Source organism: Phoca vitulina, unplaced genomic scaffold, assembly GCF_004348235.1.
Source record: "Phoca vitulina isolate PV1807 unplaced genomic scaffold, GSC_HSeal_1.0 scaffold45, whole genome shotgun sequence".
In the NCBI taxonomy this organism is placed as follows: Eukaryota; Metazoa; Chordata; class Mammalia; order Carnivora; family Phocidae; genus Phoca; species Phoca vitulina.
The window spans coordinates 10,983,550-11,037,105 of record NW_022589748.1 but is presented as its reverse complement, the minus strand read 5'-3'; the positions used below and the strand labels follow the sequence as shown (position 1 = coordinate 11,037,105).

Here is a 53,556-nt window from a genome sequence, read left to right as displayed (position 1 = left end):
TTATTTATGGGGCGCCTGGGTGGCTCAGTCGTTAAGCGTCTGCCTTCGGCTCAGGTCATGATCCCAGGGTCCTGGGATCGAGCCCCGCATCGGGCTCCCTGCTCTGCGGGGAGCCTGCTTCTCCCTCTCCCCCTGCTTGTGTTTCCTCTCTCGCTGGTCTCTCTCTGTCAAATAAATAAATAAAACCTTTAAAAAAAAAAAAAAAGATTTTATTTATGTATTTGAGAGAGAGAGAGAGCACGAGCAGAGGGAGCGGCAGGCAGAGGGAGAAGAAGCTTGCTCCCGCTGAGCAGGGAGCCCGATGTGGAGCTCGATCCCAGGACCCTGGGATCATGACCTGAGCTGAAGAAGGCAGACGCTTAACCGACGCAGCCACCCAGGTGCCCCTCAAATAAATAAGTACTCTTTAAAAAATAAAAATAAAATAAAGTGGAGAGTTTCTATCTTTTTCTATGACCTAGAATGGTTTAAGTAGCATTAGAATTACCTTTGCTTTTATCAATTTGAATTATCGGAAGATCAACTAAATTCTTCTTTGAAATCATCAGGGCCTGGTGCTTTATAAATAAGTTTATGCATACAAAAAAGGTATGTAACAAAAAAAAAAAAAAAACGCTATTAACAGAAATGTAAGTTATTACTTGTCGGGGTCACCAAGGTTCAGCTTGGCTAAAAGGGGGTGGGGGGCACCCACTGTGTTTCCTGGTGGCAATGCTGCAGCGGGCCAGACTGGCTGGGAAGTTACTTGGGAACTGGTGAGACCCTGCAGTGTGATTCCTGGTTTTCTCTCCTTCCCTCCATTCTTCTCTGTAATAACAACGTACCCACATTTAAACTCCTGCCGTTTTATTAACAGGCCGAGGCTATGTAGCCAACAGAGAGTCAGATTCTGGGGAGAGAAGGACCCATGAAGGTTTGAAACCCACCCCTGCCCTGGGCAACTTGGACACTTGTGTAGGGCTGGCTTCTTGGCTGTAAAACAGATTTGTGTGAGGTTTCAATAAAATAAAGGGTGCACAGAGTCTGCATATTCCACAATCGTGTCTCCTCCTTACCTACCCCCACCCACCCCACCACCCGACTCCCCACAGAAGAAGGCTGCACTTGGTTGTGTGGGCAAAGGGGAGCCATGGCAGGTCCTTGAGGTGGGGAGTCACCAAGATCCAAAAAAGCACAATAGGAAGGGTTTAGCGCCAGGAGGTGGATTTAATTAGCCTGATGTTACAGGACAGGAAACTGAGGCACAGAGAGGGGAAGTTCTTTGCCCAAGATCACACAGCTACAAAGTAACCATGCTGGAATCTGAACCCAGGGCTTTCTGACTCCAGGCCTCGCAGTCACAGGGCCTATCCATTCCCCAATCCGAGAATCTGGGAGGCACCCCCAGCCCTCCACAGCCCACTGTGCAACCAGCTTCTTGGGAGGGATGAGCATCTCCCCTGGCGCCCTAGCACCTTCCGTGCCTACCCCCGCATGAGTCACTCCCCGGAGCCAGAGTGAAAGAACCCACCTCCTGGGGGAGTTCTCCGTGTGAGTGCATTTCGGGTTCCCGTCTTAGTCACCACTTCTCTTGGTTCCCACCCCTCCCCCCAGCTGCCAGGGGCCTCCAAGTCCCCAGCCACCCGTGCCACCCCCATCGGGCTCAGGCCCCGACCGTGGTGCGGCTTTGGTGGTGGGGCAGGTGAGGCCGAATCCTGGGATGCGGGCAGGGCGACTGGGGGGCAGTAGGCCCCATAACCACCGTTGGCTTCCCTTAACCTAAGTGAAAGCTGTGAACGTGTCAGGTGGACAGTCGCACTACCATAAACAGCCAGCATTTCTAGAGCACTGACTTCAGCCAGGCCCTGCTCAGAGCCCTTTGCGTCTATTAAGACATGTAATCCTCCTACAAGCCCATGAGGCCCTGGCGTCCCTGTTTTATAGCTGAAGCAATCAAGGCTCAGAGAGGGAAGTGGCTTGCCCAAGGTCACAGAGCCAGCAAAGGACAGAGCAGGGAGTCCCACTCAGGCAGCTGGACTGCCTCCATGATGGGCATTCCCGCACCGATGCTGTCCCAAGGGCCGGGCGAGGCTGAGTCCCTGCCCGGGGCCTGGTCCTGCACCTTGAGCCCAGCCCAGCCAGAGCCCCTGAGAAGGGCGAGCAGGGGCCAACCCTCCGGGGAAAGGCACCAGCTCTACTCGGCCTGGGTGAACTCTGGGCCAGGCCACGTGCAGCCTCCCCAGGTTGCCAGGCTGGTCAGCCTCCGGGCCTTTGTAGGTGGTTTCCTTTGCTTGGAACACCCTCCTCCTCCTCTCCATGGACCAGTCCCCTCTCCCATACAACTCAAGGCGGCAGCACCTCCTCTAGGAAGCCCTCTGGGATGCGCCCCCCCAGAACCCTACACTTCCCCTAGGAAGTCCGAAATCTGCCACTTGTTTGCTGTGACCTTAGGCAAATTACTGAGTCTCTCTAAACCTCACTTTATTCATCAACAAAATGGGGCCAGTGATAACTCGAGGGGTTTTTGTAAGGATGAAGAGATAAGCCTGGCTGATAACAGGGCAGGGCCCACAGTAGATGCTCACTCCACACTCCACGGGCTCATCTTCTAGCATTGATTTGTGTACACTGGGTTGTAACCGTTTGCATCTGCCCCTCCCTCTGGACCAAGTGTTCTGCAAGAGCAGAAATGGTGTCCTGTTTCCGAGCTTGTCCCAGATCCCAGCGCATGGCCCGCCCGGTGGGACATCTCAACACATATCCTATTTACTGGCTGAACGGCCCAGGGCCCAGCTTCCTGCTTGCGACCGGTGCTGAGGGCTGGGCCCAGCGCTCACTGAGCAGTCAGGCCGGGCTTGGCCCGGACCGGGAGCTGCCCCTTCCTGGAGGTGTGACCTCGGGCAAATCATTTATTTTCTTTTTTAAGATTTACTTATGTATTTATTTGAGAGAGAGAGAAAGCCTGAGCTGGGGGCGGGGAGGGGCAGAGGCAGAGGAAGAAGCAGACTCCCTGCTGAGCAGCGAGCCTGATGCGGGGCTCGATCCCAGGACCCCGATCATGACCTGAGCCGGCTGAGCCACCCGGGTGCTCTGGGCAAATCATTTAAATTAACCTCTCTGCAACTCCTTGCCCTGGATGGCCAAGTGGGGATGACAGTAGTCCTGCCTCCAAAGGCTTTCAGGGGGATTCCACTGGACTGGTGCTTCGAAAGCACTGAGGCCGGGCCGGCCCGTAGTGGGTGCCGTAGGAGTGTTGTTGAAATGAGTAGCTGCCTCCCCTGCACCTTCCAGCCTGTTCTGTAAACACTTGGCCAGCTCTCACTTCCCGCCCTGGGGACCTCGGGGTCGGGGTCCCGAGGAGCCCCTTTCCAGCCGCCTCCTCCTTCATGCCCCGGCCTGGCGGCCTGGCGGTTCCGGTTGTCCCCAAGGCCCTGCTCACAGCTGCGGCTGGTGGTTCTAGCGTCTGGGGCCAGGGGCTCCGTGTATGGAGCCAGGAGGACGGTCCGCGGAATCCAAGAGCAGAAGAAGACAGTGGAACCTTGTCATCCGGCCCAACCCAGTTTTCTTGACTCTGACTCCCCACTGCCCCTGACAATGTAATCAAGACAGGTTGGGGGAAATGCAGTCCAAACCGGTGATGTTTCAGTCACATGGAAGGCTGAGTCCCAGATTGGAGGACATGATGTCACACGAGGCTTGCCTCTGGGCTGGCCTGTGGACCCCAGGCCCACAGGGCCGCTGAGGGGTGAGTAGGAGCCTGCTAGAGTGACGAGACAGGCTGGCGGTGGCAGGAGGGGGGGACTGGGACTGAGCTGAGGCTGGTTACCGCTTCAGTCCCATCCCCCACCCCCCCACCTGCCCCAGTGGCAGGGTGACAGGAGTGCTGTGGTTTCCCCTGCAGCTTCGACGCTTCTTCATTCTCGCTCTGCTGTGGCTCTTCGGGCCTCCTGCTTGAAGCCCAGTTGGGTGCCAGCTCCCAGCTCCAAGGTCAGGTCACCCCTGAGAAGAGTGAGCCTCCCTGGTGGTGAGCACCAGCCAGCAATTCCTCCCAGCTTCCTTCTGTGTCCCCATCGGAGCCTGCAAACGCTTCTGGAAGGTCTCTTCACTATGCAAAGGATGTGGGATACCCCGGCCCCCTTCCCCCCAAATGCGCTCCCGTTTGCCCTCTCTGCCCTGTCCCCTTCATGCCTGTGGGTGCGCTTGTCGGATAAGCCACAGGACACTGGTTAAATTGGAATTTCGGACAACTGACAAATAATGTTTTGACATAAGTATCTCCCAAATATTGGATCTGGAATTTTTATTTGCCAAATCTGGTGGTGTAACTCGGGGGCCTAGCGGATCCAGCTATGGAGAGGGGTGCTGGTCCCCCTTTCCCTCAGAGGCACCAAACTCCTTGGGGACCCTCTCTCTGCATTTCTTTCTCTTCCCTCTGCCCTCCCTCCTCCCCCCGACCCTCCAACTGGCCCCAGGGACAAGTAGGGAGGAAAACCTCCACCAACTCAAATGTTCTCTCGGCATCCCCTTTCCAGCTCACTACAGTTCCTCTCCTCACACTCGGCCTCCCCTCCCCAGGCCCCTCTGTTCACACCTGGCACACACTTTGAACTGGCAGTTTGGGCTCTGTGTCTCCATTCCCAGCTGCTTTTGTGGGGGGTGGTAGAAAACAGAACCCTCAAGTGAATAGGCCACCACAAATCAACCCTCCAAGCTAATCCGCGGCACACACGTCCTCTGCTCTGAATCGCATTACAACCTGCCCATTTCACAGATAAGAACACTGAGGCCGAGAGAGGTTGAGCCCTCCCCCCAGGTCACACAGCTGGTGAGTGGAAGACTGGGGGTCTCTTTCAAGGGCCCCAGGGATGCCCAGAGTGGGCCCCTGCCTCCTCGGAGATCTGTCTTCCCTGCAGCAGCTGTGCAGACCCTGGAGGAAGGGGCTGAGCTGTTGAAGCCCCAGGTCCCCCTGGGTCCCCTAGGCCTTTTCACACGGGACCTGGTGCTGAAGCCGCCTGGTGAAGCCTCATCCCACCCCCCTCTGCAGCTGGGCCTCTGTGACATTTCCTCTCTGAGGATCAGCCACAGCCGTGCTGGGCTGGGGGAGAGGGAGGAAGACGAGGCCCCTCACACCCATGGGAACCCAAAGTCTGACTGCTCGAGGTGGCCAGCCCCGAACGTGTGGGGCTCAGGAATGGGAAGACCCCTTTCGGAACCAGTGCAGCTGGGCAAGTCATTTCTCGGCTTCAAGTCTCCATTTCTTCATCCAAAAATGGGGTCAACGATATTTTACATCACAGAGCTGATGGAAGGATTCAAAATGGCCTTCGGAGCTCCTGGCTGATTCAGTCAGTGGAGTCTGCGACTCTTGATCTCAGGGTTGTGAGTTCAAGCCCAATGTTGGGCATAGAGTTCACTTAAAAAAAATAAAATAAAATAAGGGGCGCCTGGGTGGCTCAGTCAGTTAAGCACCCGACTCCTGATTTTGGCTCAGGTCACGATCTCAGGGTTCGAGCCCTGCACTGGGCATGGAGCCTGCTTAAGATTCTCTCTCTCCCTCTGCCCCATCCCCGCCACCCCCCCAAAAAAGAAAAGTGAAATAAAAAATATTTTTTAAAATGGTTTTAAATAATAAAAATTAATGGTTAGCACTTAGGACGTATTATACAGCAGATACTGTTCTAGGCACTTTACATAATACATAAAATTACTTAATCCTCTCAACCACCCTAGGAGGTAGGTACTATTATTATCCCCACCTTACAGATGAAGAAACTGAAGCAGAGAGTTGAAGTCGCTGCTGGAGTCAGTAACTCAAACTGAAGGCTCAAGGGTCCAAGCTATTAATGACTACAGCTTCCTTGTTAAACAGCACAGACGTATTCCTCCAAATCAGGGATCGCCAACTGAAACGGCCCCTGACGAAACAGATGTCATGGAACAGAGCAGAAAATCCAAAAACAGGCCAGGGGAATTTTGAGGATGCAGCACCATGTCAGATGAGTAAAGAAAATATGGATTATTCTCTAAATGGCGTTGGGACAAGGTTTTGCCACCTGAAAAAAATAAATAAATAAAAGGCTGCTCCGTACCTCACACCTTACACCAAGGATAAATTAAAGATTTAAATGGAAACAATAAACCACTACGTAAAAATTTAAAAAAACAGAAACAAAAAACTTCTCATAGCAAAAGCCCCAGTGATATAAACAGCAATAGAGAGGTAATACAGGCGGGCTTGCTTTGTGAAGATTCATCAAGCTGCGCACTTCTGATCTGATACTTTGCCGTGTATGTTATACTTCAGAGATCTTTGTGTTTGTTCTGGTTTGTTTGTTTGTTTTTATAAAAACGGCCAAACTGGGAACACAACAAACTGGGAAAATATATTTGCTCCCTCAAATAACAAAGAGTTAATTTTCCTAATATGTAAAGTGTTTCTAGAAATAAACAAGAAAAAACTACTCGAAAAAGTGACAATGGATACAAATGGGTCACAGAAAAGAAAATACAGATGACTTTTAAACACATAAAGAGACGCTCATCTTTTCTTCGTGAAAAGAGAAATGCAAATTAAAACTGCAGCTAGATGCCTGACAGTTTGGCAAAAAGTTAAAGAGTTCAATAGCATTCTGAGTTGGCAAGGATGTGGGGAGACAGGCGCTGTCGGATATTGTTTGTGGGGGTGTCAGCCGGCCCCCTCCCCCGAAGGGGAATTTGCCAATATCTATCAAAATCACACATGCTTGTTCACTTTGACCCAATGACTCCACTTCTAGGGATTCGTTATACAGAGATACTCCCACATATGATAAATGCCTTATGTATAAGGTTGTTCACTGTGACTTTTTTGGGGTTTTTTTTTTTTGGCAAATTATTGGAAACCATCTAAAATGTCCATCCCCGGGGTGGGGGTGGAGGGTTGGGGTAACTGGGTGATGGACATTAAGGGGGGCTCGGGATGGAATGAGGACTGGGTGTTATTTAAGACTGATGAGGGCACCTGGGTGGCTCAGTCAGTTAAGCGTCTGCCTTCAGCTCAGGCCATGATCCCAGGGTCCTGGGATCGAGCCCCAAATCGGGCTCCCTGCTCAGCGGGGAGTCTGCTTCTCCCTCTGCCCCTCCCCCCTACTCAAGCTCTTGCTCTCTCGCTCTCAAATAAATAAATAAACTCTTTTTAAAAAATAGAAAGACTGGGGTGCCTGGGTGGCTCAGTTGGTTAAGCGACTGCCTTCGGCTCAGGTCATGATCCTGGAGTCCCGGGATCGAGTCCCGCATCAGGCTCCCTGCTCAGCGGGGAGCCTGCTTCTCCCTCTGACCCTCCCCCCTCTCATGAACTCTCTCTCTCTCTCATTCTCGCTCTCTCAAATAAATAAATAAATAAATCTTTAAAAAAAAAATAGAAAGACTGATGAACCACTGAACTCTACCTCTGGAACTAATAATATATTTTATGTTAATTAACTGAATTTAAATAAATTTTTAAAAATAAAATTAAAAATCAATCAATCAATCAATCAATCAAATGTCCGTCCCTGGAGAACTAGTGAAGGCACATCCATATAATGGTAAACTATGCAGCTATAAAAAGGAATGGGTCCCCGGTGATGCTGTGAAGCTGGCATGTCTCCCTGGACTGCTCACCTCACAAGGTCCCTACATCCACAGGTACTCTGCTTACATGGTGGATGCTGCAGATTTATCTGTATATTGTGACCATTTTCTGGAATATACTTATTCTTATTTGAACAAAATCAACATATGACAACAGTTTTCCAACAAGTGGAAATAAAGTCTCTGGGAAACGGAACATCTTTTTCTAATTTGTACAAAGACTCTGAAGCCTCTCTCAAGTCTTTTTTTTTTTTAAGTCATCTCTACACCCATCGTGGGGCTCAAACTCCCACCCCCGAGATCAAGAGTTGCATGCTCCACCGACTGAGCCAGCCAGACACCTCCCTCCAGTCTTTTTTTGTTTTTTTAACACCCAAGAGAATTAGACTATTATTTTGCCTGAGCTACTATAGTCAGGTCTCTGTTACTTACAGTCAAATTTAATTCTAACCGATAGAGCAACTAATTTTTTAAAAAATTTTAAATAGAGGGTCATCTGGGTGGTTCAGTCAGTTAAGCATCCAACTCTTGATTTTGGCTCAGGTCATGATCTCAGGGTCATGAGATTGAGCCCTGAGTCGGGCTCCACACGGAGGATAGAGCCTGCTTAAGATTCTCTCTCCCTCTGCCTCCCACCCCACTCACGCTCTCTCTCTTTCTTTTTTTAAGATTTTATTCTTTTAAAAGATTTCATTTATTTATTTGTCAGAGAGAGAGAGAGTACAAGCAGGGGGAGTGGCAGGCAGAGGGAGAAGCAGACTCCCCACTGAGCAGGGAGCCCAATGCGGGGCTCGATCCCAGGACTCCGGGATTGTGACCTGAGCCGAAGACAGACGCTTAACCAGCTAAGCCACACAGATGCCCCTCACACTCTCTCTCTTAAAAAAAAAAAAAAAATTAAATAGGAAAAGATTCATCTTAAATTCATATGGAATCTCAAGGGACCCCAAATAGCCAAAATAATCTTGAAAAAGAAGAAGAAAGCTAGAGGTCTCACACTTCCTGATTTCAAAACTTATTACAAAGCTACAGTAATCCAAACAGTGTGGTAGAGGCATAAAGACAGACATATAGACCAAAGGAATAGGATAGAGAGTCCAGAAATAAACCATAGCATACATGGTCACATGATCTCCACCAAGGGTGCCAAGACCACTCAATGGGGAAAGGAGAATCTTTTCAACAAATGGTGTTGGGAAAACTGGATATCCACATTAAAAAAAAAAAAAAAGTTGGAACCTTACTTAACAACATATATGAAATTGAACTTAAAATGGATTAAGATCAGGGGCTCCTGGGTGGCTCAGATGGTTAAGGGTCTGCCTTGGGCTCGGGTCGTGATCCCAGGGTCCTGGGATTGAGCCCCATGTCAGGCTCCCTGCTCAGAGGGTAGCCTGCTTCTCCCTCTCCCTCTCCCTCTACCCCTCTCCTGCTTGTGCTCTCTGTCTCAAATAAATAAAAATCTTTTTGAAAAAATAGGAGAAAATATCTGCAGATCATACATCTGAAAAGGCGTTAATATCCAGAATATATGTAAAGAGCTCCTACAAATCAACAACAAAAAACAAAAAAACTAGATTTTAAAAATGGGCAAAGAATTTGAATAGACATTTCTCCAAAGACAATACCCAAATGGCCAAAATGCACATAAAAAGATGTTCAGGGGCACCTGGATGGCTCAGTCGGTTGAGCATCTGGCTCTTGATTTCGGCTCAGGTCATGATCTCAGGGTCATGAGATCAAGCCCCACAATGCGCTCCACGCTCAACATGGAGTCTGCTTGACATTCTTTCTCTTCCTTTCCATCTGGCCCTTACCTAACCGCTTGCACTCTAAATAAATAAATAAATAAATAAATAAATAAATAAATAAATAAATAAAATATTTTTTAAAAAGGAAAAGATGCTCAACATCATTCATTAGGCAAATGCATATTAAAACCACAATGAGATATCACCACATATACGATGACTACTATAAAAACGTAGAAAATAACAAGAGTTGGCACGGACTCAGAGGAATTGGAACGCTTCTGCCCTGTGGGTAGGAATGTAAAATGGTGCAGCCACGATGGAAAATAGTATGCCGTTCTTAAAAGAAAAGAAAAGAAAAGAAAACTAGCTTTACCATAGTGATCCAGCAATGCTACTTTGGGTACATACCCAAAAGAATTGAAAGCAGAGTCTGGAAGGGATATTTGCACACCTGTGTTTATAACAGCATTATTCACAATAGCCGAGGGGTAGAAGCAACCCTGAGAGCCCACCAATGGATGAATGGATACACAAAATGTGGTGTATACGTCCACACTGGAATAGGATTCAGCCTTAGCAAGGAGGGAAACCTTGTCACCTGCTACAACATGGATGAATCTCGGGGACATGCTAAGCGAAATAAACCAGCCACAAAAAGACAAATAGTACACGATTCCAATTATATGAGGTCCCTAAAGTAGTCAAACGCATAGAAACAGAAAGTAGAAGGGTGGCTGCCAGGGGCTGGGGGAGGGGGACACGAGAAGGTGTTGTTTAATGCATACCGAGTTTTCGTTTTGCAAGAAGAAAACGTTCTGGAGATCTGTTGCACAACAATGTGAATATACTTAACACGATTCAACTGCACCCTGAGAAATGGCTAGATGGTTGCATTTTCTGTTATGTGTGTGTTTTTTTTACCACAATAAAAAAAAATTAAATGCTGCGGCAGGCCACTGGTTTGCAATCTCTCCTGTAGACAGTGCTCCCCCCCCCCCCCCGGGGGCCAGGCATGTACCACTTGCTTGGACAAAAGGACCGTGGGGGAACTTGTCACGTAGGGGCTGACAGGCTTGTCTTAAGCTCTCTTTTACTTGGTTCATTCGACAACACTTACCAGGCGAGCCAAGCTCCAGGCCCTGGAGCGACAGAGATGAGTGGGGAGCTCCCAGTCTGGAGGGGACGAGGACAGAAGGTGAATGCATGAAAAGATCAGCTTTGACGATACCAATTCAATGGGGTTGCAGGATACAGGGTGACTGGGAGGGCACGAGATTATAGGGAACGGACCGGAAGGGCTCTGAGAAGGGGAACTTCATCTGAGATCCCAGTGACAGAAGCTTGGGGGCCTGTGAGGATGTGCAAGAGCTCCAGGTGGAGGGAGAGGGAGGGCAGGGACCTGGAGGCAGGGGCAGGCCTGGAGGGTGTGCGGTGGGTAGGGGCAGGGAAGCCTGACTCAGGAGCCTCTGGGGGCAGGATGGCTCAAGTGCTCTCAGCAGCCCTGTGTGCAAGAAACAGATAAAGTCCAGTCTTCTATTGGCATAAATTTGCTTTGTGAGTTCAAATGTATCATTCTCTTTTATGACCAAAAAAAAAAAAAAAATTAGAACAATAAACTATATTTTCCTAGAGTCAACAGACAGCCCTCAAACTCTTGTATTTGCCTCCACACATCCAACAGCTGCTGAATCTCTGAATTAGCTCCTTGGCATGATTTAAAAACCACTGATCTGCCTGGGCCCCGTCACCCCCACTCGGCAGATGGGTGTACTGAGGCCCAGAGCGGGGAAGGAGCTCCAAGCAAGCCCAGGGCTGAGCAGGAGTCGGGTCTGGAGGTGAGGGGTGCCTGGCTCCCAGGTCAGGGGTCTTACTGGGGCACGGGACGGCCCTGGGCCCTGCTTCCTTTATGGGGAGAACCTGCTCCCCAACCTTTGGGCAGTCTGGACATGGGCGTGAGGCCTGGGAGGGACAGCTGGGGGTCAAGCCAGTGGCTCGCTGGCTGGGCTGGGGGTGTCTGGGCACCCTGGCAGCAGTAGCCTCCTGCTCAGAGGACCATCCCCTCACTTGCTGCTGGGCGTCCAGGCCCCCTTAGCCCTCTCCCATGATCCTCCTGGCCTGGCTCCCCCGCCTAGGAATCTCTGCATCAGACAGCCCCCGTTGGTGTCTAATGCTTGCTCCCAGGATCTCCGAAGGAGCTGGACGGCTTCTTAGACTTCAGTGCCACGGCAGTCCTCCCACAGTCTCTGTGGTGGCTGCTAGGGTCCCAGCCCGGCCACCGACAGGCCGTGTGGTCTGGGGCAAGCGGCCGTGAGCCCGGCTGGGAGGGACGTGGCAGAGCCGCTGAAGGGTCCTCAGTCTCTCTGGGTTTCCTAAGACTCCATCCTGAATCCACACGGAGGACTTCCTACCACACCCATAGCTGCCCGAGCCGATTTTCTTATTAGTGCTCTTTAGAATGACTTCCTTTTTATTTTTTTTGTTTTTTTAAGATTTTATTTTTATTTGAGAGAGAGTGAGAGAGAGCATGAGCTGGGGGAGAGGCAGAGGGAGAAGCAGACTCCCCGCGGAGCAGGGAGCCCGATGCAGGGCTCGATCCCAGGACCCCGGGATCATGACCTGAGCCGAAGGCAGACGTTTAACCGACTGAGCCACCCAGGCGCCCCAAAATGACTTCCTTTTTAAACTGAAATTCATTTCCAAGACAACGAAATGGAAAACCAGTGTTGCTTGCCCTAAGTTAAAACAAATCCAGCAAAACCAAATCAAATTAAATTCCATAAAGCTGCCTGCTCGGGGCGCAGAGCTTGAGGTTTTCTCCCTCTGTGGGGGGGGGAGGCAGAGCAGCGAGGGTTTCGGGGTGTCAAAGGGCAGAACCCAAAAGAGCCTCTGTCTGTAACCAGAATCATTGAGAAGAAAACGATTTTGTCTCCCCAGGGGATTTACGGCGCGTTCATGCTGCCTCTGCACGAAGGGGCACGTCTAGGGCACACCCAGACTGTGGCGACCACCTGTCTCCTCCAGAGTCCTGGCACGTAGAGGGTTCCTAGATGTGTGACCTTGGGTGGGTCACTCAACCTCTCTGTGCCCAGTTTCCCCATCTGTAAAATAAAGTTGGTAACAGTACCCACCTCACAGGGGCGTCGTGAGGATTAAAGCAGTTAAACACAGAAGCTCCCCGCCCCCACCCCGTAGAGATGGGAGAGAATGAGGTGCAGGGAGGGGAAGGGACGGGCTCAGGAGCACCTGGGAGCCTCCCTGCTCTCAGCCCCTCTCAGCCCCTCTCAGCCCCTCTCAGCCCCTCTCAGCCCCTCTCAGCCCCGGCCAGCCTCACCCTCAGGCTCCCCTGCACATGCCCTCCCTCCTGTCGCTCATCCCCAAGCCCCCTGAGCCCCTCCCTGCTCTGGCCAGGCTGCTTGATTGACTTCTCGCACCAACCCTGTGAGGGAGCTTGCTCATCAGGCCCAGTCCACAGAAGGGGGCACTGAGGCCCAAAAAGGGGACATAATTCCTCTGTCTCTGTGTGCACCACACAGAGGGTAGGAGGAAGACGCAGGGGGTTCTGGGCTCCCCCACCCCCATCCAGCCCCAGCCCCCCCACACACGCATTATCTCTAGGCCGCAGCAGCTGAGCCTCCCAGTATCTCTCTAATCCCCCAAATTTCCGGTTCCCCAAAGACAACTCAGGATGTGGGGAGGGAGGGGCAGGGAGAGGAGGAGGGAGACAGAGAACGAGAGAGAGATCACAGAGAGAGACAGCCACAGAGAGATGAGAGAGACAGAGACACAGAGAGGAGAGAGACGATCGGAGACAGAGAGCCGCACAGAGACAGAGAGACAAGGCAGAGAGACAGATGAGAGACAGCGCTTCCAAGACAGATGAGCAACAGAGGGAGACAGGCAGAGATGGGGAGACACAGGTGGAGAGAGAGAGCCAGAAAGGGGAGGGGTGCCGCAGACACAGACCCACAGGGAGACATGAGCGGAGGCCAAGAGTCTGAGGCTGAGGCAAAACTGAAAGTGGCAAGTGGGAGAGGGAGTCAGTCGGTGTCGGGTGGGAGGCACGAGGTGTTGGGGGCATCCGGAAACAGAAAGGAAAGTGGTGAGTGTGGAAGCCAGGTGGGAGAGGGTGAGGAAAGCTCAGAGACCCACTCAGGTGTACAGGGAGGCAGCCGGGGACAGGGACCCGAACACGTAGGCCAGAGGGGCCCAGGGGAAGGAGACCAGAAGCCCCACTTCCCCCTCTTTCTTGGAGCCCCCACGGGGCTGCACGCGTCCACCCACTGGGCTCATGAAGCCCTGTGTCCTCGAGAAAAGGGACTGTGTTCAGGCCCAGCCCCTGCAGCCCCAGAGCCAGCAAGCCCTGGAGACGTCCAGCTGGTGTGCTCTGAGTGGACTCAGCTGCCCACCCTGCTCAGGGACAGAGGGGGGCTGAGGCCTGTGGAGGGACCTCGTGGGCACAGAAGAGGCACTTGGGAGCAGGGGTGGCCTGGCTGCTCAGGGAGGGAGTGCCAACACCCTGCTTGGTCTGGCCACCTGCCCTCTGTGAGCCTCAGCTTCCTCATTTGTCCAAGGGTGGTCATGAGAAGAACGTACGCAGGGCCACGGTGAAGGTCAAACATGTGTCAAGTGTGTGGCACGGCATGACATATGTAGGTGCCTGAAGGTGGGCCTGTTGAAGTTGATGCTCCACAGCATCCTGTCTAGATGAGTCAGGGCCCTTTCATTTGCAAATGACAGAAACCCAGCTGGATGGAGCTGAGCCAAGTGAAGGAAGGGTGTTAATAAACTCAAATAACTGAACAGTTCTTGGGTGGATCCAGTTTCAGGCACAAATGGATCCAGGACCTCAACCCACATTCCCAAGAACCTGTCTCCCTGGCATGGCACTGCTCACCTCTGTTCTGTCTTCTCTCTCTTGGGCGCCCTTCCCGTGGTGGCCTTTGGCGGCTCCAGGCTCATGTCCTCCCTGTTGGCTGGTCCCAGAAGACAGAGAGAGAGAGAGCGCGCGCCTTATTTCCCAGAGTTCTCGCAAAAGTCCCTGTGCAGAGCACAATTTACTCTCTGTGGAATTTCTCTTTTGGTTTGCCTCTTTGTTTTCTCCTTTTGGTAAAAGTCTAACATTTAACCAGAACATAGCCTCCCTTCCCCCACCCCAAAGTAGGCTGTGCTTCCATAAATAAATTTGGAATGTGCTGTGTGACCTTAAGCAAATCACTTAACCTCCCTGAACCTGTTTTCTTTTCTGCAAGGAGGGCTCCTACCTTACATAGACAGGAGCGTAGTGAGACTCACTGAAATGAGTGTGACACAGTGCATCTCAACAGCCATCCTCCTTTCTATCAGCAACAGCCCCTAAGCTTGGGAGCCTTCCCATCTCCAGTCCCTCAGAATTGGGGGTGCAGTGTATGACACAGGCCTAAGTCAGGCAGCACACGGCATTGTCCCGGCCAGCAGCTGGTTCAGGGAGCACGTGCCCCAAGCTAGGGCAGGTAGAGTAGTGCGGGGCTTTTGCTGGAGATGCTCAGACAGTGTGCTCCCCAGGCTAGGAACGCAGAAGCACGTGGTCTCTGGAGTGGCTAGGACTGTCACGTGACCACACAACGGGAGCCTACAAACGGAGGCACTAGAGAAAGGAGGGCTGAAGAGAAACTAGAAGGTGGTGATAATATTCAGGCCTCTGACTCCAGCCACCCCTGATCATTTCCTACCTTCTCAGCAACCAGGGATCCCATCCTTCTACTTCCGGGGACACCTTTTGGGGCTACGGACCTCAGAATGAGAAGGTTTTACAACTGAGGTCCAACATCCTCAAAGGTCCCCAAAGTTCAGAAATCTAGTGGCGGAGTCGGGACTAAAATGAAGTCTCCTCGCTTGTATTCCAGTGCGCTTGCCACCAAACGTGGTCCTCTTTCTGGAATCATTGCTCATCAGCTCCGAGCCTAAGAATACCAAGTAAACAAAGCAGAAGTAAGGAAAACCTGGAGAGATTTTCCTGAGGGGATCAAAGAGGGGGAAATGGGATGCGGGGCACGCACGAGGGAGGGGTGCCTGGGACAGATGGGCCACCTGCCTTAAAGTCTTCTCTGGGGTGTCTCTGAGAAGCAGTTAGAAGAGGTGGAGGGTGAGGGAACAGGTGAGTCTGGAGTTTTCTCACATGGGTTACTAGGTACTCATCATTAGACCAGGGTGGCCTGATGGTGGTCACGATTTGGTGGACATGACAGCAGCCGTGATGTCAGAAATCTTTCTTCTGCAAGTGACAAGCAGCCTGGCTCAAATTAGCCTAAGCACACACATAAAAAAGTCGATTGGCTCTTCAAGAAGTAATGGCTTCAGGAACACTGATCTGGGTGCTTAGACGGGCTATCAGAACTCAACTTTTCTATTTCCATTTGTGTCCTCCGCTTGCCTCTGCGGTGCCTTCACGCACAGGTTTGCACAACGGAAGCCTGCAAACCCTGCAAGCGGGGACCACCCCCTCGGCCGCACGCCCGGGCCCGAAGAGCTTCTCTTTGCCAGGAGTTCCACCCAAAGTCTCAGGAACGTGTCTCATTGGCCTGAATTGGGTCACGTGTTCCAGTATCAACCAATCACTGGGCCAGGGGGTGGGAGATAACGGTTGGCCATCCTGGGTCCCGTGCGCATCCAAGCCCGCAGCCCCGCGGAGGCGCGGGAACATTGCCCAAAGCAAATCCAATGGCGGCGCGGCATTGGAAGGAGAAGGAATGGATGCTAGGAAGACGGAAACAAAAAATGCCCTCGGGATGCCTGGGTGGCTCAGTCGGTTTAGCGTCTGCCTTCGGCTCGGGTCATGACCCCAGGGTCCTGGGATCGAGTCCCACATCGGGCTCCTTGCTCAGCAAGTAGCCTGCTTCTCCCTCTGCCTGCCTCTGTCTCTCTCTCTCTGATAAATAAATAAAATCTTAAAAAAAAAAAAAGACAATTTAACAGTATTTCTTAAAACAAAACAAAAAAAAGCCCTCTATAGAGGTTATAAGATGGTCTGCAGATTGCTAATAATAACTTTTTTTTTCCCCCGAAGTCAAAGAAGTTCGGGAAATCCCAGATTAGGCAAAGAGAAACAGATTATTTTATCCCAGGATCTCTCCCGAGCCATGAACTTCCTACTGCGCGTTTCGTCTCTGCAAGGGGGAATGAGAGAACGCTGCTTTTCCGCGGCGCTGGCGCTCCCGACCACGGAATTCTTTCTCGAGAAGCTTCCCCCAGGACTCAGAGGCCACAAGATGCGTTTGGGGAAAAACAACACTGAACAGCACGAAGAGCCCAAGCCGTCACTGTCAGTGAGTCCTGGCCCGAGTGGCTGCCGACACCTGCCTTCGTTGGCTCAAGGCTTGCTTTGGCCACCGGGAGCCAGAAGTTCCGGAGAATTAGGTGGCGACTGCTGGGCAGAGATGTGGAAGTACCCCGCTCCCTCCCCAGGACGGCCTGGCCCACACCCACGTGCTCTGGGGTCACCCGCAGGCTCTCGCTGACTCCCAGCGTGCTGTCACAGGACCGTGCCCCAGGGCCCAGTAGTAACTGGCTTTATAATGCACCCTTGTTGGACGCCTGCTTCTTCCTGTCTCACTCCCCTACTCCTCTGCCAGTGTTTTGGGACCACCTCCCAAATAAACCACTTGCACTAGGACTCTCACCTCAAGGACTGCCTCTGAGAGAACCCAAATCAAGAGAGCTGTTGCCTACTGGTGGCTTCTAGAAGCACCCAGATGTCTCCCCCAGCGATTCCAGAGAACACTCTCTCTTATCACTACATCGACCTTTCCTCCGACAACAGACTTCAAGAAAAAAAAATGTATTTCTGCTCCCCAGCTTCAAGGGGATTCTTTCCACTGGCCACCCCAGTGGGCTCAGATACCCCAGCCCCGACCTCATAGACATCATTGCATTGACTGTCTGTCCTGCCTGGCTCATCGACTGGTGGAAGCAAAGCCACATGTTCTTTCTGGTCCAAGAAGCAAAAATGGGAAGCTGCTTCGTGCTTCAGGGAATGCCCCTACCCCCAGTCCACCAAGAAAAGGACCAGAGTCACCTTGGACTTCCCCATGCCTCACAATGCAGGGCTGTCACCACGCCCCTTGCTTCGGCCTCTCAAGGATCTCATTCTACCACCTCTCTCCATTGTCCCTCCTTCTTTAGCCAGCCTACCACCACCTTTCCTGTACATATTCCCAACAGCCTCCTCTCTGCTTCCACCTCAGGGCCTTTGCATATGCTGCCCCTGAGGCTGGAACATCATATGCAACTCACCTGCTTGGCCCAGACAGATCCGTGACTCTCAGCCTGTTTACTGTCTCTTAAAACTACCCTAACCCCCCCACCCCATTCCCTCCTTGGGCCTCGGCCTCTATTATGAAATCGCTCAGATATGCAAACACTTAAGAGAATAATATTTCAAACAGTTGCAAACCCAACCCTGCTTAAGAGTAAGACAGTACTTATCACTGAGGCCTTCCTGAATGCCTTCCCAATCATTCCGCACACTCGGCCGCCTGGTTGCCTCTCCCCTGGACTTGGCATTCCTCGTTGCTTTGCCTGTCTTGCATACGTGTGTATCCCTGAACCAGATATACCCGTTTTCAGGTTTTCAACTTCATATAAATAAAACAACTTGTTTTCCTGTTCTCACTCCATATTCTCTTGGTGATGTTTATCCGCACTGACAGGTGCTGCCCCAGCGCGCTCATTTTTACCTGCTGGGGTGCATCCACCCACAGTGTGACCAGGCTATAAGTGCTCCACCCAGTCTCCCAGTGATGGCCTCTGTCTGCCCTTGCCCATCACCATCGCAAGGCCAAGGCCGCCCCAGCCTCTGGTACCCGCCCCCTCAGTCCGCGGGCTACTCACTCAGGGTTTATACCCAGGAATTTGCTAGGTAAAGGGACCCACCATCTCCAGCCCTGCTGATGCTGCTAGATTGTTCTCCAAGGTGCTTGTGCCAACATACCTTTTGATAAACTTTCTGCTCCTCGGCCCAGACACAAAGGTGCCTCTTCCCTTGTCTGTTTCTTGCAAATAATCTCTGCCCACTGACGTCCAGCCCATCCAGCCCTCTCCCCGGGCCTCCCTCCCCCACCTCTCCAGTCGGGCCCCTTACTAGCCTCCCTTGGAGAGCAGCCGGCGCTTTGGACAACCAGCCAGAGCAAGGACCTTGGCAGCAGGGACTCCAGAGGCCAACAGCTGCGGATGGAATCCCGGATTTACCACTTTGGCTGTGTGCCTTTGGGCAAATCGCTTCTCTCTGGGCCCGTTTCCCCACCTGTGAATAGGGATACCCCCAGTAAACTGCTCAGAGGGGAATGGCAGTGATTAAACGAGATAAGCATGGAAACATGGCAGGTGCTTGAAGAAGTTACTATTGCCTTTGAAGCCCACAGAGGACGCCGACAACTCTGTGCATTACTCTGGGCTACTTTGTTGTATGCAACAGAAACCCCAAGTCAAGCCGGTTGAAGACAACTGGGAATTTATTGGCCCACGTAACTGGGAAGCTGGAGGGGGTTTCTCGCTTCAGGTGTGCCTGGATCCAGGAATTCGGACTCCAACGGGAAGCTGGCCCTATCCGCCTCTGGACCATTCTGCCCTCCACATCGCCTTCATTCTCGGGCAGGCTCTCCAAGTAGGGGCTCTAGGAATATATTCGTCCAGTTTACCAACTGCCATGAACAAGAAGAGCTTCGCCTTCCAGACACTTCCTGCCCAAATCCCAGGGCCGGTCCTCAGGGGCCCGGGTTTAGGTTACGTGCCCAGAGCAGAGCCAGTCACAGTGACCGAGGCATCCACCAGAAGCTGCTCAGAGTGTGGTTCTCGGAACAGAGCTGTCAGAAGCCTCTGGTAGCTCCTTTGAAACGCAGACTCTCAGGCCCCATCCCAGACCTACTCATTCGGAATCTGCATTTTAGCCAGACCTCCAAGGGAGTCATCTGCACACCAAGGTCAGGATGGCTGCACTGCACATTACCTTTCAGTTGCCCAGGGTCCAGTCCGTCCCCTTGTTTTAAAGAGGGAGAAACGGGGGGGGGGGGGGGGGGGGGTAAGCTCTAGGCATCCACACGGCACCCGGGGCTCCCCCCGGCCCTGCCCCCCCATCATCCCAGCTGCGTCCGTGGACTGTCTCATGGGGGGATGCACCAAAGCCCAGAAGTGGCAGCCTGGGTCGGAAATGCCTCACGGCCAGAGCCGTGTCCCTGCCACCATTCGGCCACTCCCAGTACTGGGTCAGGACCTTCCAGAGCGCAGCGGCCCCGGGGTGGGGGATGGAGACCCCCAGACACACACACAGGCTCGTGCACACACACACTCCCACACGGGCACTCGGGCACAGCGCCCCCACACGGACTCCCACCCACCAGGCCCCCCAAAGGCAAGAGCGCTACAGACCACGTCAGCCTTTATTCTACTGCAGAATAGGGCTGGGGCTGGGGTAGTTCATTCTCAGGCTGCGTCAGAAGGTGCAGTGTTGGGGGCACACAGGCTGGACCCCAAAGTGACAATAAGTTAGGGGGGAGAGTCTCAGACTGATCTCAGGCTGCAGTCAGGGCGGGCTGCCACTGGGACCCCCCAGAGCCCTGCCGGCTGCCCAGCTCAGGGCTCCCAGGAGAGGTTGGTTCCAGGACAGGCATGGCTTCACGCTGAAACAACAGGGCAGGGGAAGGGAGGGGTTGCGAAGTCAGGAGGTCAGCGGGGCTCAGAGGGCTCCCCGAAGGAGTCGGAGGATAGGGCTGAGGGGGGGGGGCAGGGCGGGGCGGGCGGGGCCTCTCACCGGACCCTCAGTTAAGCCCCTACAGATTCTCATAATCTGGAGCTCCCTCTTCCTCGTCGTCGTCCTCATCATCCACCTTCTGGGAGCTCAGGATGGCTGGGAGGGGAGGGAGGGAGGTCTTCAGCTCACAGACTGTCCCGGTCCCCCCTTCCCCCCACCCCCTGGCGGGCTCCCAGAGCTTCTGCCGCCCCCGCCCCCCCATCCCCTCCCCCAGCCCAGCACACACCAGGCTCGGTCCTAGCCATGGGCGGCAGCTCCTGGGACACGTTCACATACTCCCGGCTCCCATCTGCAGGGGGCAGAGCAGAAGGGGGGGCGGCCACGTGGAGGGTGAAGAGAGCAGGACACTCAGAAAGAGGGCCACAGCAGGGTGAGGGAGGGAAGGGGGGGACCCCAGCGGGCACCGGCCACTCACCCAGAGACACGTCTGCACTCTCCTCACTCTCGAGGACGTTCACATAATCCTCCCCCGACTCCACTGTAGGAGAAGCAGGGCCCCCAGCACTGTCACCCAGGGCCCCCCCGAGCACAGACCCCCACGGCGTCCCAGCCCCAAACCACCCCCCCCACAGATCCCAGAGGCCGCCCCACAGCCAGCCCCAGGGGGGCCCACAGAGGCCTTGGTGACAGCACGAAGTAGGGCAACCTGGCCAGAGCTGATGAGAGGGAGTGGGACTGTGGGAGAGGGCGGACGGCAGGCCCCGGCGTGTCCCCCCGGAGAGCAGCTCGGCGCCGAGGCTCGGGGTGGCACCGCGAGTCCCAGGTGCTGTTGCCCCCCTGGCCCTCTCAGCACCTGTCGCCATGGGTGCCATCTTGGCCTTTAATGCACACTTGTTTCTCCACGAGGGAGGTCGTGGATGAGGCAGGCTTTGGAGCCAGAGGGCCCAGGTTCAAGTCCGGCTCCGGCGCTCACAGTCATGTAACCTCACACGAGATACCTAACGCCTCTGGGCCTTGGTGTTCTCATCAGGAAGAGAGGGTGGGCAACGGCCCCCGCCTCCCAGGGCTGTTGTGAGAACTAACACAGAGAGTATCGAAACGGGGCCTGTCCTACGGTAAGTGCTGCCAAGTGTCTGTTAAATAAATGATCCCTCCTGTCGTACAATCGGGACAACCGAGGCGCAGGAGGGGGAGAGATGGGCTCAACAGCACCCAGGCATCGTGGGGTTTAATAAGTTAACACACGAAGAGCTCTTAGGAGGGCAGGTGGTCGGCCCCCGACAACGTCGGCTCTTACCCTGATGCTGCCTCCTGAGCTGGAGGGAGGGACGATGAGTCCATGAATGAAAAGAAGCGCTAGCACAGATGCCAGTGGGCACCCACGCGGGCAGAGGAAGCCAGGGTGGAACAGGTACGGAGAACAAGGACAGGGACGGAAAACCAGACACGGAAGGCAGCCTCTAACAGGCAGCGTGAGACCAACACGAAGGGAAAAAAGCAGCTCAAAGGAAACCGAAATGATGCCGGAAGCAGAAGAAAACTTCCCAAACCCCCCCCCCCCCCCCGCCGCCCCCACAGAAGAGTGGCTATAATCAATGTCCTTGGAGAGCGACAAGCTGACGCGGCCTCCATGAAACCAGACAGGAGACTATGAGAAAGGAACACCAGAGACCAAGAAAGAGCTTCCAGTGGGAGAGACAAGAGAAGAGAGTCCAAGAGAAGAGTGAAGTCAAAGAAAGCACGCAGGCAATAAAAGGGAAAGACAATGGAACAGGAAAGAGGCCAGAAAAAGTGAGGAACTCAGAGGAGCCGAGCAGAAGTCCACCCTGAGGGATAGGTGTTGGAGAGAGAGAGAGGAGAGACGGTGCGGGGGGCGGCGAGCGTCAGGGGAATCACGGGACAGGGAAGCACGGAGGGGTCACGCCCAGAGTCGGGAATGGCCAGCTCACTGGAGAAGGCGCTGTCTCGGAGGCCGGGGTTGCTGGGCACAGGAGCGGGTGGGACAGCACTGCTGCTGGCTGGCGTGCTGTCGGGAAGCACCACCCTGAGGGGCAGTCGGGGGGCGGGTCAGCGAGGGCCCCCGGGCCACGGCCTCCAGCCCTCCGACCCCCCGCCCCGGCCTGGCCACTCACAGGTAGCCCTCATTGTGATAGTCCTCCTCCTCGTCCTCGTCCTCACAGGCGGGCTCTGGGGTAGCGACACGGCGATCAGCGGGGCCTGGCCCCAGCCTGCCTGCAAGCAGGGCACCCAGGGCCCCAGACGCACCCTCGTTCTCGTAGCTTGCCACACTGTTGGCTTCGGAGAGCGAGCAAGAGGGAAGCTGGGTCAGCTCGGGTGGGATCCATCCCCTGCCCAGCCCCAGCCCTCTGAGCCCTGGCTCCGCACTTACCACCATCTGAGTCCGGCCGGGAAGATGGCATGCGGTGGGGCTGTGGGGACCTCCTGGCAGTCAAAGGTCAGAGGTCAGGCCTGGGTGGGGCTCTGGGGCAACAGGGGTTGCAACCGGGAAAGAGACCCCCCCCCCCCGCCAATCTACAGAGGTGAGGGGGAAAAGAGGGGGAATTTGGAAGTGGGGATGCTACTTACGGGATAGGGAGCAGGTCTGGCTGGCTCAGGGGTGGGTAGGAGGTAACAGGAGCATAGGAGGTGGCTGATGGCCAGGGCACGACCGTGGCTGAGGACACAGGACCAAGCTCAAGGAATGAGTCCTGACATCTCGCCCCTGTCCTCACGGAGGCCTCCATGGACAGACTAACCCCATGAACCGTCCCATGCCCTGGACAGGCCCTAGGAGACCCATCTCCCTCCCTGTCCGCAGCTCAGGTCAAGGCCATGTGGGCAGCCACTGGGGGGGCGGGGGGACCTGAACAAAGGCACACGTTCTCTCACACGCCAAGGGACCCTCTCCCCTACGCCCGAGGGAGGGGACCCTCTGTACTCACGAGGCCGTTTGAGCATGATGCTGCTTGGGGTCAGGCTGGAAGGAGAGACACAGCTTGGTCAGAGCCCGGAGACGCCCCCAGCTCCCGTCCCAGTCCCCGGGACCACACAGGGCCCACGGGCCACTCACCTATCAGAGGCCGCAGTGTCATAATCATAAGAGCCTGGGGAAGAGAAGACAGTGAGGCAGGACGAGGGGTGACAGGGGAGAGGGCGGGAGTGCAGGGCCCTCGGGTCCCAGGCACGCAGGGCAGAGTTAGGGACGACTACGAGGGAGCGAGGGGTCAAGGAGGGCCGGAGACCCCTGCAGCCGTGCCCCGGGCAGCCCCCACTCACCGGGCAGCTCCCGGCAGCGCACGCACAAGGCTACAGCCAGCAGGGGCAGCAACAGGAGACCCAGCACGCAGGGGATGAGGACGACGGCCTCCATCTGCCGGGGAGAGCTGGGGCCCGCTGCCCGCCCTCAAGGACCAAGCCGCTGCACCGTGAGGGCTGGGCCAGCAGGGGTGCGGGAGCCCAGTGGGCACCAGCCTGGAAGTCTGGGTGGGGGGCAGCTGTGCCCTCCTTGGGCCCTCCCTGGGCCCCCTCCCCTTGCTGGACGGCACAGGGGGTCAGCGCTGGCTGGGGAAGACCGGGGATCCCAGAGCGGTCCGGCCAGGCTCTGGGCCGCCGGTCACCCCTGCGCAGCCCCTGCGCCCCAGCCCTACCTGCCCCTCGGCTAGGCGGCTGCCGTTCCCCAGCTCCTGCCCGCCTGCGGCAGGAAGCTGTGGTGAGCCCCGGCGAGGGCAGGAAATCATCAGCCCCGGCTGGCTGCGCCCGCCCCCTTCCCACCCCCACCCAGCCAGTGGGGAGGGGGAGGAAGAGGCCTGAGGAGCCACCCCCAAGGCCCTCACGAGGGGTCTGCTGGCCTCCAGGACAAGGAGCAACTCCCACCAGGAGAAGGAGGGCAAGACACTTAGAGGCCAGCCAACAGCCACAGCCTCCAAAGCCCCGGCTCCAGGCAGCAGCCAGGAGGGAGGCCCTGCCTCTGGGAATTCGGAGCGGGGGGGGGCGCGGGGCAGTGCCCACCCCACCTTACCCTGGCTGGCCTGCCAAGAGAGGCGGGCTCCAGGGGAACCATGGGCGTGACTCACGGTCACACTGAGCTAGCTCCCTCCACACTCTTGTTCGCCCGGCCCAGGAGGACAGGGATTTGCCGAAGGTCCCACAGGAGCGACCCACAGCCCCGGGAGTCCTGTGCCTAGGGAGGGGGCATCCCCGGAAGCCTACCAGTCAGGGGTCAGTAACACCCAGAGAGACTCAGGCAGGCACTCGGGCTCTGGCTACAAATTTTATTCAGTTACAAATAGCACCAAGCCCCTGGGGCCGCTCCAGGGGAGGGGAACCCCCCCCCTGGACCCGCCGCCCCCCCCCCCCCCCCCCCCCCCCCCCCCCCCCCCCCCGCCCTTGGCTGCTGTCTGTGTAGTGTGTGGAAGCTGGAACGTGGCCCAAGGCCACTCCTAGAAGCTGGGCCAGGCCGAGGATTTGGGCCTGGGCTCCTTCCGGGTGGGCCCAGGCCAGCCGTGGTAGGTATGCAGGCTGGCGAGCGACCGCCCCTCAGATGAGCACACTGGACACGGGGACCCGGGTGGAGCGGCCTCGCTGGGGCACCACGATTCGGTCGTCTGTGGGCCCTGCCTCACGCAGCAGACCTGCCGGGGGGAGAGGTCAGAGCCAGGGCTGGATGGACAGAGAGACACAAAGCCAGGGAGGGGACCGAGAGGCAGTGGAAAGTGGACGGGGCAGCAGAGCCACCAGACCTGGGGGCACGGTGGGACGTCAGCTCGGTGGACAGGCAGACCCAAAGCTGACCACGGGAAGGGCTGTGGGCTAAGAGAGGCCGAGGACACGGGCCGGGACAGATGGACAGACGGACAAGCAGGTAGTATCATGAAGTCGGGTGGGGAGCCACGGGTGGACAAAGGGAAGGCCCCACTGACCCTGCACATGCAGCTGGGCCCGCCGGCGGTCCCCCTCAATGAAGATGGCGGTGCCCAGGAAGGCGGCCCCACCCAGAGCCCCGACGAAGGCGCAGAGCATGAGCGAGAACTGCAGGGCCCGGAACTCGGACAAGAAGGAGGGTGGCCAGCTCCGGCGGAGGCGGTCAGAGATCTGCAGGGAGACAAGAAAAGGAAAGTCAGGAGCATGAGTCACGGAGAGGGATCCCCCGAGCTCCAGAAGAACAAAGAAGTCAGGGACCAGCAGAGAGGGGTGGTCTGGAGGACTAGGGAAAGCCCCGTGGCCTCACTGTGGAACATGCAAAGACAAAACGCTGCCTGCCTGACTGACAGCCCAAGGTGAGGGGGGAGTGGGGCCTGGCACAGAGCACAGACACCTCACTGAGGTCAGCCCTTCCTGCTCAGGCAGCCCCAGCTCAGACCGGGGGCCGGTGCCAGGAACGCAGTGTCCCCCGATCCCCACCCCAGGCCCACCCGAGGGGTGGTGCTCACCAGGCCAATGAGGTAGGGGCTCCCAGCATCGCCCAGCAGGTGGGACAGCACAATCTGGAAGGCCTCGGCAGTGGAACGACGTGTGGGGATCACCACGTACTGGGGAGAGGAGGGGGCAGAGCGCAAGGACAGGGCCAGAGGGAACCCCAGCTCAGGGATGTGAGTGGGGTGAAGGCCCAGACTATAGGCCCATCTGGGGCTGACTCTGAAGTCAGTCACCCATTGGGTTTTGAAAAAGCGGTGAAGGCTACAAGGAAGGCAAGCGAGGCCTCCTGCCCCCACTCCTTGCTCCCGTCAGCCTTTGGGCCAACCCTGCAGTGACCCACTTACTCACCAACAGGATGTCAGCTACAATGGCCCAGTTCATGGACAGCAGTGTCTCTCCAATAAAGATGAAAATCTGGGGGGTTGGAGGGCAAGACCGGGGTGGGGGGGTGGGGGGGTTGTCTCATCACAAGAAGAGCGAACACATGGAGGGTATACTGCGTACTAGGCCCATCTATTCACTCATTTAATTTAATCCTCAGAACACCCTGTGAGACAAAGCTATTATTCCTATTTGACAGATGATGAAACTGAGCACAGAGAGGTTAACTTGCTTGCCCAATGTCACACAGCTGGCAAGAGCCAGAACTAAGAATCAAAACCAGGCATTCTGGTTCAAGTTGTCTCCAAACCACCACCTTGGTTGACCCCAGTCTTGCCCCAGTGCACGCCAGACCCAGAACACCCCCTTTGCCAGCTGCTGGCTACTCACATAGGTGGCCACGATGCTACCACGGGCACAGGCAAGGGACAGGAAGAGGAAGGGCGCGGAGCCCAAGAGGCCAGCAGCACAGACCAGTGGGTCAGCCCGGGGGTTGGAACGGCGGAGGCGGCGGCTGATCTCCACGCCCAGGCCCACACCCAGGACCCCGGTCAGGCAGGTGATGAGCCCAAAGATGAGGCTGGGGGCAGGGGGAGGGGCATGGGGGCCAGTCCCTCTGCCTGCAAAGCCCCCTCGCCTCACCCCCACAGCCTGGAGAAGAAGATGGTCCATCCCAGCTACCCGCACAACTCAGGTCTATCCAGGACCCCATGGGTCATAGAACTCCAGGAGGAAGAAATCAGCCCATCCATCACCTATTTCCCAGCCCAGGAAACTGACACTGGGACAGGAAGTAGCCTGAGTCTGAATCAATGACTCTCTCCACTCCATCCCCTGCCACCTGCAGGCCACCTAGCCTCGCCCCCATCTGGTACCTGTCAGAGGAAGAGCAGGAGTCTCCAGGAAGGCAGGGTGGGGTCTCCCCCAAGACCACACGGGAACGCAGCAAGAACGCAGGAGCCCAAAGAGCCAGGGAGCCCGTGACAAAGGCCACAGCCGTGAAGCCAAGGGAAGAGAGGATGAAACTAGGACTGCAGACAGTTGGGAGGGAGGAAGTCAGACTGACACTCCTGAGGTGTCAGGGTAGGGGACCTCTCCTCTCCCTCCCTGGCTTATTTTAGTAAGGTCAGGACACTAGCTATGGAAGCCGTCTTGGCTCCCCCGGATCTGAGCCTGTAATTCAAGCAGCTGCCACAAGGGGGCAGTGGTGACTGAACGCCCGGCCTTGCGGGGCAAGCCAGCGGACAGAAAACAGAGACCAACCACTCTCCTGTAAACCTCAAACCCAACAGCAGGGCCTCCCCCAGGGGACCTCAGATGTCGGGCTAGAATGGAACTAAACTCACTTTCTTGCCAGAGCCCTCAGATCTGCCCACCAGGAGGTGGGGCTGAGGGGCGGGGAGTCCGAGTGGCGCTCCACAGCTCCCCTTGGCGGCTCCCGTACTACCAGGAACAGCAGCAGAACAGCCACCACCCCTAGACCTGGAGTCACCTGGGGAAAGAGTGGGCTTCAGGACAGGCACAGACAGCGACACACTGAACCCCTGGGGCTGGGAGAAAGTGAGGATGTATAAAGGCAACTCAGCCCCCAAGGCCTCAAATCCCCGGCAGCTATCTGCTCACGGGCGCGCACTGAGCCTGCATTCCGAGGGAGGGGCAAATGCCACCAAGGGCGCCTGTTTCTGCAAGCCTAACTTCTCCCTCTTTGGTAACAGCACCCTAATTTCCTTTTGGGAAATTACTCCCCCCACTTCTCTTAATCCATGCGGTTCAAACAGGGCGGGGTTTGTAGCCCAGACTTGGCCGACAAGAGTCACGTTAACCTCCCTGGCCTCCGTGATTGATTCAGTGCCGGGCATGTGACCCACGTTCATCTAATCAGATACCATCCAGGACTATTGCTCAAGGATCCAGGGTGCCGAAGTTTCTAAATGGGAAGATAAATGCATGCAGCTTTCACTTGCTTGAGAATGAAATTAATAGAGGAAAGTAGAGCTGAGAAAAAGGATGATTGAATTCCTGTGATGAAGTGGGAGTCCTGGATCCAGCTTTACCTGAAGCTCACCCTGGGACTCTCCATTACAAGAGCCATCAGAGTCCCATATGGGGGCTTACAGTTTTACGGGGCGCCTGTCTCCCACAACCAAGAGTTCTGTCTAGCACATGGCTTCGTGGTGAGGGCAGCCAGGCTTCCTACACAGGCTTGGCAGAGTGAAGAGTGAACGCTGCCTTAAAAGGGAGGGGTATCTGAAGGTAAGAAAGGGAGAATCAATGAGAACATTGCTGACCTTCCCCCAGGCTGTGTCCACACTCACCCGCAGAGCCCAGTGCCAGTCCCCGGCCACATCCTTGACTTTGGAGCCTGCAATGTAACCCAGACCACTGGGGAAAGGGGATGGGAGAGGAGAGGGGACAGCTGGTCAGTCCTGCCCCACGCCAGGTCCTTCTGCCTCCCGCGCCCTGCCCCCCGCCCCCCGCCAGGTCCAAGGCCCACTCACCTGCCCACCGGGATAGCAAAGTAGAACACACTGAGCATCCGGCTCCGCTGGTCTGCCACGAAGAGGTCAGCGATGAGGGTGGGCGCGATGGTGGAGTAACTGGCCTCCCCAACCCCCACCAGGCCCCGGGTCAGGAGGAGCAGCCAGAATCGCTGGGAAACGAAACACGGGGGAGGTGGCACCCCACGCTGCAGCAAGCCTCCCGGCCTCCCTCGCCAGCCAGCTCTGGAGAGGCGGCAGGGATGGCGGGGGAGGCCTGAGCTTGACAGACCTGAGCCTGAATCCTGGCTCCACTACTTACTAGCTGTGACTTTGAGAAAGCAACTTAACCTCTCTGAGCCTCAGATTCCTCATCTGCAAAAGGGGGAAAATAATAACTTGCTCACATAACTATCGCCAGGATTGGACAATACAAGTTCTAGTCAACATGCTGCACCCAGCAGGTGCAAAATAAATCTTGACTTCTATCACCCAAGACACCCCGGTGGTGAATAAGGATCTTAGGCAGAGGTTTGTCTACCAAAGACACCTGAGGCTAAGGACAGGGTAGGATCACCCAAGGAGAGTACGTATGCAGTGCCTGCAGCTAGGGACAGACTTCCAGGGCAGAGAGTAGGAACAGAGGAGGGCGCAACGCAGCGAAGAAGCAATAGCCAGGGAGGCAGGAGGAAAACCAGAAGAGTGGCATATGCGGCATCACTGAAATCAGAAGAGAGTTTCCGGAAGGAAGAAGGGGGTCAATAGAGCCAAAGGCTCCTAGGAGATCTAGCAAGAGCAGGATTAGGAAGTAGGAGCTACATTTAGCAACCAAAAGGTCGCTGTTGACTTTGGCAATGGAGTGGTGGGGGCAGGTTGGCCAGCAGTGTTCCAGGGTGAGTGGGAGGAGAGGAAGTGCAAGCAAAGTGAGAGCCTCTCCCTGGCTGCTCCTTCACCCAGACTGGAGCTGGGTCAGGGGGGTCTTGTGGGAAGTCTGATGAGGAAGGAGAAGAGGGAGAACAGACAGTCCAGGTAAGGTCTTTCTGTGGTACAGAACTGTGAGTGCTGAGGTGTGGCGTGGAAGGAGTCAATGGTCGGGGGAAAGGGGGTGAGGGACAAAAGAATATTCTAGAAGAACAGGGGAGAGGCTGGGGTAGGCAGATTAACTCAGGCAAGCAGGGGATATAGGATGGCACGGACCCGGGGAGGTGCAGAAGCTCCCCAGGCCCAGGCTGCAATGACTCCAAAGAGCAGCAGTGAAGACTGATGGGTAGTGGGGGGGCCGGAAGCAGGAGCCAGCATGGGGCCTCACCTCTCTGGGGATGAAGGACGACCCCAGTGTCACCAGGGACCAGAAGGCAATGCCCCCGCACATGAGATACTTCCGATTGTACCTGTCACCCAGGTAGCCAAACACAGGTGCCAACACCATGTAACTGGAGATGAACACTGAGGGGAAGCAGAGAGTCACAGCCCGGCCCCAGGACCCCTGGCCCACCCTGACCCCAGCTCAGGGAGGGCAAGGGGGCCAGGATTAACTCCCAACCCTGAAACTACCAGAGCTTCCAGCCAGAGAAGTCCAGCCCCATCTTTGGCATCTTTCAAACCTTCCATCATGGAATGAATGGCTGACCCGTCACTTCCTCCCATCCAGCCAAGAACAAAATCCAAACTCCGGACCATGGCCCGCGAGGCACTACCTGATCTAGCCCCTTCCTACCTCTCCAATCTTGTGCTCACCCACTCTCCCTTCTCTGCATCCCAGTGGCCCCACTGCCAAGCCCAATATGATCTTCGGACTTTTGGCACCCACTGTCCTCCCGCCTGGAACACTTCTCCTCTCCCGAATGTCAAAGAACCTTCAGGTTCCAGCTCAGATACCTTCCCAACCCCCACGTATTCAATCTCTCTTTATCACAATTACTCTGTTTTCTTTTACAAAATACTCCTACCAAAAAATAATCTCATTACTAGTTTAGGTTTTTAAGGACTGGTGCCCTGTCATTCCCAGTGGAATGTCAGCTTGTCAGCTCCACGAAGACACGGGCTTAGCCTGCATTGGTCACGGCTGTGTTTCCATCACTGAACACACGGCATTGCACAAAACAGGTGCTCGGTAAACATGTGTTGAATGAAAAAGGGAATGGCATTGCCAAAGACTCACTTCTCCTCTAACTCAACAACTTTTTAAAGCTTTGCAGACCTTGATCTACGATCCCATTCTCGTTCCTCTAGACTTTGCCTTAAATACCTCGAGGTCCTTTTTCTGGCCTGGGGCAGAGCAAAGAACCCTTCGAGATCTTATCTCAAACTCCTCTCCTCTCACTTGTTGTGTGACTCTGGGCAAGCCTGAACTCTTCTCTAAGCCTCAGTTTCTCTATAAAAATGTAGACAGTACTACCTACTTTTTCTATAAAATAATACCACCACCAACTCTTTGGCTGATGGAAGGATTAGATGGGCGTAAAAGGTCTTGGCCAAGTTCTGTGCATGTTATCACCTCTTCCTCCAGCGCCTGGCGCAGAGTAAGTGCTCAGAAATGTTCGAGAAGTGAATGAAGGAAAAAAGGAAGGAAAAGAGGATTTGGCCTTGGCTTTGCCTTTCCCATAAATCCCAAGGTTCCGAACAAGTAAAATTCAACTCTCCCCATTCCAGACACCCCCTTCTGCCGTTATTTATCGGGTGTCTACCATGCTCCCTACACAGTACCATGCACTTTACAGGCATTAATTAATTTGCATATAATCCTCACATCAGCCCTCTGAGGTGCTCTGGGTTACTACTGGTTCCATCTCACCGACAAGGAAAGTGAGGCTTAGAGAGATTGAGGGCCTTGCCTAACATCACACTGAGTAAGTGGAAAGCTGAGATTTAAACCCAGGTCTGTCTGAACCATTACACTAAACTGACTGCCTTTTAAAATGTGGTATCCTAACTGAGCAGGACAGCCCAGAGCAGAAGAAGGGCCATCTCCCCGCTCCACTAAGTCTGGCCACCCTACCTCTATTAACGAGGCCCCAAGCATGCCGGCAGGTAACCCCATTTGGGGCAGAAAAGGAAGAAAAGCTACTGTGCCCGAAAGGGACCTCCACTCACCGGTCTGGATGAGGCCAGAGCTGCTGTCTCCGATGTCGAAGAACTGCTCAATGTCTGGAAGAACGCCTGGGAAGAAGACTCGGGATGGGCTCGGCGAGGCAGCCCCACCTCCGGGACCCCCCCTCCCTTCCCCTAGTCTGACGTCCCTCCCAGCAGTCAGTACCAGCCACCGTGAAGCGGTCCATGTAGTTGAGGAGGTTGATGTAGCACAGCACGGCCACTATGAGAGCCGAACGGCCCGCAGACAAGCCGGTGATGCGCTGCAGCCCCTCCCTGTCCGGGACCTCGGGATCCTCGGACTTCGAGTTCCCCAGGGACCCCGGTAACCCCGGGGTGCCGGGCACGGGCCCGTCGTCCGTGTCATCCGCCTGGCTGAGGAAGGGCGCGGTGTCGGACCCGGACATGGTCCCCGGTCCTACCGACGATCCCACCTGCGAGGGGAGGAGGCTGGAGAAAGGAGGATGGAGGGAACCCAGGCGAGGGAGGTGCGCCCAGACGCCCGCAGGTGCTTGCCCGGAAGCACGGAGCACGGCTGGGATGGAACCCGGGCCCTGCCTGTCATGCCTCCCCGTCCCGGCAGACACAGCGCGCGGCGAGCGACGCCGGGGACAGGAGCGGGGTGGGGAGGGCCGACCCCCCCTGCCCAGGCTGGGGCCTCCCCTCACCCCTGGTAGGAGCCCGCTGCAACCACGGTCGCTCAGCCCCGCCGCCGCACTACAGCCGCCGCCATGTTGTCCTGGAGCCGGTCATGTGACGCCGGAGCCCCGGGGGCCGACACCACCTCGGGCAAGCCCTCGACACGTGACCGCCGCCCGACTACTGAGGCGCGGCGGCCGCCGGCTCCCCCGTCACGTGACTGCCGGCCGGTCGCCAGGGCAACCGGGGAAGGTCCCAGACCCGCGCCCGTTCCGCCTGCGTTCCCGCAGGGAGTCGCGATGAACCGGTGCAGTCGCCCAGCCCTCCGAATCTCGGCTTGCTTATCTGCAGCTCCCACTGGGCACACTTCTTATCAAACGAGATCAAACGAGATAATGGAATCGTAAAAGGTTCTGGAAGTAGTTTATCTCCAGAAATGCCAACGATCAGTTCTCGCTCTCGGCGATTACCCTTCCTCGGTGTGGGGTTTGGGCTTCGGACACGCGCAGGAAGCGTTGAATGAATGGACGTTGAACAGCGGCCTCTGGAACGGCCCCGTCCCTATGGTTCGGATTCCCCAAGCCAGCTGCCTGTCAACTCCTGAGCTTCCCCCTGGACCCTGCAGGGAGGGCCCCAGACCCCACACGCTCCGTCTGGACCTGGTTTTCCTCACCTCCGACGGAGACTGAAGCCCTTGCGCCCTCTAGTGGTCTCCTCTGGGATTCTCCTAGCTGCGGGACTGGACTCCGAGACCACAGAGCCCTGGCACCAAAGGATAGCTTGGAGTGGTTCTTTAGTGCCCCCCGCTCCAATCTCCAAGCTGCAGTAATAACCGTACACTCGAAATAAAATTAATATACTTCCGGGGCGCCTGGGTGGCTCAGTCGGTTAAGCGTCTGCCTTCAGCTCAGGTCATGATCCCAGGGTCCTGGGATTGAGCCCTGCATGGAGCTCCCTGCTGGGCGGGGAGCCTGTTTCTCCCTCTCCCTCTGCTGCTCCCCGCACCTATACTCTCTCACTCTCGCTCTCTCTCATTATTCATTTATTTGAGAGAGAGCGAGAGTGAGAGAGCGAGAGCACGAGTCGGGGGGCGGGGGGGTGGGGCAGGGGCATAGGGAGAGGGAGAAGCAGGCTCTCCACTGAGCGGGGAGCCTGAGCAGGGCTGGATCCCAGGACCCTGGGACCATGACCTGAGCTGAAGGCAGACGCTTAACCAACTGAGCCACCCAGGTGCCCAATAAATAAAATCTTTTAAAAAAGAAATGAAGGCAAATATTTTGATGCTAATTGGTTTTGCCAGATGGGAAAAATATTTAGCTCTTCTCTGGGGACAGGTGTTTTTTTCAATCTGATGGATCTCTTGAATAAAATTCCTTTAAGGTCAGATAAATAAATATGTCTGTACAGGTCTATTGGTTTAAACTGGAGCCCAACTTTTGTTCTACTTGCTGTGGTTTATGACATAAGAGGAAATGTGGAATTTCTTAGGGAAAAAATAGTTCACCTATGACCAGTGCCACAAAAAAAGACATCTGGCTTACGGGTATGACAAGGACCTGGTAACAGGACCATTGGACTGGGTCAGGGAGGTTGAGAATCTCACTGAGGAAGTGGTCCTTGACCTCAGATGTGGGGGAGGGGCAACCACTGACTTCCCGGGAGGCAGTGGACCGCCTGTGCAAAGGCCCTGCCACAGAAGGAAACACAATGAGCACAAGAATCTGAAAGGAGGGCAGTGTGGAGAAGAGTGAGGGGAGGGACGCCAGCCCAGCAGCAGGCAGGGGCCAGCCTGGGCCCAGGCCTAGCACGTTAGGGGCTTCCTTCATTTTAAAATCTGACTTGCGGGCGCCTGGGTGGCTCAGTCAGTTAAGCGTCTCTTGATTTCGGCTCAGGTTGTGATCTCAGGGTCATGGGATTGAGCCTCATGTCAGGCTCTGTGCTCAGCTGGTAGTCTGCTTGAGATTCTCTCTCTCTCTCTCTCTCCCCCTCTCCCTCTGCCCATCCCTGTCCTGTGCGTGTGCACTCTCTCTCTCAAATAAATAAATCTGAAAAAAAAAATAAAAATAAACTCCGATTTGCATTTGAGAAGATCCCTCTGGCTGCACTGTACTTGGATTGAGGGGCCCCAGGGGGCTGTGGCACTGGACCAGGCTACAGGTAGCAGCGGTGGCTTGGCCCGGGGTGGGATAGAGAGAGGGAAGTGAACCCCTTTCAGAGCCATCTGGGGCACCTGAGTTGGGTGGGCGATGGAGTGGATATGGGGGTTAAGAGGCACCGAGCTAGGGATCCTTGAGAACAAGATACAGTATTTGTATTAAGTCAGGAAGGGCGCCTGGGTGGCTCAGATGGTTAAGCGTCTGCCTTCGGCTCAGGTCATGATCCCAGGGTCCTGGGATCGAGTCCCGCATCGGGCTCTCTGCTCCTTGGGAGCCTGCTTCTCCCTCTGCCTCTCTCTCTCTCTGTCTCTCATGAATAAATAAATAAAATCTTTAAAAAAATAAAAAAAATAAAAAAAAAAAAACAAGTCAGGAAATGACAGATGTTGGCGGGGATGCGGAGAAAGGGGAACCCTCCTACACTGTTGGTGGGAATGCAAGCTGGTGCAGCCACTCTGGAAAACAGTATGGAGGTTCCTCAAAAAGTTGAAAATAGAGCTACCATATGATCCAGCAATTGCACTCCTGGGTATTTACCCCAAAGATACAAAAGTAGGGACCCGAAGGGGTACGTGCACCCCGATGTTTATAGCAGCAATGTCCACAATAGCCAAACTGTGGAAAGAGCCAAGATGTCCATCAACAGATGAATGGATAAAGAAGATGTGGTATATATATACAATGGAATATTATGCAGCCATCAAAAGGAATGAGATCTTGCCATTTGCAACGACGTGGATGGAACTGGAGGGTATTATGCTGAGCGAAATAAGTCAAACAGAGAAAGACATGTATCATATGACCTCACTGATATGAGGAATTCTTAATCTCAGGAAACAAACTGAGGGTTGCTGGAGTGGGGGGTGGGGTGGGAGGGATGGGGTGACTGGGTGATGGACACTGGGGAGGGTATGTGTTCTGGTAAGCGCTGTGAATTGTGCAAGACTGTTGAATCTCAGATCTGTACCTCTGAAACAAATAATGCAATAGATGTTAAGAAAGAAAAAAAGAAGAAGAAGAATGTAGCAGGAGGGGAAGAATGAAGGGGGGGAAATCGGAGGGGGAGAAGAACCATGAGAGACGATGGACTCTGAAAAACAAACTGAGGGTTCTAGAGGGGAGGGGGGTGGGAGGATGGGTTAGCCTGGTGATGGGTATTGAGGAGGGCATGCTCTGCATGGAGCACTGGGTGTTATGCACAAACAATGAATATGGAACACTATATCTAAAACTAATGATGTAATGTATGGGGATTAACATAACAATAAAAAATTAAAAAAAAAATAAATAAACATCACAAAAATAAAAAAAAAAAAAAAAGATACAGTATTTGTTTCTAAGGAGCTTACAGTCTAGTAGGGGAAACAGAGACCAATGGGCGGAAGAGTGTGCTGAGCCAGGCCCCTATCCCGGGCTGAGCTGGGACGCACACAAAAGGACATGGTCAGTGCCATGGGGGAGCCTTACGGAAGGGATGACAAGGGTTGGGAGATGGGAAGCTGTGAGGCTATCGGAAAAAGAACCACATCTTGCTCCTCCAAGGGTGGTCAGCGCCCTCATCGCAACACCCGGAAGCTTGTTGGAAATGCAGCATCTCGCGCCCCACAGCTTCACGCTGGCCCCACGCGTGCGTTTTCACGAGCTCCCGGGCTCATGTGTGTTCAAGTGTGTGAAGCGCTGGTCTCATCATAGGTCAGGCGCACCCGGTCTTCCGCCCAGCTCTGCATTCGGTGGCAGTGAGGTCTGGGGCAAGTTCACTACCCCAAACTCCCGTTTCTGTGCTGGGGAATGGGGATAATACCACCACCTACCTCGTAGGCGCTCTGAGGATGAATGAGATCATGAAAAGTACCGAGGTTGGTATGTGGCAGCGAGTAAGGACCCACTCAAGTTTTGAAGGTTTTTAATTAGGAGAGTTTTTGTTTGTTTGCTCTGTTTTGTTTTTGGTTTTTTTTTAGGAGAGTTTAAAAAGACCACCCTATGAGGCGGCACCTGGCTGGCTTAGTCAGTGGGGCATGCGACTCTTGATCTTGGGGTTGTGAGTTCAAGCCCCACACTGCGTGTAAAGATGACTTAAAAATAAAATCTTTGGAGGGGCGCCTGGCTGGCTCAGTCAGTGGAGCATGTGACTCTTGATCTCAGGGTCATGAATTTGAGCCCCATGTTGGGTGTAGAGATTGCCAAAAAATAAAAATAAAAAACAAAAAAAAAGACCACTTGCGAAGTGATCCTTTGATCAAAAGGATAATTCTCTCATCATAGAAGACACGCAAAATCTTTTAAAATGAGTAGTCTCTAGGGGCGCCTGGGTGGGCTCAGTCGGTTAAGCATCTGCCTTCGGCTCAGGTCATGATCTCAGGGTCCTGGGATCGAGCCCCACATCGGGCTCCCTGCTCAGCAGGGAGTCTGCTTCTCCCTCTCCGCCCCCCCCCACTTGTGCTCTCTCGCTCTCTCTGCCAAATAAATAAATGAAATCATTAAAAAATTAAAAAATAAAATAAATAAAATGAGTAGTCTTTCCCATCTCCTCCCGACCTTAAGTGCTGGGGAAGAAGAAACCAGAATCTCTAGCACTTGAGGTCCAGTCACTTTGGCTAGCAATCTGGCAGGTACTGAAGAGAGAGTGGACAGGGGCATGCGTGTTCAGTGACTGGTGATTCCACTCCTGGCTATAAACCTGAGAAAATCGCAGCTGGGGTCACTACAACACTGCTTGCAATAGGCACATCCCAGGGGTAAAACTGGGCTGGGTTACCAGGGATAGAAATCCTCAGAGAGGGGCGCCTGGGTGGCTCAGATGGTTAAATGTCTGTCTTCGGCTCAGGTCATGATCCCAGGGTTCTGGGATCGAGCCCCATTATCGGGCTCCTGACTCAGTGGGGAGCCTGCTTCTTCCTCTCCCCCTGCTCGTGCTCTCTCTCTGTATCTCTGTGTCTCAAATGAATAAATAAAATCTTAAAAAAAAGAAATCCTCAGAGAGCAGGGATTTTAAACAGGACGGAAGTTCCCCTTCCTGTGAAAGCCTGGAGGTCAGCAGTGCAGGGTTGGTGGGACCCGGACTCCTTCTCTCCTTGTCCTGTCCCATGTGGCTTCCTTTCCTAAGGTCATCTCGTGTCAGCAGCAGGAAGAAAGTGAAGGAGAGGGGCTCACGCCCGCTTTTGGAAACATCCCGCAGGGCGCATCCCTCTCCCCCTTCCACCCACGAGGCTAATTTGGCACCCGGCTACAACAGAGGCTGCCAAGTGCTGTCCTCACTCAAGTCTCTGCACTTGGCTAAAACCAGGGGTTCTGTTACCCTGGAGGGGGGAAGAATGGATGCAAGGGGCCATAGCGGGGGTCCCACGAGGGCCACAAAGACAGAAATCCTCAAGTAGACACAAGTTGAATGTACTCCCATTTATTTTGTTGAGACTGAATACACATTTTTAATGTGTCCAAACTTATTAATGGACATAAAAGATCTGGGGAAAAAAATGAGAGTGATACCCTATTGTGGATTATTTAAATGTTATAGAGGCTTCTTTCTGTTTTTCTCACATTATAAGGTCAAAGGAATGCCATATTCCAACAAAAGAAGGTTTTAGAAGGTGACATCCTTTTGCCAAAATTATACCACGTAACAGTGGACAATTAATGGCTTTATTAGTAGACAGTACTTGAGAAGACTGGCTCATTCTGGGGTGAATATAAAACTTGGATCTCATATGCAAAGGTGATTTCAAATGGTTTAAAAGTACTACTCAGTATTTAGCAGCCAGTGCGGCCCAGAATCAACCAAGGAGAACCAACGTCTCATCACACAGAAGAGAAGCCAGCCAACGTGCATACCGGGCTGCGCTGGCTGGACTGCAGCCCTAGTTAGTAGCCTAAACGTGAAAGGACAAACTGACAAGCTAACAGCAGAAAATGTAAACCACCTAAACTACTTTTAAGTAAGAAAACAAAAAGCAACAAATGATACGACAAAACAGTTCATGCATCTACGTTAAAATTGAGAATTTCTGTTCGGTGAAGGGCACCCCTAAATAACCAAACATGAGTGCCATGCTGAGAGCTGTTTGCAACCATCAGGGCCGTGCACAGAAAGGGATCCTCAAAGGCTGCTGGGTGTATGAAGAAATCCCCCCAATTACTGGCGATCAGATGAATGGACAATAAAACCCGCCCCCACTTTCTATCCAACAGACTGGCAAAAATGAGAAAGCAGGGCAGCAACAAGTACTGATGAGGATAAGGAGAAATGGGCCCCCCCCCAACCCCAAGCGGGAGGCTCAATGACCAATCAAAAGAAAAAATTGGTAGAACCATAGGAAGTTAACCAGTCTGACCCGTCATCCCATCCCGGGTACCTATGCCGGAGTCACCTCCACGAAAGCACAGAAGGGGAGCCACGGAAGATGTCCATCGTGGCCTTGTTCACGGGCCAGGAGCTGGAGGCACCCAGCTGTCCAGCACTTAGTGAACGCGTGGGACACAGCTGGGGCCCGCCGAGGAACACCGCAGAGCGGTCCCAGCCTCAAATCGCACGGAGAAGCAACAACACATGTTGAGGGAGAGAACAGCCCGAGGTCTGCAGCACAGTAATACCACATGTCGCAAAAGTATATTCCCACACACAACAGTGCATCTGACAAGGATACATTCATGTTCAGAGACGTGTAATCCACACGGTAAAACGGGCGCTCGGAATGGCAGGAAGAAAACAGGGAAGAGAAAGCTGTAAGACCAGAGAAGGCTTTCGTGGACTAGCATCCTGAGATCCAAACAAAAAAGCTTGGATGTGTTCGATTATGCCTTAAACAACGTGTGTGCATCAGGAAGGTTGGCTCTAAAGGGTGCTGGGGCGAGGAAGACACGCAAGACTGAGAATCCACTCCGTCCTACAAAAGGGTAACCCACCGTCTGCCCTGCTCAAGTGAGGGTGTGTGTGAGCTGGCTCGTTCAGGGAACCACACCCATGTGTGTGCCTTGAGCAAACTGCATCCGATACCCACCCCAGGGCCAGTGCTGGTCTTGCGCACGGCAGAAATCCCAGGCCTGGAATCCACACCCACCCCCCATGTATTTCCACTCGCTCTAAATAGGAGCGGTTTCATACAACAGACACTTCAAGGAAGGAAAGGCGGGGGGTGAGGGATACCGTCTCTGTGTCCCCGGGGGGCTGCAAACGCAGCAGACCACGTGGATGGAGCCACAGTCCCCCCAGGGCGGCAACAACCACCACACAACTAACCAGGAAACTAACAGCTTGAAACCAGGGTCAACGAGGGGGGGGGGGTCAAAGGTCACTGCTCGATTTTGCATCAGCTTAAGGATAAGTCCATATAGGGCCAAAAGGGGCAGCTGTTCTCCCCAAGTCCAGGCTGGGCCTCCAAACAGGGAGGGGGAGTTTCAGCTCCAGACCTCGATGAGGTCCCCAGATTCCATGCCCAGATCAGCAGGCAGCTCCTTGCCTGAAAGCTTTGTCCCATCAAAGAAGAAGGAGAGCTTGTGGCCTGAGAGTCCCATGGCCTCCTCATAGCGGGACATGAGGGTCTTGAGAGGAGAATCCTGGACAGAGAGGAAAAAAATGAAGGTAAGAATTTGAAGGGCGGCGGGGAGGGGGGGCGCCTGGCTGGCTCAGTCGGAAGAGCGTGCGACTCTTGATCTCGGGGTTTTGAGTTTGAGCCCCATACTGGGTGTAGAGATTACTTAAAAACTAACCTTTTTTTTTTTTTTTTTTTAAGATTTTTACTTATTTATTTGACAGAGGGAGACAAAGCGAGAGAGGGAACACAAGCAGGGGGAGTGGGAGAGGGAGAAGCAGGCTTCCCGCTGAGCAGGGAGCCCGATGCAGGGCTCAACCCCAGGACCCTGGGATCAAGCCCCACGTCCGGCTCCCTGCTCAGCAGAGAGCCTGCCTCTCCCTTTCCCTCTACCTGCCACTCTGCCTACTTGTGCTCTCTCTTTCTCTGTCAAATAAATAAATAAAATCTTAAAAAAAAACAAAAAAAAACAAATCTTAAGGGGCGCCTGGATGGGTCAGTCGGTTAAGTGTCCGACTCTTGGGTTTTGGGTCAGGTCATGATCTCAGGCATGAAGTCTGCTTGTCCCTGTCCCTCTATCCTTCCTGCCCCTCTCTTTCTCAAATAAATAAATAAAATCTTTAAAAAAAATTTTTTTTAATACAATAAAATCTTATTTAAAAAAAAAGAATTTGAAAGGAAAGGCTGAGAATTTGTAGAGATGGACAGAGCGCTCGGGACAGAGAGGACAAGAAAACACAAGTACAGTCAGAGCCCACGAGGGGAGGGCGAGTGGACAAAGAAGCCAGTGCAGTCGGGCTCCTCTCTAGGGGACTGGGCTACAGCCCAAGGCTCGGGATGTAGGCTCTGGGTCAGGCAGGTTCTGCAAGCCCCCGGTTCCTCACGTCCCAATGCAGGCATCTGTCACCGTGATGCAGACAGCCCAGACCCTAGAGTGGAATGAAGATGACCTGAGCTGGAGGCCAGGCTCTCCCACTCAACTGGTGCTCGACCTTGGGCAAGTGTTACAGATCCTTTGTAGTCCCAAGCACACTGGTGAGTGCGAGTGGGACCTTATTTGGAAATAGGGCCTTTGTAGATGTAATCGGGTTAAGAGGAGGGCACACACTCGATGAGGGTGGGTCCCAATGACTGGTGTCCTTGCAAGAAGATGCACACGCAGAAACACACAGGGATGACCCCATGTGACCACAGAGGCAGAGACCGGGGTAATGCAGTGGCAGGCCATGGAGAGCGCCGCGGACTGGTGGCCACCCCCAGAAGCCAGGAAGGATTCCACCCGGGGTCTCAGAGGGAGCATGGCCCTGCTGACCCCTCGGTTTCCGACTCCAGGTCTCCAGGCCTGGGAGGGAATACATTTGTTTCAAGCCAGCCGGTTCGTGGCATTTGGTCACAGCAAGCCCGAGGAGACAAAGACTGCAAATTACCCCCCTTCTCTAGACCCGCATCCCTATTAGTTAAATGAGTGTAACAAGAGCGGTTTCCATCTAACTTGGCTGGGAAACTCACCAAGCCCCTGACCATGAATTCTCTCTAGCACGGGCACTGTCACTTAGAAGCTTGGTGCTGTTACTCTGACAGGTTTCACTGTCACAAGGGGCCTTTCCATGGGGCACCTGGGTGGCTCAGTCGTTAAGCGGCTGCCTTCGGCTCAGGTCATGATCCCAGTGTCCTGGGATCAAGCCCCGCATCGGGCTCCCTGCTTAGCCGGAAGCCTGCTTCTCCCTCTCCCACTCCCCCTGCTTGTGTTCCCTCTCTCGCTGTGTCTCTCTCTGTCAAATAAATAAATAAAATCTTTAAAAACAAAAAAACAGGGCGCCTGGGTGGCTCAGTTGGTTAAGCGACTGCCTTCGGCTCAGGTCATGATCCTGGAGTCCCTGGATCGAGTCCCGCATCGGGCTCCCTGCTCGGCAGGGAGTCTGCTTCTCCCTCTGACCCTCCCCACTCTCATGTGCTCTCTCTCATTCTCTCTCTCTCAAATAAATAAATAAAATCTTTAAAAAAAACAAAAAAACAAGGGGCCTTTCCATTTTACCCAGGAGGAGGAGTCAGGAGACTAGAGCAGAGGTTCCTAGCCCAAAGGGGAGGGAAGTTGAATGATGGGCTTCTGCCACTCTCTAGGATGGGCGGGAACCTGAACCACTCAGGACCAGAAGGAAGCCCCCCCTCGGTTAACTGACGGGAGAGACAGGATGGCAGAGTAAAGGGTGAGGGGCATGGATGGCCACGCCTCCCACTCAACTCACCGGAGACAGCGAGACTTCCAGCGTCTGGTGTTTCTCCTTTCCCTGCACCCGCAGCTGGAGCAGATGGGACATCTCCGAGGCCTCGGGCGAACTTGCTAGCACCACGCAGTCTGTGGGAAGGAAGATGGGGAAGCTGGGCCTAAGCAGGGCCTGAAGCCCAGCCAACCTCTGGGCCTTTCCCTTTATCCTCTCCCTGTGCCAAAGGCCTCCTCAAGGCTCCACCTCCCTGCCTTCCCCTCACCGATGATGTCGGCCACTCCGAGCTTTAGGGTCCTGGGAGTGGCGGTAGGAGACAGCTCTGTCTCTCCAAAGAGCAACAGGATCCTGCTTGGGGACACCCCAAGATGGGTGGCCATGTGGTCCACCACACGCTGTAGGGGCTCCGACTGAAGAGGGGACAAGAAGCAAAAGAGGCCACCTCCTGATGTGCCCCGTCCCACCCACCACCTCCTGAGCTCCTCAGCCATGAGTTCCATAGATTTATCCCTGGCAAAGTACAGAATAAAGTCATGTCAATATGGGGTTCAGGGCAGTAACACAAAGAACTGAAGCAGCCGTGGATCAGGAGGGAAAAGGGCAGTGGTGGGGACCGCAGCAAAGTGGACTTGTGCCCCCTGAGACAGGCCAGCTGTCCCCGGCTCTCGAGGATGGGTGCAGCTGTGTCTCCCTACGTAAGAGAAGCCAGGCGTCTGGTCCTTCTTAGGAAATCACTCATTGCAAGGGTTGGCAACGAGCCCCTATGTTTTCAAAGCATTCTACAGGGGCGCCTGGCTGGCTCAGTCAGTTAGGCCTCTGCCTTCGGCTCGGGTCATGATCCCGGGGTTCTGGGATCGAGCTCAGCAGGGCGTCGGCTTCTCCCTCTGCCCCTCCCCTGGCTCGTGTGTGTGCGTGTGCTCTCTCTCCCTCTCTCTCACAAATAAATAAATTAAATCCTTTTTAGAAAATAAATAAATGAGGGCGCCTGGGTGGCTCAGTCGTTAAGCGTCTGCCTTCGGCTCAGGTCATGATCCCAGGGTCCTGGGATCGAGTCCCACATCGGGCTCCCTGCTCGGCGGGAAGCCTGCTTCTCCCTCTCCCACTCCCCCTGCTTGTGTTCCTGCTCTCGCTGTCTCTCTCTCTCTGTCAAATAAATAAATAAAATCTTTAAAAAAAAAATAAAAAAAAAAAAAAAGAAAATAAATAAATGAAAGCATTCTACATCTACAGGGTGAAAGAAGGAAGATGGCACTTGCTAAAGCCATGGGCTGCGTGTTTGCAACGTCTGGCTCAGTGGCTTCCCTGACGCAGCTCAACAAATGGTCAATTCTGTTATCACTCTTGTTTTGGCATCGGGCTCATCCCTACAAAAATGGTCCTTTTCACCAGGAAGCTGGGGGAGCTCCGAATGCCTGAGTGACACGTGTGTGTGGAACACCGTCAAAGCCAGCACTCGTGGGAAGCACAGGGTCTGAGGGAAGGAAGGAAGGAGGGAGGGGGCTACCAAGCCAAGCCTCTCAGGATGCTTACGTGGAGCGCTGAAGGGTCGTGGGTGGGCAGTTTGCCGGAGAAGGGAGAGTGAGGAAAAGACCATCGGCACAGAGGGAAGAGCGAACCCAAGGCTCGGGGGGCCTGGAGGAGCACCGGCAGGATGGGCAAAGCGGGACACCGTGCCTTCTGCCCACACATCGCGCTCGCTCCACAGGCAGCTCCGGGGACCCTTCTCCCACCGGCCCCTCAGGCACTTGCCATTCTGACGGGCAGTCTGACCACATCAGCCCGGCACCGGATTTTCAGCGGGAAGAGTCGGGGGCTCTCTGGAAGGGTGGGGCCCTCCACCAGGACCACCTCATCCTCTTGGTTCTGGTGATCCTGGCCCTGGCGCTGCTTGGGACTCAGGCAGGAACGGAGATCTTGGAGGCGCTTGCTCACCTCCCTGGGGTGCAGAAAGGACTCTGGGTCAGGCAGGGTGGGGCACCCGCTAAACTGCCCTTCTCTACCCCAGCGAGCTCCCCGCCCTTGGCACCTTAACTTCTGGAGTGCCCGAGTATGCTTTCTGCTTTTGGTCCTTGACAAAGGTGAGGGCAAAGGAGAGGTATCTTGAAACCTGCAAAGAGAAGAGAGGGCTGGGATGGAGGAAGGGGAGGGGACTCCAGTCCCACACCTCTCCTCCTGACCAAGAGGGGGAGCTGGATAATCAAGAGGGAGCACCCCCCAGCGACAGGGGGAGGTAAAGTCAGGGAAAATCTGAGTCATCATTTTTATACTTATAGGGCCCAAATATTAGTGAGGAAAACGCCTAACATTCATTCGTTCGTTCGTTCGTTCATTTATTTATTTTAAATGCCCAACATTTAAGGTAAGTCACTTCCCAGGTGAATATCTGATAACATCCAACGGACACCAAGTACTTACTATATGCCAAGTGTTAACTCTTAATCTACTCAGAAATTCTGACACAGGTGGCATCATTATCCCCATTTTCCAGAAAAGGGAAGTGAACCACGGAGACAGTTAAAGAGACGGCTAGCTGGATTTGAAGCACGAGGGCCATCTCCACAGCCACACCCGGTCAGACACAGAGATGAGACGTTCCACTCCCTGAAGGGCCCACTTCTCCTCCCAGGAACTTTATCCCTCACCTGAGCCTGGAGACTCCCTCCACTCCCTCCATCCCTTCTCCTTACCCTTTCAGGAGCCACCCGAGGATCCTGCCCACCTCAGCCTACCCCTCCGGCTCCCTTTCTGCTCCGGGGGCCCCAGTGCCCCGGCCTCACTCACAGAAACACGTCCTTTGTCTTCTCTTCTCTATCCTTACTCCTCAGCTTCTTCTTCCAGGGAGAATCTGGAAACGGGGCATCCTCAGCATGGGGACTGCTAGAATCTGCCATATCTGTCTCTGGGGACAGAGGAACAAAAGTGAAAGAGGTCAGGTAAGGGAGGGCAGCAAGAGATCAAGCAGAGGCATGTCAGGGGCTTCACAAGGTCCCCAGAAAGGAGGAAACTGAGGAGCCCCAAAACGCGCACGCGTGCACACACACACAACCACGCAATAATGCTGGGGAAGTGCTGGAAGTCATAGGGAAATGCCTGCTGCAGAGAAAAGGATGAGCTGGGGTCTGCCAGGAGTGTCTGGGCCCCGTGCTAAGGCACGAGCCGGCATGGTGAATGTGGACAGTCACAAAGTGGCCCGCTCCAACTAAGTTATGATTAACTTAATCTCTCCTCACTTTTTTGATCAGCTGCATCCCACAAAAAAATACACATAACCTAGGAGATATGTATTTACCTAATACACGTGTACTCCTTATTACACATGTATGTACCATTACGTGTGTGATAAAACATACTTTAAAGCAAATGTTGCCAAAGGATTTTTTTTTTAAATGTTCCTCTTGGGGGGCCTGGGTGGCTCAGCCAGTTAAGCATCTGCCTTCGGCTCAGGTCATGATCCCAGGGTCCTGCGATCAAGCCCCACATTGGGTTCCCTGATGAGTGAGGAGTCTGCTTCTCCCTCCCCCTCTGTGTACTCTCTCTCTCTCTCTCAAATAAATAAATAAATCTTAAAGAAAAAAAAAGGTTTCTCTTATTTCCTTCCTGTACTCGATTGGATGGGCAGAGAGAGACTAGGGAGCATGGGGTAGGAGGTGGCGTGGCGCAGGGAGGGAACGAGGTAAAGAGATAAGTACGAGCCCTCTTAGCCTGTATTTCTCAAATTTCATCCATGTGAGCATCACTATCACATCTTGCCATCCATACCTCTGTAATATTTAATATCTTCCTTTAGATCCCTCACTGTAACTAAAATTTCTTATAACAGGAAACTAGAGATTTATTCTAGAATAGAGGCTCTTTTCCATTTGTTTGCCACCAACAAAGGATCATCATTAATCATAAAAATAAATACTGCAGAAACAAAGCAATGATAATAAATCCTAGATCAGCGGCTCTTGACCAGAGGCAATTTCGCCTCCCAAGGGACACGCGGCAACGTCTCAAGACAATTTCTGTTGTCACAGTGAGGAGGGGAAGGGGTTAGAGTGTGTGATACTGGCCTCCGGTGGGTATGGGTCAGAATGTTGCTGAACGTCCCACAAGGCACAGGACAGCTGCACACAAAGAATTACTCAGTCCAAATGTCAGTGGTGCTGAGGCTGAGAAACCCTGTCCTCGATAAACGTGGCAGTTGCTGCAGACCCAAGATTCTGCCTTTCTGACAAGCTCCCGGGAGATGCCCAGCACTACTGGGCCTACGTCTGGAGAAGCAAGGGCAGAGGTACCTTTTCACTTGTACGCTCCAGGTACTGTCCTAAACCGTATATGTGGCCCAAGAGAAGGCTCTCTATGTATTCTCTTTAATTAACTCTCACCAAAATCCTTTGACATAGGTCCACAGTCATCCCCATTTTCCCGATGACAAAACTGAAGCACTGAGAGATGAACCTGCCCAAGGTCACACAGCTAGCTACTAAAGGGTAGAGCTGAGATTCAAACCCAGGCCAGCTGGTTCCTAAATCAGCTCTTGATCGGCCTACCACACTTGCTCATGGTGTAGAAGTCTCGGTCCAAGGGCTGCATTTGCCCACTGGAGCAATTCCTTATTAAACTTGATTCCTACTCACTGCCTTTGGGTGGTTTGCAAAAACCACATCACTGGGGGAGGACCAAGGCTGGCAGCCCTGATAAGACTCAAAGAACACCATGCTGGCTCCAGAATGTTCCCAAGGAACTTGTTGCAGATGTATCAAGATGTTACAGAATCTCAACAGTTCCTCCTCCTGGGCCCCCAGGATTACAGACTCAGAATCTCTGGAGATGGCCTAGAAATCTGTAGATGAGCACACTCTTGTGCCTATCAGGTGGGGGGGAAGGGTGGTTCGGCAGCATTTCCTATGCCTCCTGGTTAACGCTCCATCTCAATTCAGGACTGGAGCGTTTTTCTGGCTAGGAAGCAGGCGTCACCTCTCCCAGGCCCTTCCCCTTCAGGGAAAAACAGACCACAGGGATGTAAACTCCAGGAAGCTTCCTCAGAGAGGCCAGCACTAGGCACCTCTCCCTGGAAGCCCACCCCTACCTTCCTCAGCCTCTGGGGGACAGAGTTTCAGGAGGGACTCGTGATCCGGGATGAGATGAAGGCTGCTTTTCACCTGTAAAGACAAAAGTGAATCAATCCCAAGTCCTCCTTCCACTGAAAGGGAAAACAAGATGACTCTTCCCTTCCTCCAACTCCCAAGTCCAAGCCCTCTCTGGGGGAGTTAGGAGCCCAGCTTCCCCAAGATCCAAAACTGGAGTCTACTTACTACTACACCCCCTTTCCCCAAGGCATTCTGAGGATGCAAGTTTAGTTCTTTTACCCTCTTACTAGGCTGCTAGCCACCCCGCTATCTCGGAATCCTGGGAAATCCCAGATCCCTAGCTCACCCTACCACCTGGAGTCCCCAGTCTTCTCTGAACTTCCACGACCCCAGCTTCCTGGATCCTTAGCAAAGGGCCCCAACCTCAAAACCCAACACGCCCCAAATCCCAGTCCCAGGTCCTGCCAGCCCCTCTCTGAAGCATCAGGGATCCCGGCCCCTAAGCCTCTCTCTGCTCCCGACACTCCAGCTCCCCGGAATCCCAAACTCCCAACACACTGCAAACCTCTTCACCTCTCCAATCTTCAGAAACCCTGCATCTCTCTGCCCCAATCCCTGCTTCCATTTAGTCCCCCAAGACCAACCCCAGAAGCCTAACCTCCAGCAGTCCCCAAACCCAGCCCTTCTGCGCTAGTCCTCCCGGGACCGGGCTGCACCTTCCCGGAGTACACCGGAACAACCGGTGCCTCCCCCGGATCCAGCAGCAGCCGCCGCCGCCGCCTGACCGGGGCCCGCGGGGCTCCGGCAGGCGGTGCGTCCGCTCCTTCGCTGTCACTGTCGCTGTCGTCCCGGGGGGCGGCCGGCACTGGGGGCTCCGGGAGAGGGTCCTCGACCGAGTCCGCGGCGCCGCGCGCCGTTGCGACCTCCAGGATATCCTCGTCGCTGTCGCTGACCAAGTCCACAAACTCCGAGTCCAGGGTGCGATGGGCTGGAGACCGCGGGACGCGAGGACGCCGGCCCCGGCCGCCCCGGGCCCCGCGAGCTCCGAGGCCGACACCGCCGCCCCGAGGCCGGCGGCCCCGTTTCCTCACCGGCTCCGCCATAGCGTACACCCGCCGACCACAGTCCCCCGCCTCTAGACGCCTCGCCCGGCCCCCTCCAGCGACTTCCGCCCGTCATTGGGTTAACCGTCTGCTAGTCAACACCTCTCCCCGCCCTCACCCTCTGGCTCCTCCTCCCAGCCTTTTCATTGGTCGCCTCTCCCGCCCATCAAATATCCACCACTGAAACCAAAGCGCCAAAGATTCCAACCAGCCTCGGCGCAATCAGCCTGGGTTTCGATTCGTTCCAGCTCATCCATTGGCCAGCTGCCTCCTTTCTGACCAGCCCATTCCAGGCCCTCCAATTAGAGATCTGGGTTCTCCGTTGGTGGGGGAACGGGGCATCCTGGGAATTGTAGTCCTTAAGCCCTCAGACTACAAGGTGGAGGAGGGCGGCCTCCCGAATTGCTTTTATTTTATTTATTTATCTACTATCATTTTTAAAAAGTAATTTCTACACCCAAATTGGGGCTCAAACCCGCAACTCTGAGTCCAAGAGTCACCGGCCCTACCGACTCAGCCAGCCGGGCGCCCCTCAGAATTGCGTTTAGAAACTGCAGAATTAGGAGCCCCTGGGTGGCTCAGTGCCTTGGGCCTCTGACTCGAGACCTCAGCTCAGGTCTTGATCTTGGGGTCTTGATCTCGGGGTGGTGGGTTCCGGGCGGTGGGCTCCACAGTGGAGGCTACTTAAAAACAAACAAGCAAACAAAACGAAAAAAACCACCGCGGAATTAGACCTTAGCCCTCTGGGGTATCCTCGTTATTGTTCACCGTAACCAGGTTGTGGGCTTAGTAATTCCACTCATCGCCACCCCAAGCGCACGCCCCTCCTCATGTGCAGAATCCACACGGAACACACCCCAGCCCAGCATTTCAACCCCACTCAACTCTGAAAAACCTCCCACATCACACATACCCTCCCCCGCACCCAACGCCTCCTGATCAGCTTCACGCGCAATGTCAACACAACCCGCGCCTACGCGACACCCGCCCGCAGCACACACCTAAGCACAACACGCCTCGCGAACAACACCTGGACGGGCAAATCCAGATGAAAACTAAGAGGCTTAATTCTCCCGGTTGAAAAGAAGGCGTGTGACTTCCCCCCTCCCTGCTTTTGTTTCAGAATTTCTTTCTTGGTCCTTTTCAAATGTATGTAAATCTCTACCGTGGTTAAGTCGGCCTCTAGGAATTTTCATAACTCAGGGACTCCTGGAGCTGGAAGTCATCTTTTTGAAATGCAAACATCTGCGGACGTAGCTCCGGATCTCCCCCGTTCAGGGAAGAATAACGTAACTTCGGTGGGGGTCTCGCTGCTAGACACTGAACCACCTCTGGTCATGAATTAGTGAGAAGCTTGTTTCTCCCCTGGATAAAAGCCAATGGCCATGATAAAGTTAGGGTGAACTATGCGGGACAAAAACGGTGTTGCTAAATCCTCTTACGGGAGGCCTACTTATTGTTTATCTTGGAAACAAGATATGGGTTTTGAAATTTTATCTTGTAAACAGGATAAGGGGTTGTACCTGCTTGGCTACCTGTAGAATTCCTTGTGTGAAACTGAAGGGGAAAAAGCTTATTCAGAATGAAGTTGGGGGACACCTGGCTGGCTCCGTGGGTAGAGCATGCGACTCTTGATTTCAGTGTCCTGAGTTCGAGCTCCACGTTGGACGTAGAGCTTGATGTGGGGCCACGAGTGGGTGGTCAAGGAAGAATTCTTGAGATGTTTTCAGTGCAAAACGGTGCTTTTATTGTAGCGCAGGGACAAGACCTGGGGGCAGAAAGAGCGGCACCTTTGCTGTATGAAGCTGGTGGCTATATGCTTAGTGCTCAAGGGGGAAGGGACACGCAGGGAATATTAAATCATCAATGTCTTCTTCAAATTTCTTTTTTTTTTTTAAGACTTTATTTAGTTATTTTACAGAGGAAAGGAGAGCACGAGGGGCGGAGGTGGTGAGGGGGGAGGGACAGAATCTCAAGCTGACTCCTCACTGAGCACAGAGCCCCACTCGGAACCCACACAGGGCTGGATCCCAGGACCCTGAAATCACGACTCAAGGGGTAATCAAGAGTCAGGCACTCAACCAACTGAGCCACCCAGGTGCCCCTCTTCTTCGAATTTCTACTTGTAAAACTACCTTCACAAGATTTCTCTGGTGCTTATCATTCAGTTCGATATTAACTATTGGTGACACGTACAGACAATCATGAGACCCTTTAAGAATGTAGCAGCCAAAAAAAAAAAAAAAAAAAAGGATGTAGCAGCCAGCATGTATTTGATCCTTGTTGGAACTACACAGGCTTTAGATCAGCCTTCTGGGCTAAAGACGAACATTTCTCTGCTTCTATCCCTCATCAGAGCTTACTTTAAAAAAAAAAAAAAAGTTGGGAGCCCAGAGGGGGGAGCTCTCATGTCCTATCCCTCCTTGCAGCCCTTTCCAGAACCAACAAGAAACAGCTTATAAAAAAAGAGAGAGAGAGAAAGACTTAGCTTGTACTTGCAAGAGGAAAAAGTCTACCCAGTAGAAGGAGATTTCCCCTTCACCCAGCAACAGCCCAGCCAAAGTGAGGCCATCACAACTCAGCCAATGAGAAGCCACTATGCTTGGGACTCCCAGTTCACTCCAATGGACTCTTTGTTTATAACAACCCCTCCCAAATGCCCCCCCCCCTTTTCCACTATAAAAGAACAGTTCCTCTCCAGCTTTTCCTATGATTTTGTCAGAGCTTGCACTCCTGGCTAACGCTTCTCTGCTATTCCTGAATAAACCCATTTTTGCTGGAAAAATAACTGACAGTATTTTTTTTTTTTTTTTTTTAGAGAGAAAGAGAGTGTGTGCACAAGTGAGCGGGAAAGGAGGGGCAGAGGAAGGGAGAGAAAGAGAATCTTAAGCAGGCTCCACGCCCAGTGCAGAACCCAAAGCGGGGCCGATCTCAGGACCCGGCACCACATGAGCCAAAAGCAAGAGTCGGACGTTCAACCAAAAGCCACCCAGGCGCCCCATGACAGTATCACTCTTCAGGTTAATGCCTGTAATGTGCATCACATTCTGGTTTAATGCTTTCAATAATAAAAACTGTTTTTGTGGGGACGCCTGGGTGGCTCAGTCGGTTAAGCGTCTGCTTTCAGCTCAGGTCATGATCCCAGGGTGCTGGGATCGAGTCCTGATTTGGGATCCTTGCTCAGCGGGGAGTCTGCTTCTCCCTCTCCCTCTGCCTGCTGCTTCCCCTGCTTGTGCTCTCACACTCTCTCTCTCTCTCTCTCTGGCAAATAAATAAATAAAATCTCCCCCCAAAAAAAATTGTTTTTGTGTCTCTGCTACCTTGGTGGAGGTTTTCAGCGTTGGAAGAAGATTTTGTTTTTTCTTTACATTTCCCAACACACCCACCAACCACACTGAAACTACATATCCTCCGCACATCTACCTTATTTGCAACTCCTCATCATGCACCCCAACGTGGCACAGACACGCTCCTTCAACACCTCACACCTCCCACATCACCTCCAACTTATGACCCCTGACACCTCACCCCACGCGTCCCACACCCCACTTCGCACACAACACGCACACAGCATACACCCAAGTACCACCGCCTCTCACACACGTGATGTCCACATAACCTGTACTTCATACATCCACCTAGTGCAGCCTCCTGACCACCACGCACATCCCAGTCCATCCCCCTCCTCCTGGGTGATATCCCCGACATACACGCCCTGACTCGTCAGCCCACACCTCACATCCTCCTTGCAGATGGAGCCCAGCCCAACTGAAGGTGCACAACTCCAGCAGGTGGTGCTGTTTACCAGGGGACAAAAGGCACCCCAGGCTCCAGTAGAGGGGACTCCAAGGACCTCCCGGTCCCAGGAAACCTTCAGCCACTCTTTGTCGCCAGGCTGAGAGCAGAGAGACTGCACCAAAAACCCTTCTCCCGGCCTTGGGCCCCACCTGGAGGCCACTGCCAACTACGGAGGCAGGGGGTGGCCCCGAGGACCTGGGATTTCCCTCAAGCCTCCTTCTTCTTGAACTTTGCTCAAGAGGAAGAAGTGGTCCAGCCCCTGCCAAAAAATCAGGTCATGTGGATGAGGAGAAGCTTTGGAGTGTGACTTCCTCCTGGACAAGTCTCTGCACTGGAGAGATCATCCAAATGATCCTGATGCTCCCTGGCTCCCGGTACACAGCAGGCCCTTAGTAAATGCCAAATCAAAATACTGGCTACTCTTTGAGTGCTCACTATGGTAATGTCATGAGCTTTACATCCCATTTAAGACTCATTAAGGGAGGGGCGCCTGGGTGGCTCAGTCGGTTGAGCCTCTGCCTTCGGTTCAGGTCATGGTCCTGGAGTCCCGGGATCGAGCCCCGCATCGAGCCCCACATCAGCTCCCTGCTCGGCGGGGAGCCTGCTTCTCCCTCTGCCCTTCACCCACTCATGCTCGCTCTCTCAAAAAAAAAAAAAAAAAAAGACTCATTAAGGGAGGTATAATTATTATCCCTATTTTACAGATGTCTGTCTGCAGCAGAGAGAGCTTGAGGCACACAGCTAGAGAGGGGGGAGCTGGGATTCAAACCAAGACAGTGTGATCCCAGAGCACTGGGCTGGAACTGCCACACCTCTGCTTCTGAGCTCCCCCCCCCCCCCCCCCCCCCCCCCGGGGGGGGGGGCTAGGAGGGGCTCCATCCTCTGCACTCTGCCTCTCAGGGCTTTCCAAGTTGGTCCTTCCCTCCTTCCCCACTCATTTCTGGAGCTCCTGATCTCTGCCACCACCTGGCTTGGTACCAGGGGCACAGAGAAGACGCCGACATGGATTCACGCCCAAGAAGGCAGGATGTTTTCACCCAGAGTCACATGCTCAGATGTTTCAGGCCCAGGCAGGAAAGCTAAATGGAATAAAGCAGGTGGATGAAGGGTAATAGGGAATGGCGGGGACTGTGGCAATAGGGAAAGCTTATTTTGGCCGAAGGGTAAGGTGGGAGTTTGAATGCTGAGCTAGACCTGGATTTCTTTTTTTTTTTTTTTTAATATTTTATTTATTTGACAGAGAGAGACACAGCGAGAGAGGGAACACAAGCAGTGGGAGAGGGAGAAGCAGGCTTCCCGCAGAGCAGGGAGCCCGATGCAGGGCTCGATCCCAGGACCCAGGGATCATGACCTGAGCCGAAGGCAGACGCTTAACGACTGAGCCACCCAGGCACCCTAGATCTGGATTTCTTACTAATTTGTTTTTCTTTGCCACAGGGACTGGGTCCAAAATGGAAGCCCAAGGTAATGCTGGAGGTTCGTATCCCACCTCCCAAACTCTAAACATACTCTACGCAAAATTTAGTAAGTATTGCTTTTTTTTATTCTTTTTTTTTAAAGATTTTTTTTTAAGATTTTATTTATGGGGTGCCTGGGTGGATCAGCTGGTTA

The 53,556-nt window shown here is 54.0% G+C and overlaps 3 protein-coding genes across 6 annotated transcripts; all 3 read right to left on the bottom strand.

Annotated features, from left to right (window-relative positions):
* Positions 1-19,775: 19,775 nt before the first annotated feature.
* Positions 19,776-23,715, bottom strand: LAT (linker for activation of T cells). Its single transcript, XM_032430688.1, has 11 exons — positions 23,341-23,715; positions 23,135-23,168; positions 23,007-23,041; positions 22,651-22,738; positions 22,454-22,506; positions 22,197-22,359; positions 22,014-22,108; positions 20,540-20,602; positions 20,351-20,413; positions 20,125-20,220; positions 19,776-19,993 (listed from the first exon to the last, which is right to left on the bottom strand). The coding sequence occupies exons 1-10, from the start codon at positions 23,432-23,434 to the stop codon at positions 20,144-20,146; spliced, it is 765 nt and encodes a 254-aa protein (XP_032286579.1). The 5' UTR covers positions 23,435-23,715; the 3' UTR covers positions 19,776-19,993; positions 20,125-20,143.
* A 733-nt stretch (positions 23,716-24,448) lies between these two features.
* Positions 24,449-32,213, bottom strand: SPNS1 (sphingolipid transporter 1 (putative)). Of its 4 annotated transcripts, none has more exons than XM_032431023.1 (13): positions 32,096-32,213; positions 31,594-31,877; positions 31,431-31,496; positions 29,647-29,783; positions 28,359-28,510; positions 28,176-28,242; positions 27,207-27,352; positions 26,736-26,891; positions 26,251-26,440; positions 25,828-25,893; positions 25,494-25,592; positions 24,984-25,155; positions 24,449-24,695 (listed from the first exon to the last, which is right to left on the bottom strand). In XM_032431023.1, exons 2-13 carry the CDS (start codon positions 31,832-31,834, stop codon positions 24,601-24,603), a joined length of 1,587 nt encoding a protein of 528 aa, XP_032286914.1. In that variant the 5' UTR covers positions 31,835-31,877; positions 32,096-32,213; the 3' UTR covers positions 24,449-24,600. The 4 variants fall into 4 exon arrangements, with proteins under 4 accessions (XP_032286914.1, XP_032286912.1, XP_032286915.1 ...); XM_032431021.1 differs by having other exon boundaries at positions 31,594-31,861; positions 32,096-32,212; XM_032431024.1 differs by having other exon boundaries at positions 31,594-31,798; positions 32,096-32,171.
* Positions 32,214-37,603: 5,390 nt separating this feature from the next.
* Positions 37,604-48,147, bottom strand: NFATC2IP (nuclear factor of activated T cells 2 interacting protein). The gene is made up of 8 exons (XM_032431018.1): positions 47,761-48,147; positions 47,044-47,116; positions 44,751-44,868; positions 43,996-44,076; positions 43,719-43,905; positions 42,235-42,379; positions 41,994-42,103; positions 37,604-39,772 (listed from the first exon to the last, which is right to left on the bottom strand). The coding sequence occupies exons 1-8, from the start codon at positions 48,145-48,147 to the stop codon at positions 39,614-39,616; spliced, it is 1,260 nt and encodes a 419-aa protein (XP_032286909.1). The 3' UTR covers positions 37,604-39,613.
* Positions 48,148-53,556: the final 5,409 nt, after the last annotated feature.

Bases quoted from the DNA above. Each gene is read 5' to 3' on its own strand.
- LAT (XM_032430688.1), bottom strand. From the start codon at position 23,434: ATGGAGGCCGTCGTCCTCATCCCCTGCGTGCTGGGTCTCCTGTTGCTG. The intron at 22,109-22,196 runs GTGAGTGGCCAG...ACTGCCCCTCAG, and splicing joins TATCACAATGAGGGCTACCT to GGTGGTGCTTCCCGACAGCA. The intron at 20,414-20,539 runs GTGAGTGGCCGG...TGCCCCCTGCAG, and splicing joins GAGTGCAGACGTGTCTCTGG to ATGGGAGCCGGGAGTATGTG.
- SPNS1 (XM_032431022.1), bottom strand. From the start codon at position 31,834: ATGTCCGGGTCCGACACCGCGCCCTTCCTCAGCCAGGCGGATGACACG. The intron at 25,593-25,827 runs GTGAGTAAGTGG...TCCTCTCCCCAG, and splicing joins TTGTAGCTGACATCCTGTTG to TACGTGGTGATCCCCACACG. The intron at 25,156-25,493 runs GTGAGCACCACC...GTCTCCCTGCAG, and splicing joins GCCCCTACCTCATTGGCCTG to ATCTCTGACCGCCTCCGCCG.
- NFATC2IP (XM_032431018.1), bottom strand. From the start codon at position 48,147: ATGGCGGAGCCGGTGAGGAAACGGGGCCGCCGGCCTCGGGGCGGCGGT. The intron at 42,380-43,718 runs GCAAGTGCCTGA...TCCCCTCTTCAG, and splicing joins TCAGACTGCCCGTCAGAATG to TCGGAGCCCCTACAGCGTGT. The intron at 42,104-42,234 runs GTGAGGGGAAGG...TCCTTCCCACAG, and splicing joins CGGAGTGGCCGACATCATCG to ACTGCGTGGTGCTAGCAAGT.